The 72,089-nt window shown below is 37.6% G+C and overlaps 2 protein-coding genes across 4 annotated transcripts; one reads left to right on the top strand and one right to left on the bottom strand.

The window, feature by feature from the left end:
* The first annotated feature begins 29,920 nt into the window (after positions 1–29,920).
* LOC103968819 (UTP:RNA uridylyltransferase 1) lies at positions 29,921–44,515 on the top strand. The gene is made up of 6 exons (XM_009382147.3): positions 29,921–31,307; positions 39,219–39,590; positions 40,954–41,177; positions 41,276–41,339; positions 42,478–42,674; positions 44,104–44,515. The coding sequence occupies exons 1-6, from the start codon at positions 30,018–30,020 to the stop codon at positions 44,324–44,326; spliced, it is 2,370 nt and encodes a 789-aa protein (XP_009380422.1). The 5' UTR covers positions 29,921–30,017; the 3' UTR covers positions 44,327–44,515.
* A 1,769-nt stretch (positions 44,516–46,284) lies between these two features.
* On the bottom strand, positions 46,285–52,497 carry LOC135631788 (receptor-like serine/threonine-protein kinase At2g45590). Of its 3 annotated transcripts, none has more exons than XR_010494502.1 (3): positions 50,054–52,497; positions 46,889–49,047; positions 46,285–46,605 (listed from the first exon to the last, which is right to left on the bottom strand). XR_010494502.1 is itself a non-coding variant. In XM_065139679.1 (1 exon), exon 1 carries the CDS (start codon positions 52,315–52,317, stop codon positions 50,050–50,052), a length of 2,268 nt encoding a protein of 755 aa, XP_064995751.1. In that variant the 5' UTR covers positions 52,318–52,497; the 3' UTR covers positions 46,426–50,049. The 3 variants fall into 3 exon arrangements, 1 of the variants encoding a protein (XP_064995751.1); XR_010494503.1 differs by having other exon boundaries at positions 46,285–47,713; positions 48,855–49,047; XM_065139679.1 differs by having other exon boundaries at positions 46,426–52,497.
* Positions 52,498–72,089: the final 19,592 nt, after the last annotated feature.

Genomic DNA, 72,089 nt, shown 5'->3' with positions numbered 1-72,089 from the left:
ATTTGAGCATCTTGAGATTTGTAAGATAGCACTTCTTGGTGATGTTCAAGATAGCAATTCCTTTTCTTTTGAGAAGTGTAATTATTTTCTTTCTCCTTTTTTTTGAATTATATGAGCTAGCAAATTAGCTTTCAAGCATGTTTTGCTACCCCTTTGTCATTGTCAAAAAGAAGGGAAGACCCTTTACGTTAATTTCTAAATTATGACAAAGGTAAGTAATCATTCTTATTTGTGCATCATTATAGTTTTAATGCACAAATTCATTAACATTTCATTTTTTATGCACGATACCGAAAAATCATCATTATGAGCATATCAAACATGATATTTAAGCATTCATGATATATCATTTTGGCAACAACTCATAGCATTTTAAATCATGATTTACATCATATGCAATACATCACATCATAATTAAAAAGCTTAAGTATTGCATGCATCATTGCAAATCATAAATGCTTCATATCATGATGGTATCAATTTTGTCAAATTATATCCTACCATGCATGATCATAACTTTTCATTTGTATACATCAAAATAAATTAATGAATATTTCATGTATTCATATCATCACATAAGGAATATCAAGAAGAATTGGTAATGAGATTTACGAATCATGTAGACAAATTATGAATATTAAGAGACATATTATGATTATTTTTAGATAACTCAAATAGCAAAAAGAAAGAATCATAGTAAGTTATTTTGATTTATAAAAAGAATTCTCAAGTTATAATTCCAAGAAATCACGATTCATTTCAATAAATTTCAATAAGAACATAAAGTATGTGATCTTGATTCATAAATTATTTCAAGTTATAAATCATGGGAAATTAAGATCATGATTTCGATAAAACCCATTAAATTCAAATCATCAAAATCTCAACATTACTTTCAAGAGATTCAAAATGGCATAGATAATTTTATTAATCTCTTAGTGAAAAAGTCAATAAGGTAGAGAAAAATAAATTTTCAAGAAAAATACTTTTCTCTTTTTAGTTGTTTTAATTCATATGATTTTATTTCATCTATGCCAAACATGTAGCATGTTTTAAAATCGAAAGTGCAAGTTTTATTATGACAAAGATCAATAAGCCACTTTCATTACCGTGAAAATCGAAAATCGCAAGATTCATCATTATAAAACCAATAAACATGATTTTTAAAATCTCATGCATAGAATAAAATCATCGTATCAAAACATCATTATATCATCAAGCATGATTTCATATTTTCAATCAAAATCATTTTGTTTGTTTATCATAAAATATGTATTTTTCATGATTATTTTCAGAACTACTAGCATGATCATAAATTTTTCATTTTCATCAATTTTTTTTTAAGCATATAATTTTCAAGAAAATTAATTCTATAATAAAAATGAAAATGCATTATGAAGAGCATCATGTAATTTTGAAATAAATTAAGGGGGTTTTGATTACCTCATCGTTGAATGTCGTTAAGGCGTAGTTTGCCACCTCGCCTTTCTTGATTTTCTCCTCGTCTTCGGAGGAGCTCAATTCATCCCACTTTATGTTCTTCTTCTTTGGCCTCTTCCTTCGTTCAAGTTCATTGTCTGTTTTAGATTTTTGTTTAATAAACTTATTAAGATTTAGTGTTCGAAGTTCAAGTTCATCATTGTCCTCATCACTTGAGTCATCGCTCAAGTGGCATTCATTTGTCCGGAGTTCCAAATCCTTCCTGTTCTTTGGAAGGTGATTGTGTTCAACAAGTTCATCATGTGCATTGTGCACCATTTCATATGTCATCAACGAACCAATTAGTTCTTCAAGTGGTAAGTTGTTTAGGTTTTTAGTTTCTTGTATTGCAGTTACTTTTGAATCCCACTTCTTAGAAAGAGAACGCAAAATCTTGTTTACGATTCAAAATCCGAAAAACATTTTCCAAGAGCTCTTAAACTATTGACGACATCCGTGAAACGGGTGTACATGTTGCCTATAGTCTCGCTTGGTTGCATTCGAAAAAGCTCAAAATCATGCAATAAAATGTTAACTTTCGAGTCTTTGACTCTACTAGTTCCCTCGTGCGTGATTTCAAGTGTTCGCCAAATGTCAAAAGCCGTTTCGTACGTAGAAATCTGATTGAACTCATTTTTGTCCAAAGCGTAAAATAAGGCATTCATAGCCTTTGCGTTTAAAGAAAAATACTTCTTCTCCAAATCCGACCATTCGTTCATCGGTTTAGAGGGAAGTTGAAAATCGTTTTCAACGATATTCCATAAATCCAAATTCATAGAAATCAAGAAAACTCTCATTCGAGTTTTCTAATAAGTGTAGTCCAATCCGTTAAACAATGGTGGACGAACAACCGATAAGCCCTCTTGAAAGCCATGAAGAGCCATTTCTCTCGGGTGTAAATCCGAAATGAGAAATACCGGGCTCTGATACCAATTGTTAGGATCAACAGCACTAAGAGGGGGGGGGGTGAATTAGTGCAGCGGAAATCTTACAACGATAAAGCACGTTTGAATGATAAAAATAATTTCGGTGTGAAAGCCGATTCTAAGATTACTTTAACTTAAGATCAAGCGAGATGACGTTAAAATCAATCTATGAAGGCAGTTTACAGTTATGATGAAAACCAGAGTGTAAGTGCAAACTGAAATACGATGTTCATACGAAGAAGCTGATTTACGTCTAAATGCTGATTCATAAATCACTTGATTAGGCGAGATGCAGTTTAAGCAAGTATGTAAAGGCAGTTTGCAGTTATGATTGAAATCAAAACATACATGCAAATTGAAATATGATGATCATACGAAAAAAAATAGATTTACGTCTAAACGCTGATTCGAAAGTGCAAAGCTTGAAACCCGATCGTATATGCATAGAAAGCAGTAAGCTTTAGAGGAGGTTTGCAGTAAAGATAATATGCTCAAAGTAAATGCAAACCGAGATTTAGAGTGGTTCGGTCAATCTTGACCTACTCCACTTTTGGCTTCCTCCACCAACGAGGTCACCAACGTCAACTAGAGGCCTTCCTTCAATAGGCGAAGGCCAACCACCCTTTTACAGTTTCACTCCTTTTGACGGGCTTAGGAGACAACCCTTATAGAATTTTCTCTCCTCTCTTTACAACTCAGAACTTGGAAGAAAAGAGGGAGAAGAACTTTTGGCCTTTACAACAATTTTGATCTCTAAGAATCACAGAAAAAGATCAAGATTTCAGTGTAAGTTCATACCCTTTCAGTGCTGAATGGGTGGGGTATTTATAGGCCCCAACCCAGTTCAAATTTGGAGCTCAAAACTGTCAATTCCAGGAATTTCGGGATCAGGCGGTTGCACCTCCTGACTGGAGCGGTTGCACCGCCTGGCAGAGCTCGAAGACTGAGCCTCTGGGCGGTGCCACCTCCTATCAAGGGCGGTTGCACCTCCTGCCAGAGCTCGAAGACCGAGCTTAGGCGGTTGCACCTCCTGAATGAGGCGGTTGCACCGCCTGGCAAAGCTCGAAGACCGAGCTCAAGCGGTGCCACCTCCTGTCAGGGGAGGTTGCACCGCCCAATCTCGCTCGGAGACTGAGCTCAGGCGGTGCTACCTCCTGGCTGGGGCGGTTGCACTACCCAGTCTCGCTCGAAGACTTAGCCCAGGCGGTGCTACCTCCTGGCTTGGGCGGTTGCACCTCCCACCAGAAATCAGGGTCCGAATGGGTTGATCCATTCGGCCCAATTTGGATTTTTCAGGGGCCCAATTGCCCCAAGATTAAGTTAATGGGATCACCTCCCATTTCCAACTTAATTATTGTGCTAACTATGATTTTTCCTAAGACATTTACCGCAACTTGCTCCGGTGCATCAATCGCTTCTTCCGGCGAGCTTCCGGCGAACTTCCGTCAATCATCCGATGAACCCTCGGTGATGCTCCTGCGGACTTCCGGCAAACTCCTGGACTTGCGACGATCCACTTGGCGAGTTCCGACGGGCTTCTTTGGTAAGCTCATGGACTTCTCGGATTTGTTCTCGCAGAACCTCCGACGACTATCCGAACTTCCGTCGAACTCTCGAACTCCCAACGTAATCATTGTCTTGACTCCGGCGCAACTCTTGCTGCATGTCTTACTTCATCGTAGTTAATCCTGCACACTTAAAACAAAACTTTGATCGAGACAATTAATCCTAAGTAATTAACCAAGTTGTCCGGCATGTCATTGGTCCCTCGACGCTTCGTCTGATTCTTCGGCGCATCATCCTCTCCTGCAGCCTATTGCCCAATCGGCCAGTTGACTCCGCAACTCCGATATCCTTGACACAATACCTGCTCTTCTTGGCCCGATGCCCGAGTCCACAGCCCGAAGCCTTTTGTCGATACGTCGACCGATCCACCGGCCCGACGTCCAATCTTCTGACATGTTCCTTCGGCACAACATGATTTTCCTGCTTTAATTGTCTCATCCTGATTGAAGCATCCTGCGTCACTCAAAACGCAGATTAAATCATAAACATATATCATGTGGTTTCATCATCAAAATACGAGATTCAACAGTACTGTCCAGCACTGCCACCCAAGCGGTGGTACCGCCAGACCTGGGTGGTGGTACCGCCCAACGCAGGCGATAGTACTGCCCGTGCCCGGGGAACCTGGTATGGGAAAGTTTTAGGCTCCAAGTTTGAATTAACTTGAAGCCTATAAATACCCCTCTCATCCTTAGTTAAAGCACACAAGCATAGAGAGTCTAAAAGCAAAGAAATGCTACTGCAATATCTTTATAAATTCCCTCCTCCAAGTCTAAGTGTTAGAATTCTATTTAAGAAAGGAGAGTGAGTACTTGTAAGGGTTATCTCCTAAACCCGATAAAAGGAGAAGAGGGGTGAAAAGGTGATTGGCCTTCGCCTATTGAAGGAAGGCCTCTAGTGGATGTCGGTGACCTCGTCGGAGGAGGAAGCCGAATGTGGATGTAGGTCACATTGATCGAATCACTCTAAAATCTGATTTGCATATCCTTTGTGCAATTTATCTTTACTGCAAACCTATTTAATCGCTTACTGCTTTCAATACATTTACAAATGGGTTTCAAGTTAAGATCTTTACGAAAAGGTTTTCGTCGGAAACGATTTTTATCGAACGAAGTTTTAATCGAGACATTATCTTTCCGCTGCACTAATTCACCCCCCCTCTTAGTGCCGACCCCAATCCTAACAACTGGTATCAGAGCCTCATTATTTCTTAGTTGGTTTAACACCCAAGAGAAATGGCTCTTTACGGCTTTCAAGAGGGTCACTCTCTCATTCATCCTCCCTTTTTCAATGAGACGGACTACACTTATTGGAAAACTCAAATGAGAGTTTTCTTGCTTTAATTGAATCTCGATTTATGGCACATAGTCGAAAACGAATATGAAATGTCTTCTCTTCCAATGAACAATTGGAATGATTTGGAGAATAGGACGTTTTCTCTAAACGTAAAGGCTATGAATGCCTTATTTTACGCCTTAGATAAAACAGAGTTTAATCGGGTTTCTTTGTGCAAAACGGTCTTTGATATTTGGCATATTCTCGAAATCACACACGAAGGCACAAGTAGTGTAAAAGATTCTAAAGTAAATTTTTTGATGCATGATTTTGAGATGTTTTGTATGGAACCAAGAGAGACTATTAGAGACATGTACACCCATTTTACGGATGTCATCAATAATCTAAATGCTCTTGGTAAAAGCTTTTCAAATTTTGAACTCATTAACAAGATTTTGCGCTCACTTTCTAAAACTTGGAATTCAAAAGTAATCGCTATTCAAGAATCAAAAAATTTAAATACTTTTTTGATCGAAGAACTAATAGGGTCTTTGATAACCTATGAAATAACGTGTAATATACGTGAAGAACTCAAGAACCACCTTCCAAAGAATAGGAAAGATTTCGAACTTAGAATATTTGAAGACCACTCGAGCAAAAGCTCAAGTGATGGTGAACTTGAACTTACTAAGAAATTTAAAAAGTTCATAAAATAAAAATTAAAAAATAAAAAGAACGTAACTATTTGCTTTGAATGCAAGAATAAGAATAAAAATTGAGATGAATCGAGCTCCTTCGAAGATGAGGAGAAAATCAAGAAAGGCGAGGTGGTAAACTATGCCTTAACGACTTTCGACGATGAGGTAATCGAAACCCCATTAATTTACTTCAAAATTACATGATGCTTTTCATGATGCATTTTTTAAATTTAGTTTAGAATTAATTTTTCTTAAAAATTTTATGTTTAAAAATGAAAATGTAAAAATTATGATCATGCTAGTAATTTTGAAAATGATAATGAAAATTACATGTTTTATGTTAATGGAATAAAATGTTAGATTTAAATCTAATGATGATCTTATGAATGGTTTTTTAAGAAGTAATAATATGTATCATGTTGATTTCCATTGTTATTTCTCGATTTTGATTAAATGAAATCATGTTTGATTTGAAGTAATGCATAATGTTGTAACGAAAATATTAAATATTTTGATACCATGATTGATGACTTTATGCAGGAGATTTTAAAGTTATACATGATTATTTTTATGATTTATTGGTCTTGATGGTTTTTATGACAAAATTCACTTTTCGAACCTAAAAGTTGATGCATGTTTTTATTTGCAATAAAAAGATAAACGCATACATGTATGAAACTAATAACTTAAGATGAAACATTTCTATGTTATTGATTTTTCGATAAAAGATTAATGAATCCATGTATATTATGCTTTTGTGAATCTCTTGGACCATGAAAATGATTTGATGAATTTGAATGAGTTTTATCGAAATCATAATCTCTCATGAAATCTTTTATATGAATCAAGATTTTTCATGATCTCCTAAGAATTCTTTATATTATTTATTTAATAGGAGATTTGTTAAAATGAATCACGGTTTCTCTTGATTTTTCGGAATTATAATTTTTATGATTCATAATGAATTAAGAGATATTATACATGAATCAAGATCGTTTATGTGTTTCCTCCTGATATCTCTTAAGGTTTATGATTTGAATTTTATTATGAAAAATTCTTTAAATTTATGAAGTATATCTCATCACCAAGTTCTTTTTTATATTCTTCATGTAATGATAATTATACATGAAACACTCATGATATTATTTTGATGCATGCAATGATAAAATATTCATGATGAAAAATTATTTTGATATTCACATCTTGATTTTTTCATCTTTGTTACCTTACTTTTGTCATAATTTAAAAATTCATATAAAGGGTCTTCCCTTCTTTTTGACAATAATAAAGGGGGAGCAAAACATGTTAACTTGCACTTTGCAACAAAAGCAAAATTGCTAGCTCAAACTTTGCAAAGGAAGTAAAAAAAAAAACACTTCTCAAAAGAGAAAAAAGAAATTGCTATCTTGAACATCACCAAGAATTGCTAGCTTGAAATTTCAAGAAGAGGCAAAAATAGCTATCTTGAACATCACCAAAAATTTGCTACTTTGCATGATGTAAAATTTGCTAGAATTGCTAGCTTGTGATATAAAGAGAAGCAAAGAATTGCTATCTCAAAAGAAGCAAAGTGCTATCTTACCTATCTCAAGAAGCAAAACATGCTAAATTTGCATATCTCTAATTTGCTAGCTTGCATGATGATAAAAATAGATATTATGTTTTTCATGCAATGTATTGAACTTAGATATCTCAAACCCTTGATAGTTGGAACTTCTCCTTTTTGTTGATGACAAAGGGGGAGAAGTGTGTTGATGTCATGCATGATTTGATCATGACATGTTACTTGGATTTTTGAATCCAAGAGTTTCTATCAATATGACATATTGATAGGGGGAGTTTATTTAAACTCCAGGAGTTAAGGTTAACTCCATCATCAATTGGTTGTGATCATCAAAAAGGCGGAGATTGTTGAATCTCGTATTTTGATGATAAAACCAATTGATATGTGTTTATGTTTTAATCTGTATTTTGAGCGATGCAGGATGCTTTGATTAGGATGAGACAATTAAAGCAGAAAAAATCATGTTGTGCCTCAAGAAAACATGTCAGAAGATTGGACGTCGGACCGGAGGAACGATCAACGTATCGATAGAATGCTTCGGGCCATAAATTCGGGCATTGGGCCAAGAAGAGCAGATATTGCACTAAGGATATTGGAGTTGCGGAGTCAACTGGCCAATTGGCAATAGGCCGCAAGAGAGGACGATGCGCCGAAGAATCAGATTTAGCATCGATGGACCAATGACATGCTAGACAACATGATTAAATGCTTAGTATTAATTGTCTAGATCGAAGTATGTTTTACATGTGTAGGATTAACTACGATAGCAAGGCATGACGCAAAATAAAGTCCCAAAGTAAAAGACGTGATTACGTTGGGAGTTCGAGAGTTCGTCGGAAGTCCGGACGTTCGTCGGATGTTCTGGAAGAACCAGCCGAGAAGTCTCGGAGCTTGCCAAAGAAGCTCATCAGAACTCGCCAAGAAGATCATTGTGAAGTCCAGGAGCTTGCCAGGAGTCCGCCGGAATATTGCCGAGAGATCGTCGGAAGTTCGTCGGAAGATCACCGGAAGCTCGCCGGAAGAATAGACATAGGGACTTGTTTAGCTTAGCAAATGTCTTAGGATTTCATAGTTAGCACGTAATTGGGCTTGGATTTGGGCCAACCCAATTAGGGGCCAGCTAGGCCCATATAAGAACTATGTTGGGCCCAATAAGAGGCCTAAACAGTACCCCAAAATGTCTCACCATCATAGCACAATCTTCGAGACTATATTAGACGGTGGTACCGTTAGTCTGGGCGGTGGTACCACCCAGCATTGCCCCCCAAGCAGTGGTACCGCTAGACCTGGGCGGTGGTACCACCTAGGACAGTGTCAGTGCCGACTAACACTGAGCGGTGGTACCGCCCAGTGCAGGTGGTAGTACCATCCGTGCCCGAGGAACCCGGGATGGGAAAGTTTTAGGCTCCAAGTTTGAATCAACTTGAAACCTATAAATACCCCTCTCATCTCTGGTTAACACAAGCACAGAGAGTCTAAAAGTAAAAAAACACTGTTGCAATCTCTTTAGAAATTCCCTCCTCCAAGTCTAAGTGTTAGAATTCTATTTAAGAGAGGAGAGTGAGTGCTTGTATGAGTTATCTCCTAAACCCGGTAAAAAGAGAAGAGGGTGTAAAAGGTGATTGGCCTTTGCCTATTGAAGGAAGGCCTCTAGTGGATGCCGGTGACCTCGTTGGAGGAGGAAGCCGAAAGTGGATGTAGGTCATGTTGACCGAACCACTCTAAAATCTGATTTGCATTTCCTTTGTGCAATTTATCTTTATTGCAAACCTCTTTAATCACTTACTACTTTCAATACATTTACAAATGAGTTTCAAGTTAAGATCTTTACAAAAAGGTTTTTATCGGAAACGATTTTTATCGAATGAAGTTTTAATTGAGATGTAATCTTTCCGTTGCACTAATTCACCCCCCCACCCCCCCCTTAGTGCTGACCCTGATCATAACATTATGCAAGCTAGCAAATCTTTCTCCCCCTTTTTTATTATCAAAATAGTGAAAGAATATAATACTATAATTTTTTTTCTTTTTACATCAATGCTCTAAGCATCACATAAGATATATAACCATAAATACAAAGGAATTATACATAATTAAAATCATATAATGAAAGAGATAAGGTCAAAGATAATGTGAATAACAAAAGACATAATTCATTTCAACAAATCTCATCTTAAATAACAAAAAGAAATCTTAAGAGATCAAATATTAAAAGAGCTTCAAAAGAAATTTGAAGTCATGAAATCCAAGAAGTCAAGAGAAAAATCCGAACTTATTTGGAAAAATATTCTCTTTAATAAAAAGAAAGAATTATACGAGAATAAAGAGTAAGAGATCTTGATTCATATAAAGAAAATCTCAAGTCATAATTTTAAGAATTTAATACCATGATTTAGATAAAACTTCTCTTTTGTAAATAGCAAAAAGAAACATAGGAGATCAAATGGTAAAATATCTTGATTCATGAATAAGAAATCTTCAATCATCAAGATAATGATTTGGATAAAACTCAGTCAAATTCAAATTACCCAATGATCAAAATCATTTTCATAGTTCAAGAGATTAAAAAAAATGATACAAATGGATTTATCAATCTCTTTTTAAAAACTCGATAAGATAGAGATTGAGAAATTTTCAAGAAAAATACATTTCCCCTTTTCTGTTTCAATTTATATGGTTGATTTCATACAAGCATGCCCAAGTCAAAACCATGCATCATCGAAAAATAAATTTTATCACAAAAATCATCATTACTTCAAATCATCATGACATCATTACATTATTAAACATAAAGTTCTTCAATCAAAATCATTTTGTTTCAACTATTGAGCTTTGTGAAGTGTGTTGGATTTTTAGTCATATGCCTTAAGCATCTACTATCAAGATTTTAATTTTTGATCCTATCTTTCAATTATAGAGATGTTTATAAGAAAGGTGGGTTTGCCATAGGTACCTATTTGACTTTAGGTCTCTCATGTTTAGATTTACCTATCTTGTTTTTTGACATAAAGTCATTTATGGTTCCTTTTGGAACCTAAACTAATTTATGCAAGTTATATCTTTTAAATAAATATTTATATGCAAAATGGCCATGTGTACCGCAAAAACTACACTTAACATTAGGGATAACATGCAATGTGGGTCCTTTAACAAAAGTAGTTGGCTTTTGTTGAGTGTAGTTACTCACAAAATCGATTCCTTTCTTTCTATGAATATAACCCTTATTGTCACAAATCATATTTAATGATTTGTTACCAATTTCAAAATTTTCTAACATTTATTATAATAACAATTTTTTCTTTTTACATGAATCTAGTTCTTCACATTGAGTGCAAAAGGTTAACATGCAATTATCATGCTCATTTTTAAACTTTTCAAATTCACTACAAAGAGAAGCATGATTTTTTTTTAACATTTTATAATTTGTATCAACTAATTTAAATTCATCAAATAAATCATAGAAAGTATCAAGCAATTTATTGTAAGGTAAAGGAGTTTCAGTTGAGTCATTTATCTCATCGTCGGGAGCCATCAAGGCATATTTTACCACTTCATCTTCATTAGTTTGCTCCTCGTCTTCCGATGCACTTGATTTATCCCATGTCATCTTGAATACTTTCTTATTCTTTGGCAGCCACTTCTTTTTAAGTTTATTTTTATTTTTATATTCTTATTTTATAAACTTTTTAAATTTTCTTGTGAGGAGTTCAAAGTCATCATCACTTAAGCTTTCGCTCGAGTGGTCTTCTTTTTCTTTGCACGCGTCTCTACCCACGAGTGCAGCGCCCGTAGGCACCGCTTGCTCTTGCGGACACCACTGCAAGTGACCTGCCTATAGCATGAACAACCTGGCTCCGATACCACTATTGGGAAATCTAAGGGTAACATCACATACGGAGTAGAAGAACATTAAAAATAAAATCCCCAATTTCCCAAAGATATGTTCGTCGTCATGCGAAGATTGGTGCAAAAAAACCGTCAAACTTAAAACTACGTATATGAAAGATTGTGTTACCTAGGGAGATCGTATATCCCTTAATCCCTGTAGATCTCTAGGAGAGGGTGAAGGAGGTCAAGTATTCACCTCAAAACTCCAAGCCTGCTATTTGAGGAGGAGAATGGGAGGAGAATAGGAGAGGCAACCCAAAAAGGCTCTAGCCTATTAACCATTAGTTTCCTCCTATTTACAAAGGTCTCCTGTCAGCGTAACTCTAATGGATCATACTATATTGGGTATTGGATCTCCATCTAACTACCCAAGCCTCTTAGATTAGTAGATCTCTATCAAATAATCTCTCATTAGCTCTTATTGGATTTTATCCATAGGATCCAATAATTCATGGGCTTATTTGATATCCAATAAGATAGAGGCTCTGGCGGATATCTCATATCCGAACCTCTACTCATCGCAACGCCTACCATATGTGTGTGACCCTCTAAGCCCAATATCGAGCTGATCGTGAGTCATACCTGTCAGAACTCCTTATGGCTTAGTAAATTATTATCTCCATAATAATTCACTCTCGACTCATCGACTACGGATGTACTAGGCCATTACGTCGTAGTCCCCAGACGATATGCGGGAATCTAATCCATTGGGCATGTTTGTCCTCAGTTATTATGTACCTACAGTCCCTCATCCATCTAATATCCCGAAGACCATATACCGGGCATGGTGGTGTCAGACCCATATGGTTTCTGCTCGAGTCACGCTCTAATCAGATTCTCCCGGAGAACTCTTTCTCTCTCAATCCGAACGACCTTGGCTAGGAATTTGTTTGAGTAAGAACACATAGGACATTCCTTTTATGACACCGAGAGTGGATGATCCTCTATCGACACTCAATAGTCCTCGTAAGATTAGCTACCACTCCCGATGACCGTCACTAGGACTACGGAATCATTGTCTGACAACAAGGCATCATCAACCATCCAACATTCTGAAAGCGGATCAATCAGTGAACTCATTCCCTAGTGAGCACTTGTACTGTATCACTAGTGTTCCCACATGAGCAGCTATGAGACCAACTGCATCCATCATTGGATGAGTATACAACATGTTAAGATCGAGTCGATATTAAGAGGGGGGGTGTGTGAATTAGTGCAGCGATAAAATCACGTTAATTCAGAAATTTCATTCGCTAAAACCTTGTATCGAAAAATTCGGTATTGGAAATATGTTTAACTTGAAAGCGTACGGAAGTGTAGAGAAAGTAAAGCAGTATGCAATATAACTAAATAGCAAAGAAGAGAAGGAAGTTTATGCACACCAAATTTATAATGGTTCGGTCGTCGTGACCTACGTCCACTCCTGATTCCTCCTCCGTCGAGGCCACCGACATTCACTAATAGTCTTTCTTCAATGAGTGAACACCAACTACCCTCTTATAACATTTTCTCCTTTTCACAGGTTTAGGAGATAACCCTTACAAGTTACTCTTTTACAAGTATTCCCTCACACACCTCCCTTAGGACTAGCTCTACGCACTAAGAGGAGGGAACTCAAAGTTTTAGCTGAGTTTATTCAGTTTTTTCCTCAAGAATTCTTGCTCCTTTTTTGCTGCGCAAGTGGGGTATTTATAGGCTTTAAATGGTTAAAAAAATGGAGCCAAAAATTTAAATTTCTGGGTCTTCCGAGTATGGGCAGTATCACCGCTTGCACTGGGCGGTACCACCACCTGTAGCTTGACACTAGGCGATACCATCACCTAACACATTGTCACTGGGTGGTACCACCATCTAGTTTGGCGATACCACCGCCTGACAGCCTCGGGGACTAGGTTTTTCGAGTTTTCCAACTCACAAGCGGTTCCACCATATATTCTAGCGGTGCCACCGCCTGTCCCAACTTTTGGGTCACTGAATGGGCCTCCCAATGAGCCTAAATCAATCACAACTAAGGTCAAATTGGTCCTTAATTGAGTTGGCTTAATTACATTCTAAACCAACCCAATTATAACCTAAATTAACTCGATCTAGACAAATTATTACAAAGCATGGATCATCAATTGTTCGACATGTTATTGGTTCTTCTGGCGCTTCATCCAATCCTTCGATGCATCGTCCTCTCCTTCGGCATATTGCCTAATCAGCATATTGACACCCACAACTTTCGATCTCCTGTCTGATCTATCGACTTGATGCCCGAATTCACGGCACGAAGCCTTTTGCTGACACGTCGATCGATCCTTCGGCCCGACATCCAATCTTCTGACATGTTCACTCCGGCCCAATGTTTGATTCCTCTTGCTCCAATCAATTTGTCTCTCCTTGATCGAAACTAGTCTTACATTACTCAAAACGTAGATTAGATCATAACATTATCAATTGGTTTTATCATCAAAATCTAAAATTCAATAGTCTCCCCCTTTTTTATGATGACAACAAATTGATGACGGAATTAACTTTAATTCCCTCTATGAATATGCCATATTGATAGAACCTTGAATTCAAATTGAATTCAAGTCAAAGCAAATTTATTCTTGAATATTTCATCATTGCATGCATCATTATCATAAGTTGAAGTATTGTAAATCATCAGGAATATTTCATCATTACATGCATCAATACCAAATCATCATGTATATTGTCAAAATATAAAATCATCATTACATTCATGATTCCAAATTATAATTTTATGCATGATTGTTATCATAGTTTCTCTCCCTTTGTCATCAACAAAAAGGAGAAGTGCAACTAGTAAGTTCTTGAGATATTCAAGTTTTACAACATACAACTAGCAACAATTTTAAGTTGTGCAAGTTTGTAAATTTAGCTTCTTTTTTTTTAGATATGAAAGTTTACAAGTTTTGCTTCCTGAGGCAAGATAGTAGTACTTTTGCTTCTCTAAAGATTGCAAGCTAACAATTCTTGGTGATGTTTAAGATAGCAAGTTCTTTCTTCTCTTTTGAGAAGTGCAAGCTAGCAATTTGCTTCCTAGCAAGTTTTTCTTCCTTTTGTAATGTGTAAGCTAGTAAATTTAGCAAGTTTTATATCATTTTTGAATATACAAGCTAGCAAATTTTATAATATTTTAGAACATCAAGCTAGCAATTTTATCTCTCCTTTTGTCATTATCAAAATGAAGGGAAGAATACATTGTTACAATTCTTTTCCCTTTACATCAATTTCCAAATCATGACAAGGATAAAGTATCAATCTTATTTCAATATGGCATATTGAAATAAGGTATCATTTCAAAAAATGATAGTTATTGACTTTCACATCATTTCATCAAAAAATTATAAGTATTACATGCATCATTCCAAATCATAAATTTTTCAAATCATGATGGTGTCAAAAATATCGAATTCTATTATGAGTATTTCATGATCAAAAATGCATAATCAAAAATGTCAAAAATGCATGATCATTACTTCTCATTTATATGCATTAACATAATATCATGAGTATTTCATGCATAATTTCATATCATCATATGAAGAATATCAAGAAAAATTAATTAGGTGATGAGATATACACTTCATGAATACAAGGGAGTCATGAACCAAATTTCAAATTGTGAGTATCGAAAAATCAAGAGAAAAACTTGAAGGAGAAGGGAAAGAGAAAGAATTGAAGAAGAAGAAGTTTTATCTTGGCTTAAGGTTTTGCATCAAATCCCACACATTTGGAAATCAAAACTTTTTAAGGCAAGTGTTCTAACCCATCCTAGAGATAAATTTTGATCCTTGTTTTCACCTTATTTTTGAGAAAATTGGAGGATTGTGACTGCATGTAAGATATCTATGCCGCTTATACTTCAAACATTGAAACTAGAAATTTTTTCAGATTTTGACCTTTCAGTACTCGTATAGCCATAACTTTTTGCATCAAATTCAGATTAAGGAAAAAACCTCTTTTATACGAAAGAAACTTATAGAGCTTTCATAGATATAAAAATTGAAAGATTTGGAGTAAATTTACCTATCCAAACATATGAATGCAAAGACCTCATGTATTCGGTAAAACAGATACTATAGCTTCTGACCTTCTGTTACTAAATTACTCATAACTCTCTAGAGAAAATTCCAAATTATGCAAAACTTAGTTCTTTGGAAACTAGATTTGCATATCTTTCTTTTGACACCTAACTTGGAAATTTTGAAGAAGTTTTTTCTTCTGAAACATCTGTTTAAGTTAATTCTATTAATTCTACAAAACAGAGATGATCAATTCTAACCTTTTATTACTAAATTGCTCATAACTCTCTAGTGAAAATTCTAAATTTGCAAAACTTAGTTCTTTGGAAACTAAATTCGCATATCTTTCTTTTGACACCAAATTTGGAAATTTTGAAGTATGTTAGCCTTCTGAAACATTTGTTTAAATTGATTCTATTAATTCTGCAAAACAGAGATAATCAATTCTGACCTTCTGTTACTAAATTGCTCATAACTCTCTAGTAAAAATTCTGAATTATGAAAACCTTATTCTTTAAAAACTAGATTCGCCTATCTTTCTTTTAACACCTAATTTGAAAATTTTAAAGTATGTTTTCCTTCTGAAACATATATTTAAATTGATTCTATCAATTCTGCAAAACAAAGATATAGCTTTCCAATAGATTGATACAGCTTTCCAATAGATTGATACAGCTTTCCAATGACACATCTTTTTAGTGAATTGGAGCATGCATGGTCACTCAAACAAATCAGGAATTGCACCATTCAAATTCTGCCATAATTGAAAACTTTGTTGAGTTTTGCCTATTCAAGTTTCATCCTCTTGAAAATTTGATTTCTGCTAAATTCTTCTTCAATTGAGCTTTATATTAGTCCTTTGAAATTCTTGTATTGTTAATCCTAAAATTATTGTATGTCTAAAATTTATTATGTAATGCTTTGTTTGCATTTCCTTGTTTGATAAAGGCACACGCATATTTTCGTTGTTCCGCATGTGCTTCCGATATATGCCAATGTTATTGTTCATACTACCCTTTTGTACTCTGGTGTCTTATGGGATAATGTAAGCCTTTGCCAGAAATGGTAAAGGGAGTTATGCTTAGAGCTCGCAATTGCTCTACCAGCCCCATTGACTTCACTCAAACGTGGGAGACTTATGCTTGGTGGTCATCCAGAAATAGATGAATAACATTATGTACGTGGTCCCACAGCATCCTCTATATTTTTTATATGATATCCAAAGCTTTGCTTAAGATTTATATTTATGCTTTAGATAAAACTAGAATGCATGATACATCAAAAATGACATACAAGCTTGTGTTTATTATTCGGTTCACTTGTTATACTTTGAAGTGTTTCATATATCATTGTTATGCTCCCAAACACTCTTACGCCTTTGATATGCACCTAAATGCTTCATGTGCCATTTGATACATGCCAAAATGCTTCTTTTGCCAATGAAATGCTCCAATTTCCTTTCTCCTATTGTTGTGTCTAACGCCTATTTTTGAATGAGGTAACCCTTTGTGATATTTTTTATATCAAATCAGATGATTCCAAATGAACACTTGTATTTCTGCTTTTGTTAACTTGATACTAAGCCTGCTTGAACTTCTCCTATCGCCATGGATACATTAGTCACTTGTTGAGCTCTTTATGCTTACCCCGTTGCAATATAAATTTTTCAGGGTAGCTTGTCACGCACTGAAAAGCTAGAATTGGGTTGAAGAAGTGAAAGGCTAGAAGATTTTTGGGCTAATCTTTATTGGTTGATAGGTTTTTGTTGTATAGTATACTTTACCTCTGATGTAATGTTAAGGATATATTGATACTTATGTGTTATAAAAGTTTAAAGGATCGCTCATGTATATATTTCCAACGATTATGGATTTGTGTTGTGGTTGATGTTTAGTTGAGTTGCCTTAGGAATTTTTTGAATCTCTGAGTGAAGTGGAGTAAGATTTATGAAACGTATAGGTTTATGAATTGTGAATATTGATTTTGAATGATTCATAGTATCCTCAAATTGTTAGATTAGATCATGGATTGAATTGACAATGAATTATAATATTATTGATTTTAGACAAGGTCACACCTCCTAAATGCAATAATTCGGGAGGCGTGACAGAGTTGGTATCAAAGCATGGTTTGAGGATCACTGAAATATTTGATATGTTGACATGCAAAATATATTGAGGTCTAGTGAAATATAGTGATTGGTAGAAATTTTCTTTGATTTCTTTTAGGAATCTAAGAGGACGAGGACATTTGGTTCTCCTACTTCATCTGGTTTTGATTAATTAAGTGAGATGAAAGGGGTGATCGGGGATATGGAAATTAGAGTGGCGCAGTAGAAGCATGGTCCACCTAATCCATTGGTAGTAGAAAAATGGATGATGCGAATGGAAAAGATATTTAATGTATGAAATTGTTCTGATAATCAAAAGATTTCTTTTACCGCCTTATATTGAAAGTAGAGGCTGATTATTAATGGAAACAATGAAAAGAATTTTTAGAGATCAGTGGCAAGAATGATAAGGATAAGTTTACCAATAAAAATATAATTGGAAATGAATCAGAATGTGATTACAAGAGGGTCAAGACATTTGGATTTGAAAAGGAAAATCACCATAAAAGACTCAATAATGTTGATGGCCTCTATCCAAGTGTAAACTGATCTCATTCAACAAATTAAAGAAAAGAACTACAAGATCCACATTTAATATACTTGAGGAATGAAGTTGAAAAGGGATTGAAGTTGAATTTTTAAATTTCAGGTGATGGCCTATTGAGATTTGGGGATAGAATATGTGTTCCAAATGACCCAGATATCAAGAACCAGATCTTGAACGAAGGTCATAATTCAAAGTACATCATACATCCTGGTAGCACGAAAATGTATAGAGATCTCCAAAGTCTTTTTTGGTGGAAAGGCATGAAGAAGGAGATTGCAATATATGTTTCAAGGTGTTTGACATGTCAACAAATCAAAGCAGAACACCAAAGACATGGAGGTTTGTTACAGCCCTTAGATATTCCTGAATGGAAATGGGAATGCATTACTATGGACTTTGTTGCAGGACTACCTAGAACCTCTAGAAAGCATGATGCTATTTGGGTCATTGTTGATAGGTTAACCAAGTCTGCACATTTCTTACCAATCAATATGACTTATTCTCTTGATAGGCTTGCAGATTTGTATGTTGATGAAATAATAAGACTTCATGGTGTCCTGAAGGAGATCATCTCGGATAGAGACTTCAGATTTCTTTCTAGATTGTGGAGGAGATTACAAGATTCTATGGGCACCAAAGTAAAGTTTAGCACTGCCTATCACCCTCAAACTGATGGTCAATCTGAAAGAACAATTCAAGTACTTGAGGATTTGCTAAGAGCCTATGTTATGGATTGGAGAGGTTAATGGGATAAAGATATTTCTCTTATTGAGTTCACTTACAATAATAGTTACCATTCGAGTATTCAGATGGCTCATTATGAAGCATTATATGGGCGAAAGTGCAGAACGCCTATATGTTGGGAGGAAGTTGGTGATAGAAAGTTGTTAGCACCAGATAAAGTATAAGAGACTACTGAAAAGATTCAGGTTATCATAAAAAGGCTAAAGGCTGCTCAGAGTCGGCAAAAGAGCTATGCTGATAACAGAAGACGAGATATCAAGTTCCAAGTAGGGGATTTTGTATTCCTAAAGGTCTCCCCTTCCAAAGGCATTGTAAGATTTGGAAAGAAAGGAAAGTTAAACCCAAGGTTCATTGGACCTTTTGAGATCCTTAAAAGAATTGGCTCTGTCGCATACAAGATTGCCTTGCCACCATCGATGTGTCATATTCATGATATATTTCATATGTCAATGCTCAAAAAATATATACCTGATCCCTCTCATGTTATTGAGTATGAGCCGATTGTAATTGAGAAAGACTTGTCTTACAAGGAAGAGCCCATTCAGATTATTGATAAAAAATAGATCTTAAGAAATAGAATCATTACTCTTGTTAAAGTAATTTGGAAGCATAATCCTACAAATGAAATGACTTAGGAGAAAGAAAGTTTACCCTCATCTTTTTGCCGAAAGAGGTATGACAAATTTAGAGGACTAAATTTTCTTTTAAGGAGGGGAGGGTGTAACATCCCTCATTTTTTTGAAAAATTTATAAGGATTTATTTGTAAATATGATGATTTTTTTAAATAATTATTTAGCACTAAATATTTTTTTAAATATTAAAAATATTATGAGAAACCAACATGTGAATCTCATTAATTGAAGGTGATTTGTGAAAGATTCACACTAAAAAAAAAAAAAAATGAAGAACATGTGTCATTAGCAAGGATGAGCCACTTACATTTATTCTAAAGATGACACCTAAACCTCCATGCATACTTGCCACCTCACTATTTTAACATGAGTCAAACCTAAGTAATTTAAGGCACAATTGAGGGAAACTTTACAGCTAACATAACTTGAGAAGAGATGAAGGAATTGAAGGAGAAGGGAAAGAGAAAGAATTGAAGAAGAAGAAGTTTTATCTTGGCTTAAGGCTTTGCATCAAATCCCCCACATTTGGAAATCAAAACTTTTTAAGGCAAGTGTTCTAACCCATCTTAGAGATAAATTTTGATCCTTGTTTTCACCTTATTTTTGAGAAAATTGGAAGATTGTGACTACATGTAAGATATCTATGCCCCTTATACATCAAATGTTGAATCTGGAATTTTTTTTCAGATTTTAACCTTTTAGTACTCGTGTAGCCATAACTTCTTGCATCAAATTCAGATTAAGGAAAAAACCTCTTTTATACGAAAGGAGACTTATAGAGCTTTCATTGATATAAAAATTGAAAGATTTGGAGTAAATTTATCTATCCAAACATATGAATGAAAAGACCTCATGTATTCGGTAAAACAGATACTATAGCTTCTGACCTTCTGTTACTAAATTACTAATAACTCTCTAGAGAAAAATCTAAATTATACAAAACTTAGTTCTTTGGAAACTAGATTTGCATATCTTTCTTTTGACACCTAACTTAGAAATTTTGAAATATTTTTTCCTTCTGAAACATCTGTTTAAATTGATTCTATTAATTCTACAAAACAGAGATGATCAATTCTAACCTTTTATTACTAAATTACTCATAACTCTCTAGTGAAAATTCTGAATTTGCAAAACTTAGTTTTTTGGAAAATAAATTCGCATATCTTTCTTTTAACACCAAATTTGGAAATTTTGAAGTATGTTTGCCTTCTGAAACATCTGTTTAAATTGATTCTATTAATTCTGCAAAACAGAGATGATCAATTCTGACCTTCTGTTATAAAATTGCTCATAACTTTCTAATAAAAATTCTGAATTATGAAAACCATGTTCTTTGAAAACTAGATTCACATATCTTTCTTTTGACACCTAATTTGGAAATTTTGAAGTATGTTTGCCTTCTGAAACATAGGTTTAAATTGATTCTATCAATTCTGCAAAACAAAGATATAGCTTTCCAGTAGATTGATACAGCTTTCCAATGACACATCTTTTTAGTGAATTGGAGCATGCTTGGTCACTCAAACAAATCAGGAAATGCATCATTCAAATTCTGCCATAATTGAAAACTTTGTTGAGTTTTGCCTATTCAAGTTTTATCCTCTTGGAAATTTGATTTCTGCTAAATTCTTCTTCAATTGAGCTTTATATTAGTCCTTTGAAATTCTTGTATTGTTAATCCTAAAATTATTGTATATCTAAAATTTATTATATAATGCTTTGTTTGCATTTCCTTGTTTGATAAAGGCACACGCATATTTCCGTTGTTCCGCATATGCTTCCGATATATGCCAATGTTATTATTCATACTACCCTTTTGTACTCTAGTGTCTTATGGGATAATGTGAACCTTTGCCAGAAATGGTAAAAAGAGTTATGCTTAGAGCCCGCGATTGCTCTACCAGCCCCATTGACTTCACTCAAACGTGGGAGACTTATGCTTGGTGGTCATCCAGAAATAGATGAATCACATTATGTATTTTGTCCCACAGCATCCTCTATATTTTTTATATGATATCCAAAGCTTTGCTTAAGAGTTTATATTTATGCTTTAGATAAAAATAGAATGCATGCTATATCAAATATAACATACAAGCTTGTGTTTATTATTCGGTTCACTTGTTATACTTTGAAGTGTTTCATATATCATTGTTATGCTCCCAAACACTCTTACGCCTTTGATATGCACCTAAATGTTTCATGTGTCATTTGATACATGCCTAAATGCTTCTTTTGCCAATGAAATGCTCCAATTTCCTTTCTCCTATTATTGTGTCTAACGCCTATTTTTGAATGAGGTAACCATTTGTGATATTTTTTATGTCAAATGAGATGATTCCAAATGAACACTTGTATTTCTGCTTTTGTTATCTTGATACTAAGCCTGCTTGAACTTCTCCTATCGCCATGGATACATTAGTCACTTGTTGAGCTCTTTATGCTTACCCCGTTGCTATATAAATTTTTCAGGGTAGCTTGTCACGCACTGAAAAGCTAGAATTGGGTTGAAGCAGTGAAAGGCTAGAAGATTTTTGGGCTAATCTTTATTGGTTGATAGGTTTTTATTGTATAGTATATCTTACCTCTGATGTAATGTTAAGGATATGTTGATACTTATGTGTTGTAAAAGTTTAAAGGATCGCTCATGTATATATTTCCTACGATTATGGATTTGTGTTGTGGTTGATGTTTAGTTGAGTTGACTTTGGAATTTTATGAATCTCTGAATAAAGTGGAGTAAGATTTATGAAACGTACAGGTTTATGAATTGTGAATATTGATTTTGAATGATTCTTAGTATCCTCAAATTGTTAGATTAGATCCTGGATTGAATTGACAATGAATTATAATATTATTGATTTTAGACAGGGTCTCACCTCCTAAATGCAATAATTTGAGAGGCGTGACAGAGTTGGTATCAGAGCATGGTTTGAGGATCACTGAAATATTTGATATGTTGACATGCAAAATATATTGAGGTCTAGTGAAATATAGTGATTTGTAGAAATTTTCTTTGATGTCTTTTAGGAATCTAGGAGGACGAGGACATTTGATTCTCCTACTTCATCTGGTTTTGATTAATTAAATTAGATGAAAGGGGTGATCGGGGATATTGAATCAGAGTGGCGTAGTAGAAGTATGGTCCACCTAATCCATTGGTAGTAGAAAAATGGATGATGCGAATGAAAAAGATATTTGATGTACGAAATTGTTCTGATAATCAAAAGATTTTTTTTGCCGCCTTATATTGGAAGTAGAGACTAATTATTAATGGAAACAATGAAAAGAATTTTTAGAGATCAGTGACAAGAATGATAAGGATAAGTTTACCAATAAAAATATAATTGGAAATGAATCAGAATGTGATTACAAGAGGGTCAAGACATTTGGATTTGAAATGGAAAGTCACCATAAAAGAGTCAATAATGTTGATGGCCTCTATCCAGGTGCAAACTGATCTCATTCAACAAATTAAAGAGGGACAACTACAAGATCCACATTTAATATACTTGAGGAATGAAGTTGAAAAGGGATTGAAGTTGAATTTTTAAATTTCAGGTGATGGCCTATTGAGATTTGGGGATAGATTATGTGTTCCAAATGACCCAGATATCAAGAACCAGATCATGAACGAAGGTCATAATTCAAAGTACACCATACATCCTGGTAGCACGAAAATGTATAGAGATCTCCAAAGTCATTATTGGTGGAAAGGCACGAAGAAGGAGATTGCAATATATGTTTCAAGGTGTTTGACATGTCAGCAAACCAAAACAGAACACTAAAGACCTGGAGGTTTGTTACAGCCCTTAGATATTCCTGAATGGAAATGGGAATGCATTACTATGGACTTTTTTTTAGGACTACCTAGAACCTCTAGAAAGCATGATGCTATTTGGGTCATTGTTGATACGTTAACCAAGTCAGCACTTTTCTTGCCAATCAATATAACTTATTCTTTTGATAGGCTTGTAGATTTGTATGTTGATGAAATAGTAAGACTTCATGGTGTCCTGAAGGAGATCATCTCGGATAGAGACTTCAGATTTCTTTCTAGATTGTGGAGGAGATTACATGATTCTATGGGCACCAAAGTAAAGTTTAGCACTGCCTATCACCCTCAAACTGATGGTCAATTTGAAAGAACAATTCAAGTACTTGAGGATTTGCTAAGAGCCTATGTTATGGATTAGAGAGGTTAATGGGATAAAGATATTTCTCTTATTGAGTTCACTTACAATAATAGTTACCATTCGAGCATTCAGATGGCTCCTTATGAAGCATTGTATAGGCGAAAGTACAGAACGCCTATATGTTGGGAGGAAGTTGGTGATAGAAAGTTGTTAGCACCATATAAAGTACAAGAGACTACTGAAAAGATTCAGGTTATCATAAAAAGGCTAAAGGCTGCTCAGAGTCGGCAAAAGAGCTATGCTGATAACAGAAGATGAGATATCAAGTTCCAAGTAGGGGATTTAGTATTCCTAAAGGTCTCCCCTTCCAAAAGCGTTGTCAGATTTGGAAAGAGAGGAAAGTTAAACCCAAGGTTCATTGGACCTTTTGAGATCCTTAAAAGAATTGGCTCTGTCGCATACAAGATTGCCTTGCCACCATCGATGTGTCATATCCATGATATATTTCATATGTCAATGCTCAGAAAGTATATACCTGATCCCTCTCATGTTATTAAGTATGAGCCGATTATGATTGAGAAAGACTTGTCTTACGAGGAAGAGCCCATTCAGATTATTGATAAAAAAGATATCTTAAGAAATAGAATCATTACTCTGGTTAAAGTAATTTGGAAGCATAATCCTACAAATGAAACGACCTAGGAGCTAGAGGAAGAAATGAAGAAAGCTTACCCTCATCTTTTTGCCGAAAGAGGTATGACAAATTTAGAAGACTAAATTTTCTTTTAAGGAGGGGAGAGTGTAACATCCCTCATTTTTTTAAAAATTTATAAGGATTTATTTGTAAATATGAGGATTTTTTTAAATAATTCTTTAGCACTAAATATTTTTTTTAATATTGAAAATATTATGAGGAACCAAAATGTGAATCTCATTAATTGAAGGTGGTTTGTGAAAGATTCACACTAAAAAAAATAAAATAAAATAAAATGGAGGACATGTGTCATTAGCAAGGATGAGCCACTTACATTTATTCTAAAGATGACACCTAAACCTCCATGCATGCTTGCCACCTCACTATTTTAACATGAGTCAAACCTAAGTAATTTAAGGCACAATTGAGGGAAACTTTACAGCCAACGTAACTTGAGAAGAGGAGAAGGAATTGAAGGAGAAGAGAAAGAGAAAGAATTGAAGAAGAAGAAGTTTTATCTTGGCTTAAGGCTTTGCATCAAATCCCCCACATTTGGAAATCAAAACTTTTTAAGGCAAGTGTTCTAACCAATCTTCTAACGTGTTCACTCCGGACCAACGTATGATTCCTCCTACTTCATTCAATTTGCCTCTCCTTGATCGAAATTAGTCCTACGTCACTCAAAACGTAGATTAAAACATAATATTATTAATTGGTTTCATTTTCAAAATCCAAGATCCAACATAGCACACCAGTCTGTTTAGTTATCTCGATGTCCCTCTCGAGTAACCTATGATAGGAATTATTTAGGATCTATGTTTAAAGGTGAATCAGTCTTATTATCGTGATCTCATCACGATCTGATTTTTATTGCATAGATCTATGGACATTATAATATATTCAAGTAATAAGTAATATAAAGTGATAAAATGCCAAATAATAATAACAAGTAAAAAGACTACGTGTCAAGTCACATATGTCATCACTCAAGTGATTGGCTTCTAGGACACCTATGATTAGTAGTACCACCACCTGATATAGTCTGGGAGATTGTGTTTAGGTGATACCACTGCTAGACCCTGCTATAGGTCACTAAATTGGCCAAACAATAGGCCCAATTTAGCCCTGATTCAAGCCCAATTGGCTCATAATCAAGCTAGTATGATTATACCCAAAACCAACTCAATTAGACCTAACTAACTCGATCTAGATATACACGATTACAAGCATGAATCTTATGTTGTCCAATATGCCATTACTTCGTCCGACTCTTCATCCAATCCTTCGGCGCATCATCTGTTAGGATCAAGAGCACTAAGAGGGGGGGTGAATTAGTGCAGCGGAAAACTTTCAACGATTAAAAAGGTGTTCGTACGATAAAAGCGATTTTGGTAGAAAAGCTGATTCGTAAATCTCTTTAACTTGTAATCAAGTGAGATGTAGTTAAAGGAAATCTATAAAGGCAGTTTGCAGTTATGATGAAAGTTAAAATGTAAGCGCAAACTGAAATATGATGTTCGTACGATAAAACTGATTTACGTCTAAACGCCGATTCGGAAAATACTGAACTTTAAAACACGATCGTAAATGTGCAGAAGGTAGTAAGCTATTGAGGAGGTTTGCAGTAAGGATAAGATGCTCAAAGTAAATGCAAACCGAGATTTAGAGTGGTTCGGTCAATCTTGACCTACATCCACTTTTGGCTTTCTCCACTGACGAGGTCACCGACGTTTACTAGAGGCCTTCCTTCAATAGGCGAAGGCCAACTACCCTTTTACAGTTTCACTCCTTTTGACGGGCTTAGGAGACAACCCTTACAGAATTTTCTCTCCTCTCTTTAAAGATCAGAACTTGGAAGAAAAAAGGGAGAAGAACTTTTGGCCTTTACAACAATTTTGAGCTCTAAAAATCATAGAATAAGATCAGGATTTCAGTGTGTTTTTGGTGCTCTTTCAGTGCTGAAAGGGTGGGGTATTTATAGGCCCCAACCCAGTTTGAATTTCGAGCTCAAAACTGTCAATTCCCGAAATTTCGGGATCTGGCGGTTACACCTCCTGACTGAGGCGGTTGCACCGCTTGGCAGAGCTCGAAGACTGAGCCTCTAAGCGGTGCCACCTCCTGTCAGGGGCGGTTGCACCTCCTGCCAGAGCTCGAAGACCGAGCTCAGGTGGTGCCACCGCCTATCTGAGACGGTTGCACCTCCTGCCAGAGCTCAAAGACCGAGCTCAGGCGGTGCCACCTCCTGGCTAGGGCGGTTCAACCGCCTAGCAGAAATCAGGGTCCGAATGGGTTGATCCATTCGGCCCAATTTGGATTTTTCAGGGGCCCAATTGCCCCAAGATTAAGTTAATGGGATCACCTCCCATTTCCAACTTAATCATTGTGCTAACTACGATATTTCCTAAGACATTTACTGCAACTTGCTCCGGTGCGTCAATCGCTTCTTCCGGCGAGCTTCCGGCGAACTTCCGTCGATCATCCGATGAACCCTCGGTGATGCTCCTACGGACTTCCGGCAAACTCCTGGACTTGCGACGATCCACTTGGCGAGTTCCAACGAGCTTCTTTGGCAAGCTCATGGACTTCTCGGATTTGTTCCCGCAGAACCTCCGACGACTGTCTGAACTTCCGTCGAACTCTCCAACTCCCAACGTGATCATTATCTTGATTCCAGCGTAACTCCTGCTACATATCTTACTTTCATCGTAGTTAATCTTGCACACTTATCTCAACATATAGATTAGATAACAAATGATAATTGACTTCATCCTCAAAATTCGAGATTCAACATCGTCCTCTCTTTCGGCGTATTGCTCAATCGGCATGTTAACTCCCACAAATTCCGATCTCTTTAGGGCAATGTCTTATCCTTTGACTCGATGCCTGAACTCATTGTTAGGATCAAGAGCACTAAGAGGGGGGGTGAATTAGTACAGCGGAAAACTTTCATCGGTTAAAACAACTTTCGTACGATGAAATATGATTTCGATGAAAACCGTTTCGGAAAGATCTTTTAAGTTGAGAGCAAGCGGAAGTTTAGTTGATGTAAAGCAATGAAGGTAGTTTGCAGTTAAGATAAAGAGAAAAAAATAAATGCAAACCGAGATTTAGAGTGGTTCAGTCAATCTTGACCTGCATCCAATTTTAGCTTCCTCCTCCGACGAGATCACTGACGTCCACTAGAGGCCTTCCTTCAATAGGCGAAGGCCAACCACCCTTTTACAGCTTTTCTCCTTTTAATGGGCTTAGGAGACAACTCTTACAAGTTTTCACTCCTCTCTTGAATGATCAACACTTAGAAAGAAAGAGGGAGAAGAACTCTAGCTTTTACAACACTTTTAAGCTCTCAAATACTCAAAATTAAAGCAAGCTTTTGGTTCCCTTTTGTGTAGGAAAGGGTGGGGTTTATATAGGTCCAGCGAACTCCCGGCAAGCTCCTGGACTTCTCGGATTGTTCCCGCAGAATTTTCGATGAATGTTGGGACTTCCGACGAACTCTCGAACTCCCAACGTGATCTTGGTCTTGACTCCGACTCAATACCTGCTGCATGTCTTACTGTCATTGTAGTTAATCCTGCACACTTATCTCAATATATAGATTAGATAAACAAATGACAATTGACTTCATCATCAAAATTCGAGATTTAACACTCAGCACGAAGTCCTTCCGACCCGACGTCCAATCTTCTAACATGTTCTACTCTGGCCCAACGTTTGATTCTTCTTACTTTAATCAAATTATCTTTCGTTGATCGAGGTTAGTCTTGCATCACTCAAACACATATTAGATCATAATTTCATTAATTAATTTTATCATCAAAATTCAAGATTTAACAAGTAGTATAGCCTATTGCCCAAGTTGTCAGGTAATAGTACTACCCAACACAGGCGGTAGTACCGCCAGTACCTCAAAAACCCAATGATTTAAATTTTTAGTTTTATTTTTGAAGTCATTTGAGGTCTATACATGCCTTACTCATGCTTGCTTGATGAAGCAATGAAAAGCTTATGATTTTAAAATGTTGTAAACTCTTAAAAAATGTTGAGTCTCTTCCTCCTTAAGTTTAGAAGTTATTCTAAATGAGGTGTAAGGTTTTTTGTAAAAGAGTATAATAGTTTTCTATTAGTGAAAAGGAAAAAGAGTTATAATAAGGGTAGTTGATCTTCATCCATTAAAAGAAGATCAGTAGTGAAAACTGATGGCATCGAAGGAAGAAAAATCAGAAGTGGACGTAGGTCTAGATGACCGAACCATTATAAATTTGGGTTGTATTTCTCTTTATGATTTTCATTGCTATTACTAACTGATTTTGTTGCTCGCTACTTTTACTTACATTCTAAGTTAAACGCATTTTCAATACGGGTTTTATCGATCAAAATTTTTAAATTAAAATATTATTTCAAAAGTACTAATTCATCCCCCCTTATTATCTTTACAATCCTAAAACATGCTAAAAGGATCGAAAATCGTATCAAAAGATTGGATGTCATGATGAAATCAATATGATAAAAGATTGAACAATATACTAAAAAATATGATGATGGGCTAGATATTTGGAGAAGGAATGACGAAAGAATTATCAATGTTGAAAGTTTTGAAGATATGTCAAACGATTAATGAGTTAAGATCTTGATTAACATAACCTTAGGCTAATTTGAGTTTATATTAGGTTGAAACAAAACTCATTCATTATAAAGATTATTCATTGTCAAAATTAGATATTGTCGCTTTTTTGTCTCTCATCTCACCCTCTAGTTTCTGCGTTCAAAAAGGGACTAGAACCAATTCATTGATAGAAAATGGACTGATTCGATTTTATAAAAAATCATTAGATTTGTTTAAAGTAACTTAATTTATTAAAAAAATATATGTAATTTTGATAAAAAATGATTAGAAGGATTTTTTTATAAATTATCCTAATCTTAAAATCTATATAATATAGGATACAAAAATTGATGAAGATTTTAGCATATATAAATTGATCACGATGTAATTTTATTAAATAATAAACATTTTGATTTAATAATAAAAATAATATAAATCTATTTAAAAATATTATAATTAGTTTTGGTAATCATTCGACCGATTAAAGTTGGGCTCTCCATAAATAATATAAAAAAAGTATATTTGATCCGGTAAAATACAAAAAAGATTTGAGGTGTTTTCTAAAAATCGTCAGTAAATAAGTAACTCGAAAACTTAATTTTTCAGGTATTATAACACTCAATATCTTTAGATGGACATATATATGTGTATATATATATATATATGTATATATGTATATATATATATATGTATATATGTATATATATATATATATGTATATATATATATATGTATATATATATATATATATATATGTATATGTATGTATATATATATATATACATATATATATATGTATGTATATATATATACATACATATACATATATATATATATATATATATATATATATATATATATATATATATATATATATACATACATATATATATATATATATATATATATATATATATTATCATATTGAAAAAAAATGCATATAATTATAGGGGTAAATATGTCTAAAGGTTCCAATGATCAGAAGGCATAGAAAAGAAAGCGCACATATAAAGTAAAGCAAAACACAAACTCTCTTCCTCTTCCCAACAAAACGACTTCGCATCGAATTCATCACCAACTCTGATCTCTCCATCCCGTCCGACGTAGGCGGCGAAAGCGGATGGCTGACGGCCGCGGCAGCGGTGCTGCCTCCTCCTCCTCCTCCTCCTCTGATGCTGCCACCGGCCGTCAAGGTAACCCCACCCCTCCGACCCCCTTGGACGGCGCCTTCCTCCTCCAACTCCTCCAAAAGCCTCCTCAACCCGCCCCACCTTCCGCCTCCCCCTTCTCCCTTCCCCGCCACCACATCGACCCCGCCGTCGCCGCCGTCGGTCCCAGCCACCCCTTCTTTCCCCATGACATCCGCTCTCCTCCTCCGCCGCCGGGGCACTTCCCGGAGCCCCTCGTCTTCCCCTCCCCTCCCTTCTCCTTGCCTCAAGGCCTTCCACCGGGTCTATTTCCCCCGTCGGGCTTCGTTCCTCTCGTCGGCCGCGATGTCGTGCCCTCCGGTGGTTCAGAGAAGCACCCCTTCTTTCCTCTCGACCACCAAAGACTAGGGTTTTCAGCTGGCGGCGTCCATCTTTTTGCTGCGTCTCCTCCAAGGAGCGATTTTGTTCAAAATCTTGGTCGCCCGTTGAATGATAGGGTTCTTGTGGATCAGATGGTGCCAGGCAGGAAGGTTTTGGGCCCTCGGGGTGGGGAAGATCGGAGTTCTTCGAGACCTCCACCGGGGTTCCAGAAGTTGCAGGATGGCGGTGCAGTTGAGGTTGATAGGAGATCAGGGAGTTGGAGTAGTGATGGCAGATTGATTCAGCAGAAAACGCAATCAAGTTGGTCTACTCAGAGGAACCACCAGTTCCATCGCGAGCGAGATAGGAACTCAGTGTTTCAGAGGTCAACGATGAAGGCAGGGCAGCGGAGGCCACTGGATCACACACGCCAAGAGCAGGGATGTGAACGTGAGAGGAGGGATGGGAATCATAATCTGGGGATGGTAGCCAGAAGTCAGAAGGAAGAGGACCATGCGTCTCATTCTTCCATGACAGATGCTCTGCCGAGAAGAGCGTCTGGGGATTCTCTAGGTAAACATGACAATTCTCCTGATGAAAATAAGCGTAGGAGTTGGATGTTTGATTCTGCTTTACATGGCAAGACTTCTTGTTTTGTCGGAGATAAGGATACTGAGGAATCTGATCAAGATTCAGAGTATGAGGTCCTTGAAGAAGAAAACAAAGTAAGCATGCAAAAGCTGGAGATCAAAGGCCAGGGTGCAATTGTTGATTTTTCCTCCAAAAGCAAATCTTCAGGTGAAGAAGATGAGTTATGCAAGTCAGAGAAGAATTCAGTAATGTTGAGGCTTGATTCTGAAGTCCAAAATATAGTGACACATACAAGCAGCTCTCGGGCTAAGGTAAATCATACTGCTAAACTGGAAGCAGTTTACTCTGGCTATTATTTATTATATGTGAGATTTGACATACAAGCAGTTGGTCTAAGAATTAATTGTAATTTAAAATTGGAATCAATTAATTGTGGCTGTTAAGTTATTAAATGTGGAATTTATGGAAGTCCCTTTCCTCAAGTATTGCTTGGATTTTCTCTAAGTAGCCATCAATGCAAAGGATAATTATCATTTCTTTTAACTTTAATATAATGTGATCATGAATTATGATAGAGATTTCACGAAAAATATTATCAGAAGTTTGAAATTTTTATGATTCTCATATTAGTTTTGTGTCATGTAATTTGAGACTCTTTCTTTTCTTGCATCCTACTTCAGTCTTTCATCTTCCTATGTATATACAACCGATCCATAAGACATTGTTCTACTGATTATTGGAATACATTTGTTTTATCTTTTTCTCCCTTCAAACGCAAAATTTAGGATGAGTCTATAGCTAAAGCCTGAGCTTTATAAGTTTTGACTTGGTGTGATTCCTTGTGCAAGGAATTTTTTTAATTTGTCTCGGAGTTGTTAAATGCTGAAAGAATTTAGAGTAAAAATAGGAAAAATAAATGTTTATTTTGTTAATCTTTTATGTTAATAAAAATTTTATTATTTGAATAAAATTTAGGCTCTGGTGTTAGAATAGATGTCAACCTAGCAATCGATATGTGTATCTGCATTGAATGTTTATTAACTCATATGATGTATGTGATTCTTGTTGAATTTAATTCCAAATATGCTGGTTTATTAACGTCTCTTTTTGTCATGCAATGGTCATTACTAAATATTGTTCAACTCAAGCTTTATAGGTATTTAATGTAGCCATGGTAGCTGTTTCATGATAAATGTTGTGTTGTACACTTTCACTTCACAATGTGGTGGGAGATTTAATTTAATTTTATATATTCTATTTTCTGATTCCAGCCTTTCTAATTTCTAATGCTTATAATTTTCTTCTTGCATTTTAGATTATTGAAGTTCTGTTAGAATTTGTTGCTTGGGATGTTTGCAAATTATGTTGTTTGATTCATACATTAAATTTATCAAATTAACTTTTCCAGCTTCCATATCAAGATAATAAAAAGCTTGAATAATCATCATATCATAGTACATATCCATTGATAGTAAGCATAGTAAATGAGGTCATCTAGGTAATCAACATATCTTCACGTTATTGATTCCAGATCCCATATTACAGATGCAATGCGTGAGTGAAGTCTTATACTCGTTTTGTCCTCCACAAATTGAGATTTGATTTGGCATAGAGGTAAAACTGATATGTGGAAGCTCATCCATTGGGTGTCACCTTTTGGACATTCTCTCATGTAGTCTGTGTTGCACGTGATTACGGTGGACAGAGACTAGAACAATAAGTTTAAGCTCTAGTATGGGAACATATATTTGCTGCTATGATTGGTAACAACCTTGTTTACAAGGTCAATATGGATAAGATGATAAATCTCCATGTGCTTTCCAATATTAGATTTTGTTCTGGAGATTTGACATGTGGAAGCATAATGTGGTATGATGATATAAGTGCATGGACTTGGCTATGATCATATCAATATAGGGATCATGGCCAGATTTTATATCATCTTTAGGTTCAATATCATTCTTGATGGGAAGCTAAAGATGTGAAAACATTTCTACTAGTACTTTCTTTGAGTTGTCATACATATTTTCCTTAAGACACTTTCTTATTCCATGCCCTTGTGATGGATCTTGTTTTTTTAATTCTCTGTTATTTGGTCTCTGATAGTTGCATGAAGGTTACTCCTCGACCAAGATTTATGCAGTTTATTTTACAAATAGAGATTTGTTCCTAGATCCAATACCCATAGCTAGTTTGATCTTTTCAATTTTCCAACATCACCATCATCAGATGCCATGAAATTATTGTTGTATGTTCCACCATTATTCACTATAATTCTTGTCATCAGAATCATTGTGCTTGAAGCATGGCATATGAGTGTGATCTAGTGATTTAAAAAACGCTAGGCGCTTAAAAGGTCAAGGTCCCAAAACGCCCGAGGCGCTAGGCGCTCGCCCGAACAAAGCAAGGCGCTCTAAAATATTAAAATATAATAAATATATTTTATTATTATAAAAATATTAAAATATTAAAAATATATATTTTAATAGTTTAAAATATTCTTTATTTGTTAATAGCAGTAGAGAATAGTAGTGTGTGAGAAGGAGATCGAGGTGAGAAGCTGAGTCATGGTGAGACCTGAGTCGCGGACAAGAGGCTACTGTTTTAGAGTAGCGGTGGTAGAGAGCAACAGCAGTGGGCGGTAGTGGAGAGTAGCGACAGTGGCAGTGGGCGACAGCGGAGAGCAACGACAACAACAACGAAGAGAGGTAGCGGCAGCGGAGAGTAGCGGCAATAACAGCGACAACGGCAGCGGCAGTAGCAGCAGTGGCAGAGAGAGGCAGTGGTAGCAGAGAGAGGCAACGATAGTAGAGAGAGGCAGCGGAATCGGGTGTAGGGTTAGGGGAAGTTGCGAGGGGGGGAAGGCTAATATGCATGCATTAGTTGGTTCAATCAAACCAACTAATTGGGCGCTCGTTGCCTCTCTTCGTTGTCGCTGCTGCGGTTGGTCACCTAGTTTAAACCAAGCACTTGCCTGAAGTGCTCGGCACTTGGGCTCGGGCGAGCGCCTCTTTGAAGCGCATCGCCTGACCATTAAACGAGGTGCTCAGGCCTCGCCTTACCTCGCTCGAGCGCCTTTTTAAATCACTGGTGTGATCAATTATGGATTAAAATCTTGGTCCAATTGGTAGTGTGTAATGTAATGTAGAGAGAGAAAGAGAGCAAGTAGAGGAGGTGGAGCAATCAATGGCAATAGGGAGGAGGTAGCAATGTAGCAACTTGGACGAGTAGCAGATGGAGAAGAATTGATGATGGAAGAGGAGAAGTGAAAGAAGAAAATAAAGGTGCAATAAGTATCTGTATTGTGTGGTAAGCTTACCACCCAGTATAATTCGATAATAGGCCCAATGCAATAAATTTGCAGGTGGTAAGCTTGGTTCTGAATTAGATTGGATTATATGTTGGACAGACAGCGCTACCTTTTTGGGTAGGGTGATCAACATCAGGTAACATTGGCTTGACTCTCTCGAATCACTCTTTTAGTTCACCAATTCTTGAGCTTGTTGGGAATCAGGGTTATATGGTAGGTTGGCACAACGACTCATATATAGTTGAGTGTGAGGTAGTTGATAATGGCATTGTAAGTTGAGGAGATGTCAACCACTAGAAATTTGGTTTTCACTATCTTTGAGCAACTGTTGGACCTAAAAGTTACATAAAGGTCCGAAGTTCCTAGTGGTAATTATAAAAAAATTAGAGAAATCATATAGAAGTAAACAAGATCACAAGTTTAAGGAACTAATCAAGGTGGTGAAAATTTTATTTGTACATTTTTTGAATAATAATAATAATACGTAAAACACTTTTCATAGCATTGGTAAACCAATATCAACACGAATTGACCGATTTGAGCTAATCCCACTAGCAATGCTTGAAAATCAAGTGTACTTGTCGTAGTTTTGCATATTCTATTCTGGACAATTGTTTTGTATTGAGATTGTTCATTTTTTGAAATCAAGAACTAAAAGATCAAGATGGACTACATTTTCTATAACAGAAACAATTCCTTTAAGACAAATTCATTGTTAGTTTTGTTGCTACTGGTGCAATATATTTGATGCTTACTCTAGATGAAAAAAAAACGTTAAGAACTCAAAACAATTAAATTTCATATAGTTACATTGCAAAATAAGTGTCCCATCTATGGGAAGTTTTAATTGAGTTATCTAATAAGCTGAATAAAATTTAAGGACATTTATAGATTACATTGAACTTGAGCAGTTCTCTAACATACCACTTTAGTCTTCTTTAGTATTCTACATTTCATACTCTAGCAAGTGGACCTTCCTAGATCCACTTGTAATGGATACATACTTACATTGCCATTTACTAGGTTTTTGCTAAATTCTACATTGAACCTTTTCTTATGTTGCTTGTTAGTATGTCTTACTTAAAATTTTAGCTTCTAAGGGAGTAAAGATGCTAATGCAACATGGGTTCCTTGATGTTCTTTTTAAAAAATAAACTCATATTAAGTGATTTTATCTGGAACTTCTACCAAATGAACTTGGTGATGTTATACTAGTGATTTAAAAATCGCTAGGTGCCAAGGTCCCAAAATGCATGAAGCAAGCCACTTTGAAATATTAAAATATAAAAAATATATAATATAATTGATAAATATGATTATATAAATTAAAATATGATATTAAATTAAAAAGATCTAAAGTACGAAGTCACATTACCCATCTTTTAATAACAAAAATGTTAAAAGACTCAAAACAATAAAGTTTTGCATCAAATTCAATCATTGTCATAATCAACATCGTCACTCTCAAATATATCATCATCTTTCTGTTCATCTCATCTATTTTCATAAAAATATATTTTCTCCTGTTTGATAATGGCAGGAGATAAGCTTAAAGCTTTTACATTCATTTTTCCCTTCGTCATCTATCTTATACAAGTTTGTAATTCTCCAACACCTGAGGCTTTTGCCGCATCTTTCTATGTCAAGCTATCATCTTCAAATACAAGCTCATCTTTAGTATCTTGCAAGTTTGCACTCATTTCTTCCACTAATCATTCATTTAAATCATCAATGTCTTATAATGAGATTGGATCAATGTTATTTCGTAAAGCATGACGAGTCTTTATTGCTTGATTATATTTTATATAAACAAAATCATATAATCATTTATGCTCTAACTAATTTAGTCTCTTTGTGTGAGTGAATCTGTCATGTCATACAATTCGAAAATATATTAATATATCTATCTAAAAAAGAATAGATTAATTGAAACAAAAATATTTTGTGACTCTTACATGCTCAAAGACATTCCAATTTCGCTCATAACCCGTAGTACTACATGTCAAACTAAGAATTTTGATAACTAATTGTTGCAAGTTCAAGGTGGAATTTCCAAATAGACTCCATCATTCAGCTGTAAAATTTAGTTTATTATTAGCAATAACATATTATACATGATATTAATTATATTAATTTATTAATACCTAGGGATGTAGTTGTCCTAGATCGAACTGTCATTGGAATTCCAAAAAAACCGTCGGCATTTGTATATAAAGATAATTTACGTATAATTTTATCTTGCACCTCAAGGCTTGGAATCAATCTTGCATTGCACTGATATAACTCATTTACAACTTCTGCATCAAACCCAACGGTAGTCTTCTTATAAAAGAATTCTGGGTTCCAATTATATTCTGCTGCATGTAATGGACGACGAAGTTGACAATTACATCTTTCGTCAATGATTGCAAATATTTTTTTATACTTTTCATTTCAATCAAATAATTTTTGAATCGTCTCCTTTGTTTTATTCATAGCCCCATTACCTTTAATATATAAACTATAATTTCCAAAATGACGACATTAAGATGATATCATTGACCCTCTTGCCTTTCACTTCTTTACCCATTTGTTTGTCACCCATTTCTCTGAGGTAAACATGTTTCTCAGGTTATGTTTTTTATGATGCACACTTTATAATATCAAGAAGTAGCAAATTGGGTGACACAATATCTTACTAATTCCCTATTGCTTGTGAATTCTCTCATCATATTAAAAGCCTCAGTATGATTATAAAGAAATTCAACGATAAAAATTGTCCTTTCTAAAGTTTTCTTGATTTCAGGAATCTTTCCAATATCCTCCAATATTTAATCAATGTAATGTGTCGCACATGGAGTCAAATATAAGTGTTGCTTTTTTACTTCAAGTAATTTACCTAAGACAAAGAATAAGAAAATTGATAAGACTTAGGAGTCACATAGTTCTTCCATTTAAATGGAGATATAGTAATTAAAAGATTAGAAAATTCAAAAGATAAATCTTACCAGCTAACACATAGTTGTTTCTATTATCGGTTATAACTTAAACGACATTTTGTTCACCAATTTCTTCCATAAACTTGTTAAGTAAATCACATATCTTTTCTCTAGATTTCACAAAAGATTATGCATCTATTGACTTCACAAATATAGTTCTTAAAGAACAGATTACCATAAAATTAATTATACTCCTATGTCTCCTGTTGATTCAAGCATTTGATATAATAGAGCAATCATGCTTTACCCATGATTCTTTGTAGCCCTTTAATAAGTCGTTTGTATAATCCAACTCTTTTTTAAATAATAGAACTCGTTTGTATAATCTTCCATCATATCTTCTAATAGCTTTAATCATCTCTTTAAAACTATCGAAGCGACAAGTACTAAGGGGAAGGTCCTCCAGATAGAAGAAGCGAGCAATATGCTGAATTATTCTTCTCCTTACTTCCTTATCATAAGCATCATTTATATTTGTTTGTATTAATTTTGCTCATGCTTGCCCTTGTTGCTTCTGTGATCCTTGATACATATATGTCCATTAGTCCCTTTTCACCCTTCTTAACAATCATGATTTCTTTTTTTTTCTGTCATATACTCTTTTTCCACTTGGATTGACACTTGCAGAATAATCTTCTTCTTCGTCATCTCAAATATATTCAACATTATCCTTTAGTAAAATCTCATAAGATTCATTTTTTTATCTCTTTTTTTCAGTCATATAAGCTAGCAGCTCTTCTTTTACATCAGGTGGACACTTCTTACAAGCTGATGCATTCTTGAAATTTCCTATTAGATGCTACTTTGCACGAAAAATACCACCTCTATTAGCTTTATCACAAAAGATGCAAGTATTTCTATGCAGGATTCTTTCTTGAATTTTTTGAAGAATCTTCTGAATTGCTTTGTTTACTTTTCATTAATCCTAAAACCCTAATAATAATTTTAATTAAGTAGAGATTAGCAGTGTTAAAATCTAAATAGTATGTTATCAATCTAAATAGAGATTGTTTTGTACAATAGTTAACAATCTACTGTTAATAGTAGTTAGAGGGGGAGAAAAGTGTCACCGACGATGGAAAGTGGGGAAGGAGAGGGCAGTGGTGATGGAGAAAGTTTTGGATGATAGCGATAGATGAAGCTGCAGACAGCAGCGGTAGAGGAAGTTGCAGATGACAACCGCGGCTATGGAGGAAGCTGCAGACGACAACAATGGCAACGGCGGATGGCGACGTCGTGGTCGAAGGAAGCTTTGAGGTGTACGTCGGTGGCGGAAGAAGCTGCAGCCCTCTCTCTTAATGGTGGAAGGAATTGCACACAGAAGCAACGGCGGCGGGAGGAAGTTGCGGATGAAAGCTAGGCCGCCGATGACATAGGAAGCCTCGATCCGCTATGTCTATAGTGAAGGCAGCAGCAGAAAGCATTGGTGGCGGAGGTAGAAGCTGCGCTACGGTTGATGGCTCGGGGTTGCACAGGGGTGGCTTTTGCGGGTAAGAAAGTGGCTAGTTGGTTCGATTGAACCAACTAGCCATTGTTGAATCAAACTAGACTTAAAATGTCTGGTGCGGTTGCTTCATTCGAATCGGGTGCTCGCTCGAGGCACTCAGCGCTTGTGTTCAGGCGAGCGCCCAGGAGGCACCTCATTGAAGCGTGCCGCCTGGTTCACCCTTGAGGCGCTCGGGCCTCGGCTCGCCTTCCCCGAGCACCCATGCACCTATTTAAACTGCTGTGTTATACTTACAAAATTCTTATTGAAAAGCTATAGTTATTATATGGACAACTCATTGAAGTTTTTAAGCTGACAGAAACCCCTACATGGTTGTGTGAAATTTTGTTTCCCAGTTGGGCCTAACTGTGACAAAGGGTATACCATTCTTTTTTATTTCTTACTTTATTTTGAGTGTTTTTGTGGTATTTCTATTTTTTTTGTTCAGGACTTCAGGTCAGACTCTTTCAGAGGGCATCATGTATCAACTCAACGCATGAGGATTCAAAGAAGGGCAATCCAATGCCGCCATGACATAGAGGCATTGAATTCCAGCTTTATTACAATTTTTAAGTCCCTAGTACCTGCAGAGGAAGAAAAAGCTAAGCAGAAGGAACTAATACTGTCACTACAGAATTTGGTGACTAAAGAATGGCCAAATGCCAAGCTGCACCTTTACGGATCATGTGCCAACTCTTTTGGGGTCTCAAAAAGTGACATTGATGTCTGTCTTGCTATTGATGATCATGACTTGAGCAAATCCGATATCTTGTTGAAGTTGGCAGATATTTTACAGTCTGGTAACCTGCAAAATGTCCAGGTAACCTGCATAAAATCTCATATAATTTTTAAATGCACTGAGTGGTATTATTCAGTAATATAGGCCTATTTTTGGATTATGATAAATAGTTTTAAATTCTTGATCGGATATTAATTTCTTCTATAATTTTTTCATCTGATGAATCTTTTAGAAAATTGCATTTTACAACTAATGTTGTGTTTTTTGTTCAACAACATAGTTATCAAAAAGTACATGTTGAGCCTATCAGTTTGTATATGTATCAAAGATAAGGCTTTACCCAGATTATGTTTGGTTGTATATGTATCTTTTCATAAACATAACCATCACACTACCACCAGTTCTCTTCTCACACCTCCTATGCCTATTGAAAAATAAAGAAGAAAACAGAAGATTGTCTTGTTCATTTAAATATAGAATATTATCTTATTATTGATCAAATCTTTAACACAAACATATTATTAGAGGGCTTTCTCCTTTGCACTCTCTTTTATGAAGTTCTTATTTTATGCAAAATGGAAGCCTGCAAAGGAGGAAGCAACGATGTAGACTATAAAAGCAGAAGATACATTTATTATTCTGTGGTTGAAGGATTAAATTGCCTCTTGCATCCCAATTTTGACAAATAGATGGCATGTGTTGTTGGCATCCACCCTTAGAAAAAGCGCAAACATAAATGAAGCATTTCTTGTCTTCATCTTTCCTTGCCAAGTCTAAACGCAACTGCAAAATTATTAGTAAGAGAACCCTAAAGCAAAGAAGAGGCAGGTTTTAGAATCTATATCATCTGTTGGATTGGATTTGACAATCCCTGGTCAAAAGAGCTGGTTCGTCCTATTAGATAACTCAGCTCACCTTGTGCAGAGACTCAAGTTCAAGTCTTGGTGGTAGGCTGGCTTGTGATTTTTTGGCCAATACACCAAAAATATCATTGGTCCTTTAATCTTTGCAGATATATTTATTTTCCATACAGGATATGACATGATGCCACTGAAAAGTTGCATAAAGGGATTGATATCTTAACCATTTTCTTAAAATGGGATCATGATGGGTAGGCAATAATCTCTTCTTCTTCACAATTTTTTTTAGTACCATTAGCACGACTTAAATACTCTCATTCATAGGTTGAACAGATATGGTATTTTCTTCTATAGTTGATTTTTCCATTCTGTATGCTGGGTTTTTACTTTGGGGGTTTTCTCCTCTGGTAAGTATTGGCCCCCACTTGATAATTTTTCAAAGAGTTGACATGAGAAGTTAAGAACATAAAAAAAGACAGGAAACATGTGACCATGGTCTAGAGATAGCTGAGATGAGATCATTTTTGTTCTATTTTGTTTGGAACATTCCATACTAACTCTTTTGAAGTTTCTCATTGATGCAGGCACTAACTCGTGCTAGAGTCCCCATAGTGAAGCTGATGGATCCAGATACTGGACTTTCTTGTGACATATGTGTGAACAATCTTTTAGCAGTTGTTAACACAAAGCTTCTTAAGGATTATGCACAAATTGATGAAAGACTACGTCAGTTGGCTTTCATTGTGAAACATTGGGCCAGGTCACGACGAGTCAATGAAACATATCAAGGGACTCTTTCTAGTTATGCGTGAGTTGCGCCATCACTCATACATGGTCAAATGTCCTTTTTCTTTGCTTGCACTGCCCTTGTACTGATGTTGATTATGAACTTTGTTTTCTTTCCAGCTATGTGCTGATGTGCATTCACTTTCTACAATTACGAAGACCTGCAATTCTTCCTTGTTTACAGGTATGCAGGCTTTTGGTTTTCTCCGTGGGTTAGGATGATATATGCAGGAGATTTGTTTTTTAAGATTCAGATTTGTCATATGTTAATGCAAGAGTTATATATCATACATAACCTCAAAGGGTATTTATGATAGTTCTTCAGTTCTAGAAGGTTTCACTTTTTCGGTAACTTCAGATCAAATATCTAATATTTATAAGGAGACAAAAATTAAAATTCTTTTTTTCCTAAAATGGATGCAGATTTAACTTTCCATTTTCTAATATGACATTAGTTGGTTGAATTATGTCAATTAGCTTGTATAACTTTTGCCAATCCATGTTATCATCTGGACTGTTAACCACCTCTATTTTCGTTCATAAACTTTCAGATTCTTTAAAAAGGTCGTTTCCAAGTAGCTAACATAACAAAGTCCAGTAGCCAGCAGTCATAATAGCTAATAATGAAGTTTGTTATGTACTGAGATTATAGACAAGTTAAAGATGCTAATTCTAGCTAGAAAATGTTTCATGGATGAGGCTGAAACCATTGCGAAAATGTTCCATGGTCAACCATAATACACCCCTACTGATAGTTGTAGCTTAGCTTTCTTAATCCTAGCACAATTCAGTCCATGAATTGGCTAATATTAATCGACCCATGTTCAAGTCTCTCTCTCTCTCCCTCCCTCCTTCCCTCTCTCCCTTCATGTATACACACACACACACACATGAAGGGGGTGTGACTCTTATAAGAATGAACAGAAAGGTGATTTCTTGACAAGTCAAAGACGAAAACATTTTGAGAATCAATAATTCAATCATTGATATGATCATGTCTTAAAATCTTGGTTTGCGACACCTTGTTGGATTGATGTGGTATTGTTACACTGGCCACACCATTGGTTATAATTATAGAAAACCACTGGTACCAAATCATCCTTAATTGGATCAGTAAGTAATGATTAGGTCAATATGTGATGGTCTGATCAATATTTAAAACCTTTTATATGATTATGCACATTCCAAAGTATTGTCATATCAAATATCATGACATTGTTAGTTTGCTTATCCATGAAATGGTTTTCTATTAAAATCTTGGTATAATATCTGTTTTAAGAATATAGAAAGTTTGATTCTTTTGCAATGGATGCTACATACAGGCAATGGATGCTACATACACTGTTACAGTAGAAAATACAAAGTGCACTTACTTTGATCGAGTGGAAAAACTGCATGCTTTTGGTGCTAGGAATAAGGAAAGTATTGCACGATTGCTCTGGGGATTCTTCCATTACTGGGCATATCACCATGATTACACAGACGATGTTATATCTATTCGCACAGGGACCATAATTAGGTAATATCTTATCTCTTCAAAAATAAATCAGTAGTTTAAGATAAAGAGGATGCAATATCTAATATGAATGCATTATACTTTTTCTGCTATATATACTAATATATTTTGTCATCAAATTATGAACTCAATATTTTCATAGTTTCATTTCAAAGCAAGATTCCATCTTCCAGCTTGCATCTTCATACTTTTCATGTTTGATCTTGAAACACAGGTTTTCTGTATTTATTTTATTTTATTTGCTTTAATGAATTTAACTGGATATGCCTTTCCATTTTCAGGACAAGAAATTAATTAACATCATGTAAAATATGTTTGGCTTGTTCACTTTTAAGCCCATGCAATGATCTTTTTCTTGGATGACGAGATCTTACTCATATGTCGTGACTAATTACTGAAGACTAGCTTTTCCAAGGGTTGGTTGCTATATATTTGGACATCCTAAAAGGATCCATGTTATGTGAATGCAATAAAGCCAAAAAAAGAAATATTAATGTTGCATGTCACATCTTTGTAAGAGAATAGAAACAGCTATATACAGATTCCCATCCAGTGTTCCAAAGATCTGGCAGATTTCAGCACTTTTTTTTGTTAACAATTAGCAGAGGATAGCAGTCAGAAAATTTATTGGGTTGTAGTTTCTGTCTGCTTTAATTATTTGGGTGTGTATTTAGATTTTACTTATTTATTCTCTGAATTATTTTGCTCCTCCGTTCTAAACTCAGTCTTTCTATCATTTGCCCATGTCATCCATGATCCACAACCATTCTTAAGCTCATTAGATACTAGTCCATAACCCGAGTGCATCTGCGTTCGGATTGCAATGCACCTCTTATTGTTGAATAGAATTGACAGAAGATTCTGAAAGCTTGTGATTGTAAAGGTGCCCACTGATGTCATCTAGAGCTGACCGGAGATGCTTCCCCCACAATTAAGGATTTGACAAATAGTTAAGCAAGAGAACATTTGAAGAATGTTTTGGGTAACAGCGACATGTACCTCACTAAATATTTGCATGAACCTTGTTTTTTCTTGGGATGTGATTAATCGGTATAGTTTGACACCTGAATTAAGTTAAAATACAACTTTAACATGGATCATCAGTACTAATGATGATTTCTTTGCATTTCATTTGCTAAATCCGTAAACAAATACCATTTCATTTAATCCATTCCGGCTTTATGATGCAGCAATATTTCAGTCTCCCTTTTGTCATCTTTTAACAAGTTACTATAGCAGCATGCTCAGAATTATGTTTATATTGTCGATTGAATGTTCATTTATATGTTTTTTTTTTTCCATTCATCAAATTCTCAGTTCCTGCTTTTCTTTAAAGCTATTAACTGTTGCTTTCTCAAGGAATCTTCCAATGCAGTAGCTGGTTTAATATTTCTTTTATGAAAAAAGAATAATCGTAAGATTTAACTTTCAGCAAGCGAGCAAAGGACTGGACACGGCGAATCGGAAACGATCGTCATCTGATATGCATCGAGGACCCATTTGATATCTCGCATGACCTTGGTCGTGTGGTTGATAAGTACAGCATCAAAATCCTGAGGGAGGAATTTGAACGAGCTGCAGATATATTGCAGTATGACTTAAACCCCAGTGTCACCCTCTTTCAGCCATACGTGCCGGGCTCGCCCCAGAGATGATTTCATCAAAGGATGATAGATGTTTTCTTTGAGCTCCCAAAGCTAGATTGTGTAACCTTTGACTTGCCTATATTTTTTGACCTTGTGTTAGCAGGAGCAGTTTTCTTCTAGCTCCTTTGTGCATAGAATGTAGTAGTAGTATCATGTTGGACATGCACATTACTAGTGTAAATTATTTTCTGGCCTCGACGTCTCTCTCTCTCTCTCTCTCTCTCTCCCTCTGTTTTTTATGTTTTTTTTTTTTGGTGTTTTTCTACATCAGCAATGTTCTTAGCCTATGGTTCAACCTCATTGAGATCACGTGGAAATAAATCTAAGATTCATTTGATTCGGGAATTAATGAGGTGAATTATTCCCTCCGCTCCCCCCTCCTCCCCTCCCCCCCAACTTTTTATTTATTTATGCCCCCACGCCCTTAAATCGAACGAGGTCATATTTTGCCTTAAATCGAGAAAGTTCCATCTCAAAAATAGAGCAAAGTCGGTGTACTTTTGTGGCCTCGAAAAAGAAGAGATGTTGAAGTGAGTTTGATGGGATCCTCAAATTTATCAAATTGAGATAGCATCTTAAGGAGAAAAATTAGGAAATGTCGTTTGATGTATATGGCCTAACTGTGTTAAATGATGTGAAGGATGAGAAAATTGAAGATGGTTCTGCAACTGATCAATCTATTGTAAGATGAAGTATCGACTCGAAGTAGCGAGCTTTGGATTGCTCACCCTCCATTATTTAATGACATTAACTCCTCCCATCTCCTTTTCTTGACCAACCACCAACCAACCTTTTCACCTATCGAGACTCCTTTTGCATTATTGTGAAACCAAAGACGGTGAGTAGGTACTCATGCATTATTAGAATGGGTCTAAATGAATCCTAATTCACGTAAGTGATGTTGAGCTTTTAGGATTCACATCATTGATGTCTATCTGGGATGGATTATTATTATTATTATTATTATTATTATTATTATTATTATTATTATCAGTATATTTTGATGTATATCTAGAAATAATATTTTTTTATTTTTGCAAAATAATGACTTATATTAACTTAATGCTTGCAAAAGGGAGAGAGAGAGAGAGAGAGAGAGAGAGAGAGAGAGAATCTATTAGAGGTGGCATAAAAGGCTAAATAAATAGTGAGCTGAAACATGTAGGGATGTGAGACCAACTTATAATATTCATTGATAAAATATTTTGGATGGACATTCCATCAATTTATTGTCTATTTTTGACTTCGATATTAAAGAATCCATTCCTTCGAACTAACCGTCTTTAAATCTTCTCCAACAACCCACAGTTCTGCCTCTGCATTTTGTGACTGCAGTGATTGCAAAATTGGAAAGGACAATGTGCCATATCGTAATCTAATCTTTCCCCTTCCGCCATATCCTAGTAATTAATGGCCACTACATCTCGTCACATTGTTCCTCAAACTTCACCACACTCCGTACTCTCAGTAAACATATATACTTTTGTTCAAATCATGATTCTAAATCCATATTACTAATAATCTATATTAGTCTTTAAGTCCCGACTAGTGCAGGTCTAATATGTATGATATCGCGTGTGATCGACACTATAAAGAGAGAAGAAGAGAGACGATACCAACGACGAGCAATTGGAGGCAAAGAAGCATGAGAGGAATAAAATAAAAAGATAATAATAATAATAATCATCATCATCATTATTGAGTTAATTAATAAATTTTAGATAGTAGGTAGCGATCCACCTGATATTCATAACCATATACATTGGTTTTTCATCCAAAACAAAACAAACAAGTCTTAAAATTCGAACAAGACCGACCGATTGATATGCATATCGATTTTGGATCAAGACCAGTAAATATCAGATAATAGGGTAGGCAGCGATCGGCCTGATGATATTCAAAACCATGTGCTCTGGTTTTTCATCCAAAACAAGCAATAAGTCTTAAATTCAAACTAGATCGACCGAGCGATGAGAATGATATGCATATCGATTTTGGATCAAGACCCGTAAATATCAGACAATAGGGTACCAATACACCCAATATTCGAAACCATAGTTCCAAAATAAAAGTTTCTTTTGATCCTATCCAATCAGAACACCAAGAAATGAAAACTTCAATATTAAATTCTTAAACTTGGTAACTACAAGACTTGATCTTCACCTAACACAATTGATGAAGAAATAGACTTGAGAAATCGGATCATCACCATTTGATGTTCTTCATGAATTCGGCTGCATCTTCCTCAGACTTCACCTTCCAATGGTTTCACCCAATGGTTGTCCACCCTGCTCCAGAACAACTCTGTAAGATATGTGCCGGCTAAATAATGCAAAATATTCACCAATAGGCAAAGTATAAATCACTACATTAGAAATGCAATTTGTACCATGATTCCTGGAAAAGGTAAAACAGATCATGTAAATGTACAAACACGTAGCTCAAAAGAAAAGTCTTCAGCCATTCAGTAAGGTTTTACATGCAGGTTTAGCCAAGAAAGAGACGAAGAGAATCCTTCATCTGTGTTAGATCTTTGGAAATTAACATGAATGATACTGAACAAGTTCTTACCTCTGATATGTCTTGGTGAAGTTCGCCAGTAATAATCACTTTGCACGTGTGCCCCAGGAAGATGACTCAAAACCTAGATAGCAGTCATTAACATGGACTGGTGTACCACCAGAAACATTACATGCCGATTTAGGCGTAGGCCAATATGCAGACCACCCCTATTTCGAGTGATCCGGTTAAAATAATAAAAAATCAAAAAAGCCCCTATCCAACTCAGTATTAAAAAAAACGAAAAACAATTAAAGACTTGCGAACACGAGCCCTCTTCTCACGTACGATGCTGCTGCCCTCACCGCTACCGCTGCCGCTGCCGCTGCCGCTTCCACTTTCACCTTGCCACTACCACTTTGCCACTGTTTCCCAGGTACACTGCAACTGCTTCTTCTCCTCACCCCTCTTCTTTCTTCTTCTTCCTTCTTCCTCCTCTATTCCTCCACCGCCCCTTCCTCTTCACCCTCTTTTTCTTCTTCGTCAAAACACCAGTATGTACTGGCATATCATGTGTCAGTATACCAATACCGACTAGTACATACTGGTCCGATAGATTGCCAAAACGGGTCTGGTGCCCGAAAAGGCAATCCTTGGTCAATGTTAAGTATAGTACATACTGGAACTTCCAAATAACTGTACAGAATTGATGCCCATCATATTCTTTGACAAGTATAGCACAAACTGGAACTTCGTTGCATGCAGAGCTGCAGCAGAAATTTACCAAGAATAGGTTTACATAGATTGTCTGTACTGACATTTAAGGATAGAAAGGTGGCTTGGAATGGCCACAAAGTGACTACATCTGATATCTCTTACTCTTCCAGCAAGGTCACCCTGCAAATAACATACCAGTTTGACAACACTTAACCAGCCTAATGCACAAATAGTTTAAAAAGGATGAGTATGCAATCATTAGATCTTCCTGTTTATCCCCATGCCTATTCCTTATCTAAAAGAGTTTTGATTCTATTGGCCTTTTATCAAGCGCTAGGTGTCCAGGTTATATCTTTTCTAACAACTGATGATGATAAAAAACCAGACAACTATTTCAACTCATAATACTTCCAAACCATCAATTAAAGCCCTCCTTGTTTGCCAGCAAGAGGTTGATGTCAAAAATATCACTTTAAGTGACACTTACAGGAAGATTTATAGCTAAAGTGGAGCACATCAATGCAGAATAAGAAAAAAGTGACAAAATATGTAAAAGACAAAAGAAATGAAGCTACCTTAGAAAATATAGGATGCATAATAATATTATAACATAATTTTCTTATGTCTAGTACCATTGTGATAGTTGAAATAACGCAATAAAAGTGCCTCTGTTCTATTTTCAGCTTCATTGCTTGCAGTGTAGTAGCAAGTCACAGCATGCATGTTCTAGACTAGACTAGATAAGACTCAACATAAAGGACAATCTTAATCAAGCCTGGAGCTTGCTATGTCATATTATCCTGTAACAGCTAGTCATTAATGGCCTATTAAATTTTAAGAAAATAATAGATATGCTGTATCACTGGCTAGATCAGAGACTTGAAACATTAGGCCATAACAGCACAATCAATAACATATTTCTTTTGCAGAATGGCAAGCAAAGATATACATAAAAGCATGCATCGGGTCCAGAAAATGGATGAAAAAATATCTTCTAAATGGCTACCCAAGCTTAAATTCTACCTGAAGTACAAGACAAATTTCACCATGGGACAGAATGCACTAACAGCTAATTACTACACATAAGAAATGTAAGAGAAAAAAAGAGAAATATCGGAAAGGGCCTTCAGCTTTTTGGTAGTCATATAATCAGTAGCAAATTCTTGTAGAGTGAATTCTATTGACTAACATATTCCTCAATGTCTTCAAAATTTCCATCATATCTCAGTATCAGAAATTAAATAAAGGATTCTAGCTTGCAGAAACAACAAGTACTGTCCAGCAATAGAGTTATATTCAATTAAAAAAAGGATTAACATACCTGCATCTGCTATGAATTTTCAAGGAATAAAATACTCATACCAACAATCCCATAAGATGCCTTGCCTTCGAGACAACAATACCAAGTTGACATGCAATTTCTTTATTATAGCCCAAGACTATAAATAAAGATTTAAGAGATGTAATTGCAGTAATCCCATTTCCTGAATTGAATACTATTTTTTGCCTGATTCCTGTTCAAGATGCCAATATATGAAAAAGAGTACATCAACTAGCTGACAGAATCTAGTCAATGTCATTCACAGACCTCCAATAAAAAAAATGTCCATTCAATGGACCATCATTATATTGGTTAGATGGAGGTTGGGGGAACTTAGAAAAGTCTTGCCATAAATTATAATATTACAGTTCCATAAAACTGTATTGGCCATGGATCTTCGATTAGACTACTGTCTATGTAAAATATATGGCATGACTTCTAAACTCTCTTTTAACCAGTTTCAAAAGTATCTGGCCCTGTACACATGTTCTCTGCTCTTCTCATACAGATTGTCTCTTGGATATGGATCCTGGGACTGTCAGTAACATCTCTTTGGAAGACCAGGTACCAAGGCCATCTCATGCTAGCAGAAGAGTTTGATGAAACCAAACAACCAGGGCACATAAAAGAAAAAGGTGAATCCATTTTAAAATGCATGGATAGTTGGAAGTTAGGTTACTTGTTGACACGAGTAATAAAGAACTTGACAAGGCATTTAAATTTGCAAAAGAAAGAAGTAAGATGATCTTCGAGATCTTATTTCCCTTTATTACAAAAGGTTGATGCAAAAAGGCATGGTACAAATGGGCCAGAGCTTGGGTTACTTTACCAAAAGTTGCATGAACTGAAAAAAAATGAAGAGACAGAAAAGTTCACATGGCCCAGAAAGCACTACCATCATGCATGTCTAAAAGAAAGACAAGCAAAAGATCTGGCAGAATCATAGGAACCTTTATTGGCAGGAGTTTCTAGTAAGTTATGCATGAGGTTCTGATACCAGCCAGATACGGTGACAATTGTTTCAGAGCACTCCCTTCCATCAGGTTCATATTTCAATTATGTGGATCAATCTTTCATAATCGAAATAGAACTTTCTCTTCAGACTTTTCTACATCCAACTCCAAATAAATGGAATTCTAAAATGTACAATCGACACTATATGTAGCTAAATGGTCATGCTGAAATAAGTCTAAACTCACCGAGCCTTCTTCCGCGATTTGAATGAAAACCCACCTGGTGGTGATGGTGAGAATTCAAGCGGGAGGTGTGGAGGCTCTGATTCACCAGTAAGCATACCCAATATTTCCTTGCTGGAGGGGCGACGAGCTGGAGATCTCTGCAGACAGAGCAGTGCAACCGTGACGCAGAGAAGAGCTTGCTCTTTGTCCACACACCGGAGGCAGGGATCAGCAAGCTCCAGAAGCCTTCCCAAATGGGCAAGATGTCGAGCCCACGAGATGAGGTTTGCTCGCTCAAACTCTGACATGGGCGAGGCTGTCACTTGCAGCGGTCGCCTGCCTGAGATTATAACCAACAGAAGAACACCAAAACTATAAACATCGCACTTCTCTGAAAGCGGCCCCCCACCACCGTACTCAGGAGCAACATAGCAGACAGTGCCCCTCATGCTTGGGGTGCTGCTCACTGTTCCACTCTTTGGGATATCCCCGCTAGCCCAGTCCCGGCTACTTCTCCTTCCGGTTGGCCTGATCTCCCCACTAATTCGATCCATCCACCAATCTATACTGCTGCGACTACCACGGCTATAGCTCCTATTCTTCTTCCTCCTATTACTCTTCTCGGAAGGTGAAGCAAAGTCATCATCGTTCTGCCACCATTCATGGCTGCTCTTGGACTTGGCCATTGGCTGCCGCTTCTGTTTCTTCATCAGCTCCTCACAGAACTCCTCCCGCCACCACTCCCTAGCGGGCCGGCTCTTCTCTTTCTTCTTCGGCTTCTCCTCGTCCAATGAGGCCCACCACTCCATCCTTCGATGACTCTTCTTCCGCTCTGATCTCCCACCGTTGGACGGCTTAGGCAAGCACTCCTCAACGGCAGTGGCCGTCGAGGCCGTAACCCAGTCGCTCTTCGGCCTCTCCTTCTTGATCTCTGATCGAATCCATTCCATCACATAGTCCTTCACGCTGCCTCCGGACTCGGAGTTTGGTCCTCCGCCATTGATGTCCTGCCTCCACCACCAGTCCTTGCCCGAGGAAGCACCGGCCTTCTTTTTGCCGCATCCCTTCCGCGACGCGGAAGCGTCCTTCCCACTATCGACGCTTACTCTATCGAAGCCTGCTCCTGCCTCGGAAACCGAGGCCACGTCCACGGCGGTAGCTGGCGATGCCACCATGAAATCCTCATCTTCCTCCGCCGATCTGTCGGTGGTGGCGATGCCATTCGCCCCAGCGTTCGGAGTTTGCTCCTCGAACCCAGTCGTAGTCGTTGTTATGCTCTCCGCCGTCTCTCCCATGGTCACGGCCGAGGCGTCATCCTGCCCTCCTACGGTCACCGAGTCTTTCTTTCTCTCCTTTCCTGACGTTTTCGAATCGTTCACCGCGTGCTTGTCTAGATCGATGTCGACTTTGATTTCCTCCTCGGTAGGGAGGTGATCCTCCGTCGCGGTGGATCTAAGCCGGGCGAGGCCGAAGTCGCCGATCTTGGCCGAGAGGTGAGCGTCAAGGAGGATGTTGCTAGGCTTGATATCGCCGTGTATCACCGCTGGATCGCAGACAGCGTGGAGGAAGTGGAGGCCGCGGGCGACGTCGAGCACCACCGCGAACCGCCGCTGCCAGTCCATCAGCTCCGGGCACCGGCGGTCCAACAGCGCGTCCTGGAGGCTTCCGTTGTGCATCAGCTCGTAGACCAGGAGAAGCTTCCGACCGGGCGGCGCGGCGGCAGCGGCGGCTTCCGAGAGCTCCAGTGGCTCTTCTGCCTCCCGCCGCCTCCACCAAGGCCACCAACGCCGGTGTCGGCCATCGTCGTCGGAGCAGAAGCCGATGGTCGGGACGACGGCGGCGGCGTAGGATGGGACAGCGAGGATATTGGCGGCGAGAGCGAGCTCGTTGTGGAACTCGCGCTCACCCTGGAGGGAACCGCAAGAGTCCATGAGCTTGACGGCGACCTCCTCGCCGGACGGGAGGGCGCCGCGGAAGACGGGGCCGAAGCCGCCCTGTCCGAGGCGGAGAGAAGGGGCGAAGGAGGCGGTGGCGCGCCGGAGCTGGGCGTAGGTAAACCGACGGAGCGGGCCAGCGGGGGGCGGCGGGGGCGAAGGGGCGGTGGGGGTGGGGCTGCCACGGGCGAAACGGCGATAGAGGAGCACCACCAGGGTGACGGTCAGGACGACGGCGGCACCTCCGATGGCCGCTATGGGAATGACGTGGCGGTGGTGGTGATGGTGGTGGTTGTGGTTGGTCCGGTGGGGACCCGGCGGTTCCGCCGCCGGCGGCGGACGGGAAGGCATCAATGCGTCCAAGTCTCCCACCTCGTCTCAGAAAGCAGAGAGGATATATGAGAGTCGGAAAAGGGAATGGGCGAAAAAGTCTGCTCCCTTTTCCTTCTACTGCACTGCTATGTCTCCCTTGGTGTGCTTTTTCTTCAGTGATGGATGCGTGTGTGAAAGAGGGGTCCGTGTCACAAGCAAATTTGGCTCCTCCTTTTTCACTTTCTTTTAACATATATATATATATATATATATATCCTTCTAATTTTAATTTAATATATATTTTTAATAAATTTTAAAAAAAAATTATTTTAACAATTTATGAAAAAAATTTTAATCTTAAAAATTTCTCGTATAACGTCTCTTGTCGTATAAAAAAATTATTTTATCCTTGTCTCGATCAAATCCTTCTCCTCTTTTATATTATTGTCTTGCATCCTTGTTAGATCATAATAGCAATTTCTCTTTGTCCTTTGCTTTGTCGGATTTGTTGCTCATAGCTCTTATGCAAGGAATAAGGGGGGTTGTTAACTCAGTGGATCTCATCTCTACATACATCGCCCATAACCCTTACGCAAGAAGGAGGTGACGGTGGCCTTCGCACCCCTCCTTCCTTGTGAGAGAGTTATGATCGATAGGTCCAATGAGACAGAGGGGAGGAGAGGCACTGATTGTGGTCTAGTGATAGCAAAGCCTATGTTGTTAGTCACCTTTGTACGCGATCACCCTTGTGCTCTGAGCGATGAACAATAGTTAAAGCGAAGAAGATGACTAGCGGGATTAGACGTATAACCAAATGATTATGGCTAGGGGGTGACTAATAGGAGTAGAATGATAATTTGGAAAAGGATGTGCTGTATAAAAATTTTTGAAGGTTGAGGTACTATCTAAAAAATTCTCAAAGTTAGATTGTTTTAAAAAAATTCATCCTATATTTTTTTCTCTGAATAATCAAATTACACCAAAAAAAGAAAAGAAAAGAAAAGGGTACAGTACTCTTCCACTTCAGGTTTGAGCTAAAAAATGTACTGCATTTTAGAAAGTAGGATGTACCCCAAAAAGCTATAAGAATTGAGCAGATTTAGATGCTATTTAGTCAAGTTCTGATAAATTATAAGATCTTCTTGGAAACAGTATAAGGACTGCATTACTTCACCATAGCTTAAGATTAGGGTTGGTACACAATTTAAGATTGAAGTAGTTACACTATTGCCATAAAAAAAAATATTATGATCCATTGAAACTTTAGTAAATGATAGATATCTAATTTTCTTTTATTTTCCACGACGAATTCTTTTTAGTATATTTTATGTGAAAAATTATCCAAGAATACAGCAGTCATACTATTTCTCAAATATAAATAAATAAATATATATATATAATAAAGAGATTCTTTGAATACATTTTCCATCAAATTTAATTACCATGTTTTATTAGTAAAAGTACCTTAGTTACTTCATTATTTATTTTTAATCAAAATTAATCACCGATAACGATAGTGAATAGTAATAATGTTAAGAAAAGAGTATATTACATGCTAAATTATAAACATATCATATCTAACTTTCCCAAAAAAAGGGAAAAAAAAAGTGAAACTACAGGTGCTGGCTAACATGACTAGTAAAAATCTTGACAAATCATCCTAAGGTTTTGCGAATCTCATTTTCACCCTATCTATAAAAATAAAAGAAAAATCTAATTATATAATTATATATATACATACACTATTTGCAACAGGAAAGTTGCAGAAATGCTGGAGCCACGACTTTAGACACGAATAATTGACACCGACTCCCCCTTCTTTCCGTGACTGAATTCATGACATTAAACAGAGGTGATTAGCTGAAAGGGCAAAGGACAGTAGTAGATTCCCTCCGATGCAGGTAAGGGTGATGTTGTGGTGGAAAAATGTACCAGCAATTTGCTCAGTGCGGCAATCTACCCTTCCACCATTTGTGTTCGGTAGATGAGTTTGAATTATGCAACGCATTGTAGGGACAGACTGTGTTGTCTGCATCTGAATTTTTAAACACGGTATAATCTCTCATTGCAGAAAACAAACAAAGACGGTGTCGGCGTTGTGGGTAAAGAAGAGGAAAAGGTGACCTGCTTGACTGAAGGTTTCTTCGACACATCTCTCTTGACCAGATTCAAAAACATTCTTATCCAAAAACATTCTTATATATTACACACTCCTACCGACACTGTAAAAACAAACAAACGAAAACATTGGTTTTAGATTTTATTTGTTTACATAATGAAACATAAATCCAAAACCACTATTTGTGATTCAAAACCTTTGCTTTCTTTCCAACCTTTTGGTCCCCAATACCATACTCCTGTTTCCGAACCTCATGTCCTTGTTTTTGGCTTCTATCGGAGGCCATCACCACGTGACGCGCGCCCCCCACCCCCACACACACGCGCACACGCACACGCTTGCGGCCCGGTCGCCACTAGCGGACGAGAGCCGTGTGAGCTCGTGACACCCCCTCCAATCTCCCGAATAAATCTTGCTGCCTTTTCGGTTTTCCTTGGATTTGTTTTGTTGTTCTCGGAAGCGACCCTGCTGGTTTTGGTCTTTTTCTTGTTCCTTTGGAGCTTGCTTCCACTTGCCTACAGAAAACAAGGTTGGGCCAAAATGTACGCAGTGTGCCGGAGGAGCGTCTCTTCTCACTGCCCTCTCCCTGACGCGGACGAAATGGCTCGAACTTTCGAGTCACTCTCTTGCAGCTATGCCAAATTCAAGTTTGATGTCTTTCGATGGTTGGTAATGCTGCGAGAGAGTTAACATGCATCTAAAATACATTGGATAACACTTCCAAAACCTCGAATTTTGATACAAGGTCCAATATACTCTCATCGATCAATACTTCGTATAAAATATATGTCAAATGAGATCTTCACCCTTAATGATAAGTGTATCTCATATATATTTGATATCATATAAGATTTTCTTAATTGTACGAGAAAATCTCGCTGTTTTATTAAAGACACTCCTCCCCCTGTCATGGTCTAAATAGGAAAAACATATCAATAAATTTCAATGAAAAACATATCTTTTATCATAGTATCATAGCCTCTTGCCTAGAGCAAGCTTTTTTCTCATTGTCTGACAATAGCAATCGCTCCTCACCGAGCTCTAAAGAACCTTAGTTGCTTTATGATGCCTATACTCCAACTGCTTATCCGCCCCTAGCAACCCCACCGTCGTTCATGCAAAAGCGTGACATCTCCTCACTACGATCGATTTCTCGCTTGAAGACGCCACGGTTCATACCTATTCCAGATGGCTGAGTACGATAGCAGAAGCACTTGGTGAGTCGCACGTGCATCTCCCTAGGCTTCCTCCTCTGCCTCGGCTCACCTCCAACGACGTTGATCCAAGACGATGACGGCTGACCAACAATGACTGCGACACTTCTTCACGTCCCCAAAGTCGGACACTAGATGTATCCTACGACTGTCGTGGCCCGGCCAACCACAACTCAGCAGTCCATCCATCCCCTATGCCACCCTCAGTGGATCCAACGTATCAAGGCAACTTGTTGCTCACTGCTCTCGACTTCGCAGGCGTCATCCATGCTGCTCTCTATTCTTCCTCAACCACATCTCGCCAAGCGGCTCCCATCCCTCTCTAGTCACACCGGCCTCGCCTCCCTACAGGGTCGTCACCCGCGCCAACCTGGTCACATCCGTCGTTGCTCGACGGTCTTCTTTCTTCGCTGATGACCCAAGTGTTGGGAAGAAACCAGTTAAAGCGGAATATTCTTTTCCCTCTTTGTGTATCAAAGTGGGTTCCTCATTAAAATACCAACTTGATATCCAAATATAAATATCAACCAGCACAGCATAAACAATAGAGCAAATAATCAATCACAAAGTGAGACCAAATCTTTTAACGTGGAAAACCCAATGTGGAAAAAACCACGGGACCGTAGTCCACCTCAAACTTCTACTATCAATAATAATGATAACAGGTTTATAGTAGGTCTTCTCTAGAATAACTAGAGGATCAGAATAACATCAAGATTATATATCTTGGCTCAAGAATAACATATCTTCATAATGTAAGATGGATCTCCTCGTAAGAAAATTCTAGGTCTCACAAAGTGGATATTACAGGAAAGTACCTTAGAGAGGGTAAACTGCAGATCAACATTGTTAGGATTGTAGAGTTTGCTGTAAGGATTCTCCACATAAAATTTGGGCCGAAACTGACAACGTTTAGCCACCGATCGTCAAGCAGAAAACTCAGAAATTTAATCTTTCTCTCTTTATTTCTCTCTCCTCTTTCCTCTGCACGTCGCACGCTGCACGCGTTCACTGTGCATACACCCACGCTGCCATCACACCAATTTTGCCCTTTCTCTCTTGAATTCTTTGATTTGGGCTCATGGCCCAAATTTGTCCAAGCCCACATATGGGCTGGACCAAACAATTCTCCCCCTCCAGCTCATATGGTGGGTTGTACCAAGCCCGCTCTTCGCCTTCATGCTTCAAGCTTCTTCTTAGGCAAAGACTTTGTCAATATATCTGATCCATTCTCATTAGTATACACTTTTTCCAACTGTAATTCTTTCATCTCAAGCACATCACGAATCCAGTGATATCTCACATCAATATGCTTGGATCTAGAATGGTATGTTGAATTCTTGGAGAGGTGAATGGCACTCTGACTGTCACAGTAAACAATATATCCTTCCTGTTTCAAGCCCAATTCCTGTACAAACTTTTTCATCCATAAAGTTTCCTTACAGGCTTCAGTAACTGCTATATATTCTGCTTCTGTGGTTGATAGAGCAACACACTTCTGTAACTTAGACTGGCAAGAGACTGCTCCTCCTGCAAATGTCATCAAGAATTCCAAAGTGGACTTCCTGGAATCAGTATCACTTGCCATGTCTGCATCTGTGTAACCTTCTAACACAGGTTCATCATTACCAAAACATAAACACAACTTGGAAGTACCTCTTAGATATCTTAATATTCATTTCACTACTGTCCAATGTTCCTTTCCAGGATTAGAGAGAAATCGGCTGACAACTCCAACTGCATGAGCTATATCTGGCCTAGTACAAACCATAGCATACATCAAACTGCCTACTGCAGATGAGTAAGGCACTCTGGATATTTCTTCTTTTTCTTTCTCACTTGTAGGACATTGTTTCGAACTAAGCTTGAAATGACCTGCAAGTGGGGAACAAACTGCTTTAGCTTTAGTTGAATCTTTCAAGAACCTTTTCAATGTAAGTCTCCTGAGATAGCCAAATCTTCCTTTTCTTCCTATCACGAAGAATCTTCATGCCAAGTATTTGTTTCACCGATCCCAAGTCTTTCATGGCAAAAGACTTACTTAGCTCTCTTTTAAGCTTTTCAATTTTTCCAACATCATAGCCAACAATCAACATATCATCAACATATAGCAGTAAAATAATAAAATCATCATCTGAAAATTTCTTCATAAACACACAATGATCAGATGTGGTTCTATCATACCTTTGGCTCATCATAAAGGAATCAAACTTCTTATGCCATTGTCTAGGTGCCTGTTTGAGTCCATATAAGCTTTTCTTAAGCTTACATACCAGATTTTCTTTTCCCTTGACTTTGAAACCTTCTGGTTGCTCCATGTAAATTTCTTCTTCTAAGTCACCATGAAGAAATGTTGTTTTTACATCAAGTTGTTCAACTTCTAAATTCAAGCGGGCAACCAAACCAAGAACAACTCGGATAGAGGACATTTTTACAACCAGAGAAAATATTTCTTCAAAGTCAATATCTTTCTTCTGACTGAATCCTTTCACAACTAGTCGTGCCTTGTATCTCTGTTGTGAGCTATTATTTTCAGTCTTCAATTTATAAACTCACTTATTCTTGAGAGCTTTCTTCTCTTTAGGCAATCTTACCAAGCCATAAGTGTGGTTCTCAAGCAGGGATCTCATCTCTTCTTGTATGGCTTTAACCCACTCATTCTTATTCTCATATAGAATAGCTTCTTGGTAAGTTTCTGGCTCTCCCCCGTCAGTAAGCATAACATACTTATGTGGAGGATATCTGGTAGAGGGTTGTCTCTCTCTAGTGGATCTTCTCAATGGAATCTCAACTGGTGGTGGAGGTAGCTGTTCAGTTGGTTCAACATCATCAACTGTAGGTGTATCATCACTGGTATTCTCATCACAATCTTCTTGTTCATCTCCCCCATGATCATCATGAACTACAGGTGAAGGAATTGGACCCAAACTCCAAGGAATATAAATAGAGGTTTCTGGCTTCTCAATATTATCACCATCATCAAACAATTGGTCTTCAAGAAACACAACATCTCTGCTTCTAATAATCTTCTTGTTCATTGGATCCCATAATCTACAACCAAACTCTTTATGACCATATCCCAAGAAAATACATGCTTTTGCTTTACTATCAAGCTTGGACCTCTCATCTTTGGGAATATGAACAAATGCTTTACACCCAAAGACTCTCAAATGATTATAAGATATATCTTTTCCTCTCCATACTCTCTCTAGAACATCACCTTGCAGAGGAACTGGTAGAGAAAGATTTATCAGGTCAACTGTAGTTCTCATAGCCTCCCCCCAAAATAACTTTGGTAACTTGGCATGGGAAAGCATACACCTAATCCTTTCTTCAATGGTTCTGTTCATCCTTTCTGCCACATCGTTCTGCTGAGGAGTTTTAGGAACTGTTTTCTCAAGCCTGATACCACGGAACCTGCAATAATTCTCAAAAGGACCCTTGTACTCGCCACCATTATCTGATCGAATACACTTTAGTTTTCTGCCAGTTTCTCTTTCAACACTGACATGAAACTCCTTGAAAGCATCGAGTACCTGGTCTTTAGATTTCAAAGCAAAAGCCCACACTTTTCTAGAATGGTCATCAATAAAAGTAACAAAATAAAGAGCACCTCCAAGAGTTCTAGTTTGCATAGTACAAACATCAGTATGAACTAAATCAATAACATCTGATCTTCTAGATGATGAATATGTCTGAAATGCAACTCTATGTGTTTTTCCAACTAAGCAATGATTGTTGAATCTCAGATTTTGATGATGAAGTCAATTGTCATTTGTTATCTAATCTATATGTTGAGATAAGTGTGCAGGATTAACTACGATGAAAGTAAGATATGCAGCAGGAGTTGCGCCGGAGTCAAGACAATGATCACGTTGGGAGTTTGAGAGTTCGACGGAAGTTCGGACAGTCGTCGGAGGTTCTACGGGAACAAATTCGAGAAGTCCATGAGCTTGCCAAAGAAGCTCATCGGAACTCGCCAAGTAGATCGTCGCAAGTCCAGGAGTTTGCCGGAAGTCCGCAGGAGCATCACCGAGGGTTCATCGGATGATCGACGGAAGTTCGCCGGAAGCTCGCCGGAAGAAGCGATTGACGCACCAGAGCAAGTTGCAATAAATGTCTTAGGAAATATCGTAGTTAGCATATTGATTAAGTTGGAAATGGGAGGTGATCCCATTAACTTAATCTTGGGGCAATTGGGCCCCTGAAAAACCCAAATTGGGCCGAATGGATCAACCCATTCGGACCCTGATTTCTGCCAGGCGGTGGCACCGCCTGGGCTCAGTCTCCGAGTGAGACTGGGCGGTGCAACCACCCCTGATAGGAGGTGGCACCGCTTGAGCTCGGTCTCCGAGCTCTGGCTGAGCGGTGCAACCGCCTCAGTCAGGCGGTGGCATCGCCTGAGCTCGGTCTTCGAGCTCTAGCAGGAGGTGCAACCGCCCCTGATAGGAGGTGGCACCGCTCAGAGGCTCAGTCTTCGAGCTCTGCCAGGCGGTGCAACCGCCAGATCCTGGAATTCTGGGAATTGACAGTTTTGAGCTCCAAATTCAAACTGGGTTGGGGCCTATAAATACCCCACCCTTTCAGCACTGAAAGGGCACCAAAAAACCACCGAAATTCTGATTTTACTTTATGATTTTTAGAGCTCAAAAGTGTTGTATGAGTTGAAAGTTCTTCTTCCTCTTTTCTTCCAAGTCCTAATTTGTTAAGAGAGGAAAGGAAATTCTGTAAGGGTTGTCTCCTAAGTCCGTCAAAAGGAGTGAAACTGTAAAAGGGTGGTTGACCTTCGCCTATTGAAGGAAGGCCTTTAGTTGACGTCGGTGACCTCGTCGGTGGAGGAAGCCAAAAGTGGAGTAGGTCAAGATTGACCGAACCACTCTAAATCTTGGTTTGCATTTACTTTGAGCATCTTATCTTTACTGCAAACCTCCTCAAAAGCTTACTGCTTTCTACGCATATACGATTGGGTTTCAAGCTTTGCACTTTCCGAATCGGCGTTTAGACATAAATTAGTTTTCTCGTACGATCGTCATATTTCAGTTTGCGTTTACGTTTTAATTTCTATCATAACTTCAAACTGCCTTTATATCCTTGCTTTAACTGCATCTCGCTTAATCAAGTGATTTACGAATCAACATTTAGACGTAAATTAGTTTTTCCATACGAATATCATATTTCAGTTTGCGCCTACTATCTGATTTGAACCATTACTGCAAACTGCATTTATATCTTTGCTGCATCTCGCTTAATCAAAAGTTAAAGTGATTTACAAATTGGCTTTCTTACTAAAATCACTTTTATCAAACGAACGCAATTTATTTTAATCGTAGAAGGTTTTCCGCTGCACTAATTCACCCCCCCCTCTTAGTGCTCTTGATCCTAACAATTGGTATCAGAGCGGGGTTAACTCTCAAATGGATTAAAACCCAAGAGAGATGACATACGCCGAAAACCAAGAGGGCCATTCTATTACACGTCCACCCATATTCAATGGGACAGACTACACCTATTGGAAGACCCGAATGAGGATCTTTCTTATTTCTATGGATTTTGAACTTTGGAATCTTGTCGAAAATGGATTTTCGAAGTCTTCTCTTCAAATGATCGATTGGAATGAATTGGAGAAGAAGGCTTTTGCTTTAATGCAAAGGCTATGAATGCCTTATTTTGTGTACTTGATAAAAATGAGTTCAATTGTGTTTCGGTTTGTGAAACCGCATTTGATATTTGGCACACACTTGAAGTGACTCACGAAAGCACAAGTAGAGTGAAAGAGTCAAAAATCAATCTTTTGATACATTCTTTCAAACTTTTCCGGATGAAACCGAGTGAGACTATTGGCGACATGTTTACCCGTTTCACGGATGTCGTCAACGGTCTAAAAGGACTCGGAAAAAGTTTTTCGAATTTTGAGCTCGTAAATAAGATTCTAAGATCCCTTCCTAAGAGTTGGGATCTTAAAGTCACTGCTATTCAAGAGGCGAAAGATCTAAACAACTTCTCTCTTGAAGAACTAATCGAGTAATTAATGACCTACGAAATGACTTGCAAAGCTCATGAAGAGCAAGAAGACATCCTTCCAAAGAACAGGAAGGATATGACACTTAAAACTTCAGAAGACCACTTGAGAGAAAACTCAAGTGATGAGGACTGTGACGATGACTTGGCACTTCTAACAAGAAAATTTAAAAAAATTATTAAAAGAAACAAGTTTAAGAATGACACAAAAAATAAACTTGAACCCAAGAAGGACCAAGTTATTTGCTACGAGTGCAAAAAGCCGGGACATTACAAAAGTGATTATCCCCAAGTCAAAAAGAGAACATCAAAGAAGAAGGCGCTCAAAGCAACGTGGGATGACTCGAGCGCGTCGGAAGAAGAGGAGTCTAACACCGAGCAAGTTGCTTATTACGCCTTAATGGCCATCGGAGAGGAGGTAACGAATTTAATCGATGTAGATTTATCATTTGATGAATTATTAAATGCCTTCCATGACTTATTTGATGAATGCAAGATTATTAGTAGAAAATACAAATTGCTAAAAAAGGAGCATGATAGTCTTACTTGTAATTTCGATAAGTTAAAAACTAAATATTATGATAGTTTAGGTTCATGCATAAAATGTCATGATCTAGAAACTCTCCAAAAGGAAAACTTGCTACTTAAAGACACCTTGAAGAAATTCGAGGTTGGTAACAAGTCTTTGAACATGATCCTTGCAAACAAGGGTCACGTTCCCAAAAGAAGTGGAATCGGATTTGTGAGAAGTCCTCACCAAAATCCAACCACCTTCATAAAAGGCCCCATCTTACATGTTCGACACCAAAGCAAATGCAACTTTTGTTGCAAACTTGGATACAAAACACATTATTGTCCATTCAAGAAAATTAGTCCGAACAAATTAATTTGGGTTCCTAAAGGAACCATGATAAATTCTATGCAACATGATAAAAAATGTAGATCTATTTTTGAGGCACTCAAAAGCAAATGGGTACCTAAAGGTCATCCTTTCTTGTAAAGACATAAAACATCATAAGCTGGGAGCAAGAAATAATATCCTGCTATTTGGATTCTCGATATTCATGACCCGAGATCCAAAAAGAACTCGCGATGCTCTCTAGCCTAAATAACAGAAGAGGATTAGAAAATTAAAATTACAAATGCGATATAGATACAATCCTATTTGATCCCTCAGAATTGGAAACCCATGATTCTCACTTCACATATCCTTTGGATTTTCGAACCCATTGATGTCATCCGTTCGTTACTTTCGAATCCAACTATATCATGAACTTACTAAGTTTGTCATGAACTTGCAAGGCTTACCAACTTGAACAATCTGTCACAAACATGTGCACGACATTTAGAGTATGCACGTCATAAGATCTATCTTAATCATGCAAAATTTCTTATCTTACAATAAAAATTCTTATGTAATTACGTAAGTAAAGTTGATTGCTCTAAATGAAAATTCTTCTTAAGTCAAAAACATTCAAATCAGATCACACTACAGTCAGAACAAGTGCTCACCGCCTGCAGGTGGTGGCACCGCCCCAGCTAGAGGTAGCACCTCCGGCTGTCACATGTTGCAAGCGGTTGCACCGCCCCAGCCAGCGATGCAACCGCTCGTAATTCTGCCTCTTTTTAACCCGAGCTAGGGCCGGTGGTGGAACCGACCCCAACTCACTCCCTTCCCCTCTTTACTCTTTCAAAGCTTCGCCACCTCCATTTCACCCCTCATAGCATCCCAAATACTCCTTATTTTGAAGCAAAAGATCAACAATCTCTTCTTCTATTGAAGATCTCACTAAGGTATTATCTAAGAACCCCTCAAATTCTGTTTTTGATTCATTTACTCTTGCTCATTATTATCCTCTTAAATAGCAGTAGTTATGGGGTCTAGAAGATCCTCAAGGAACAAAGGGAAGAGGATATTAGTGAAAGATTTTGATCTTACCCTTTTCGATTCAAAATATCATGCTGAAAAGTTTTCCTCTTTCGAACTTAGGAGTGTCAATAAGGGAAAACATGTAGATTTAAATGAACTAAGAGACTTAGAGACAATCCAATGGTTTGCAAACTTAGATCTACTCTCTATTTTACAAATTAGTGAACCCATCTATCCAAGACTTGTTAGACTGTTTTACAACAATATACAAGTAGATGAAAAAGAATGAATGTCTACCTATTTCTTAGGACAACACATCTCCATTACGGATAAATTCATTTGTGACATGATAGGCATTCCCCTAAAAAATAGGGACTTTATTTTAGAGGATCATGGGATGATGAAACTATTGGGACAACATATGTTGAAGCCTTAGGAACATTTTTCGCCAATCCCAACTTAGCATTTGTTCCTAAAAGTTGTGAACATCTACTATCACTAAACACTAAGGTACTTCATCATATCCTAACTAGCATCATTCTCCCTAAACAATACCATCATGATGAAGTAAGCCAAATAGAATTAGGAACTATGTATTGGATCATGAAAGGACATGACATCTGTCTTGGTTATCTTATCCAGCAAAACATGTTACAACTATCTAAGAAAGACATGATGCTTTCATATGGTGGTATAATCACTAGAATACTGAAATCCTATGATATTCTAATACTACCGGAAGAAGAAGTAATAAAAGTAGATAGGTTTAGCATAATAAATAAAAATCTACTTCACCGATTAAGATGTGTTTATAGAAACAGTAACTGGGTTAGAATACCTAGAAGAACCGATCCCCCCCAACCTGAATTGGAACCGGAAACACCAGTCTTTAGAGGTACTCAATCTCCTCCGATCTGTCCCTTTGAGGAAACACATTCATTTGAGCAAGCTACTGCATCATTTGTCGAAGATATTGGGATTCAGATGGACCGATTTGAACAAAGACAAGAACGGCTTGAACATCGACAAGATCAAATCCTATCTGAGCTGTAGCAAATTCATCGACAATTTGACTCTTTATTTATGCACTTTAATTTTCCACCTCCTGAATGAACTTGTATGTGAACACAATCACCTATTGTTATTGTAAACTCTTTATGTTACTCACCATGATGCCCTTTGCCTTGATCCTTGATATGGTTACCTGATGTATTTATTTGTGAGCATATGTAGAGTTACAAACATCTCTCATTGTTTAATCTCGTTATTTATTGTCGGATTTTACATTGAAACTAAATGTTTTTATAACTACTTTGAAAACCTTGTGCCTTGGTTTCCATGATAAATATGATTTGAGAAAATGATATACCAATGCAGTTGATGAGTCATGACATTGTCATGATATTATTATTGCCATAACAATAAACATCAACTAGTTGATATTTTTACAAAACCTCTAAGTGAAGAACAATTTGATTTCATAAGAAGAGAATTAGGAATGTTGATGTGTCCGAATACATAAACTTGTTGAAATTATTTTTTGGACTTTATTGAATGATTGATCAATTTCACTTAATTGCTATGATGATTTTACACAATTACATATTAGAAATTATGTGTATGAATATAAAAATTTCCATGATGATAAGCATATTTTGTCTTTATGATCATATTTGAAAATAAATAGCACAGTCTCGTCCGAATGTATGAAAGTCTTAATTTCGTTTTCGGATTCTCTTAAAAGTCAGAGTTTCTCGATACATTATCCTCTTCCGGACTTAATAAAGCATATGTCATAACGAGTTTAATTCTCATCATTGTTGACATATGAAATACATCTCTCATACACCTATGTGAAGAATATTCTTTAAAGAAATGGATTTAATAAAATGATTCCTGATTATATGAATGATAGTGTTTTTACTAACAAAGATTCGTTTCTAATACATATCTTGATCCTTATGAAAATGAAGCAAGATTTAATCTCTCATCAATTTTAACTTCATTTAAAGTAAACTTACAAATAGATGGTGGAGATGCGAGGTAAAAATAGAATTGATATCTCCATGTCATGGTTGCATAATTGATTCACTATTGAAAATGACATGAACCTAGTAAAGGCATCACACTTATGCTCAAAATTCGCTTATATTGTTCTCCTGGTATCACAATTACCATGCTTTTTGTTGATGACAAAGGGGAAGAAATATATGAGTATTAATGCCATGCTTGCATCACCAAGAGATATATGAATTGATGCTATGATTGCTATAATTTGCATTATGCCTTGTTTGTATCATGTAATGATATCAAAATCTTACTTCGCAGTTTTACATGTTGATATCTTACAATATAATGAATTGCTACTATTACCATCATTCAAACTTGTAATGTAAAATTTGAAAATGAATGTCAAGTCTTGACATCATCTTCAGAGAGATACATCATGATGGGAATCATGATGGGAGTATTGATAAGTTTAAATGATTTTAACTTATCAATATGTCTCTTGAATTCAAAGGTTTTGAATTCAAGAATGACTTATCTCAAGTATGACATATATACAGGGAGAGTTAAGGTTAACTCCATTATCAATTAATTGTCATCATAAAAAAGGGGGAGATTGTTGAATCTCGGATTTTGATGATGAAGTCAATTGTCATTTGTTATCTAATCTATATGTTGAGATAAGTGTGCAGGATTAACTACGATGAAAGTAAGATATGCAGCAGGAGTTACGCCAGAGTCAAGACAATGATCACGTTGGGAGTTCGAGAGTTCGACGGAAGTTCGGACAGTCATCGGAGGTTCTGCGGGAACAAATCCGAGAAGTCCATGAGCTTGCCAAAGAAGCTCGTCGGAACTCGCCAAATGGATCGTCGCAAGTCCAGGAGTTTGCCGGAAGTCCGCAGGAGAATCACCGAGGGTTCATCGGATGATCGACGGAAGTGTTGAATCTCGTATTTTGATGATGAAACCACTTGATATATGTTTATGATTTAATCTGCATTTTGAGTGATGCAGACTGCTTCGATCAGGATGAGACAATTAAAACAAGAAAAATCATGTTGTGCCGGAGGAACATGTTAGAAGATTGGACGTCGGGCCGGTGGATCGGTCGACGTATCGACAGAAGGCTTCGGGTCGTGGACTTGGGCATCGGGCCAAGAAGAGCGGGTATTGTGCCAAGGATATCAGAGTTGTGGAGTCAACTGGCCGATTGGGCAATAGGCCGCAGGAGAGGACGATGCGTCGAAAAATCGGACGAAGCGTCGAGGGACCAATGATATGCCGGACAACTTGGATAATTGCTTAGGATTAATTGTCTCGATTGAAGTTTTGTTTTATATGTGCAGGATTAACTACGATGAAAATAAGATATGCAACAAGAGTTACGCCGGAGTCAAGACAATGATCACGTTGGGAGTTCGAGAGTTCGACGGAAGTTCGGACAGTCGTCGGAGGTTCTACGGGAACAAATCCAAGAAGTCCATGAGCTTGCCAAAGAAGCTCGTTGGAACTCGCCAAGTGGATCGTCGCAAGTCCAGGAGTTTGCCGGTAGTCTGCAGGAGCATCACCGAGGGTTCATCGGATGATCGACGGAAGTTCGCCGGAAGCTCGCCGGAAGAAGCGATTGACGCACCGGAGCAAGTTGCAGTAAATATCTTAGGAAAAATCGTAGTTAGCACAATGATTAAGTTGGAAATGGGAGGTGATCCCATTAACTTAATCTTGGGGCAATTGGGCCCTTGAAAAAACCCAAATTGGGCCGAATGGATCAACCCATTCGAACCCTGATTTCTGCCAGGCAGTTCGACCGCCTCAGTCAGGCGATGGCACCGCCTGAGCTCAGTCTTCGAGCTCTGGCAGGAGGTTCAACTGCCCCTGACAGAGGTGGCACCGCCTGGGCTCGGTCTTCGAGCTCTGGCAGGAGGTGCAACCACCCCTGACAGAGGTGGCACCGCTTGAGCTCGGTCTTCGAGCTCTGGTAGGAGGTGCAACCACCCCTGACAAGAGGTGGCACCGCCTAGAGGCTCAGTCTTCGAGCTCTGCCAGGCGGTGCAATCGCTCTAGTCAGGCGGTGCAACCGCCAGATCCCGAAATTCCGGGAATTGACAATTTTGAGCTCCAAATTCAAACTGGGTTGGGGCCTATAAATACCCCACCCATTCAGCACTGAAAGGCAACATACAAACACCGAAATCCTGATCTTATTATGTGATTCTTAGAGCTCAAAATTGTTGTAAAGGCCAAAAGTTCTTCTCCCTCTTTTCTTTAAAGTTCTTATCTTTAAAGAGAGGAGAGAAAATTCTGTAAGGGTTGTCTCCTAAGCCCGTCAAAAGGAGTGAAACTGTAAAAGGGTGGTTGGCCTTCACCTATTGAAGAAAGGCCTCTAGTTAATGTCGGTAACCTCATCGGTGGAGGAAGCCAAAAGTGGAGTAGGTCAAGATTGACCGAACCACTCTAAATCTCGGTTTGCATTTACTTTGAGCATCTTATCCTTACTGCAAACCTCCTCAATAGCTTACTGCCTTCTGCGCATATACGATCGTGTTTCAAGCTCTGCATTTTTCGAATCGACATTTAGACGTAAATCATTTTTATCGTATGAACATCATATTTCAGTTTGCGTTTACGTTCTGATTTCTATCTTAACTGCAAACTGCCTTTATATCTTTGCTTTAACTGCATCTTGCTTGGTTACAAGTTAAAGTGATTTACGAATCGGATTTTCTACCGAAATCGCTCTTATCGTACGAACGCGATTTTAATCGTCGAAAGTTTTCTGCTGCACTAATTCAACCCCCTCCCCCCCCCCTCTTAGTGCTCTTGATCTAAACAGGAAGTTCGCCGGAAGCTCGCCGGAAGAAGCGATTGATGCACCGGAGCAAGTTGCAGTAAATGTCTTAGGAAATATCATAGTTAGCATAATGATTAAGTTGGAAATGGGAGGTGATCCCATTAACTTAATCTTGGGGCAATTGGGCCCCTGAAAAACCCAAATTAGGCTGAATGGATCAACCCATTCGGACCCTGATTTCTGCCAGGCGGTTGAACCACCTAAGCCAGGCGATGGCACCGCCTGGGCTCAGTCTCCGAGCGAGACTGGGTGGTGCAACCGCCCTTGACAGGAGGTGGCACCGCTTGGGCTCGGTCTCCGAGCTCTGGCTGAGCAGTGCAACCACCTCAGTCAGGCGGTGGCACCACTTGAGCTCGGTCTTCGAGCTCTGGCAGGAGGTGCAACCGCCCCTGACAGGAGGTGGCATCGCTCAGAGGCTCAGTCTTCGAGCTCTGCCAGGCGGTGCAACCGCCTCAATCAGGCAGTGCAACCGCCAAATCCCGGAATTCCGGGAATTGACAGTTTTGAGCTCCAAATTCAAACTGGGTTGGGGCCTATAAATACCCCACCCTTTCAGCACTGAAAGGGCACCCAAAAACCACCGAAATTCTGATTTTACTTTGTGATTTGTAGAGCTCAAAAGTGTTGTATGAGTTGAAAGTTCTTCTTCCTCTTTTCTTCCAAGTCCTAATCTGTTAAGAGAGGAAAGGAAATTCTGTAAGGGTTGTCTCCTAAGCCCGTCAAAAGGAGTGAAACTATAGAAGGGTGGTTGGCCTTCACCTATTGAAGGAAGGCCTCTAGTTGACGTCGGTGACCTCGTCGGTGGAGGAAGCCAAAAGTGGAGTAGGTCAAGATTGACCGAACCACTCTAAATCTAGGTTTGCATTTACTTTGAGCATCTTATCTTTACTGCAAACCTCCTCAAAAGCTTATTGCTTTCTGCGCATATACGATTGGGTTTCAAGCTTTGCACTTTCCGAATCGGCGTTTAGACGTAAATCAGTTTTATCGTATGATCATCATATTTCAGTTTGCGTTTACGTTTTGATTTCTATCATAACTGCAAACTGCCTTTATATCCTTGCTTTAACTGTATCTCACTTAATCAAGTGATTTATGAATCAGCATTTAGACGTAAATTAGTTTTTTCGTACGAATATCATATTTCAGTTTGCGCCTACTATCTGATTTGAACCATTACTGCAAACTGCATTTATATCTTTGCTGCATCTCGCTTAATCAAAAGTTAAATTGATTTACGAATTGACTTTCTTACTAAAATCACTTTTATCGAACGAACACAGTTTATTTTAATCGTAGAAGGTTTTTCGCTGCACTAATTCACCCCCCCCCCCTCTTAGTGCTCTTGATCCTAACAATGATCACAAGATTTAAGAGGTGTACCTTGCAACTCTGGTAAGAACTGCTTTCTAGCAAGAGTTTGAAGACCCTTCTCGCTGATATGTCCAAGCCTCTTATGCCAAAGATCTATACTTTCACATTTTTGAATTGCATTAATCTCTTCTTTATGTAGCTTAGCTTCCATGACATAAAAAGAGTTAATCTTCTTTCCTTTTGCCACAATTAGAGAACCTTTAATGAGTTTCCATTTACTTTCACCAAAATAGTGTGCAAAGCCCTCATCATCAAGTCTGCCTATAGATATCAAGTTAAGGCGAATATCTGGAACATGCCTTACATCTTTGAGTTTGCTCCCAATACTGGTCTCCAAGCAAATATCTCCAATACCCACAATCTTAGATGTACCATTGTTTTCTATTTTAACATTACCAAAATCACCAGTAGTGTAAGATCTAAAGAAATCACCATGAGAAGTAACATGAAATGAAGCACCAGAGTCAATTACCTAATTATTGTCCTGAGCTACAAGACTAACACAACCTTCATCACAGACAATAGTGATATTACCTTCAGCAGCAACTGTATTGGTCTCTTTCTCATTTTTCTTCATTTCATTCTGTTCTCGCTTCCAAAATCTACACTCTTTCTTCATGTGACCTGGCCTATTATAGTGAAAACATTTGATATCTCTTCTAAACTTAGATCTTCCTCTATATCCATGTGGATTTTTGCTATGACTTCTTCCACATCTTTCTTGTTTTTCAGTAACAAATGCACCAGAAGAAGATTCACACTGTTCTTTTCTTCTAGCATCTTCATTTAGCAAACTGTCTTTAACCATATCAATAGTTAGAGTTCCCTCTGGCGTGGAGTTACAAATAGTCACTACATACGTTTCCCAACTTTCTGGTAAAGAGCTGAGAAGTAATAATCCCTACATCTCATCATCTATATTCATTTTCATAGCAACCAACTTGTTTGCAAGACTCTGAAATAGACTTATGTGCTCAACAATGTTACCACCATCTTTATACTTCAAATTTACAAGCCTTCTGAAGAGAGAAATTATATTTCCCATTGTCTTTTTCGCAAAGAGGTTTTCTAACCTTTGCCAAACAACATCAGCTCTAGTTTCATCAGAAATATGCTCATGCAAGTTTATATCCATCCATCTTCTAATATAGGCAATAGCTTTTCTATGTTGAACTTCCCATTCTTTATCGTCCATAGTAGAAGGTTTATCTTTAACCTTGATAGGCTTATACAAATCTTTGCAATAAAGCAAATCTTCCATCATATGCCTCCAAGTGGAATAATTTGATGAGTTCAATTTAATCATACCATCTAACTGCTCCATTTCAATCACATAAGAAAACTAGCACCAAACAACCTGGCTCTGATACCACTTGTTGGGAAGAAACCTGTTAAAGCGGAATATTCTTTTCCCTTTTTGTGTATCAAAGTGGGTTCCTTATCAAAATACCAACTTGATATCCAAATGTAAATATAAACTAGCACAGCATAAACAATAGAGCAAATAATCAATTACACAATGAGACCAAATCTTTTAATGTGGAAAACCTAATGTGAGAAAAACCACGGGACCGTAGTCCACCTCAAACTTCCACTATTAATAATAATGATAACAGGTTTATAGTAGGTCTTCTCTAGAATAACTAGAGGATCAGAATAACATCAAGATTATAGATCTTGGCTCAAGAATAACATATCTTCATCATGTAGGATGTATCTCATCGTAAGAAAATTCTAGGTCTTACAAAGTGGATATCATAGGAAAGTACCTTAGAGAGAGTAAACTACATATCAACACCATTAGGATTGTAGAATTTGCTGCAAGGATTCTCCACATAAAATTTGGGCCGAAACTGACAACGTTTAGCCACCGATCGTCAAGCAGAAAACTCATAAACCTAATATTTCTCTCTCTATTTCTCTCTCATCTTACCTTTGCACGTCGCACGCTGTACGTGTTCATTGTATATACACCCACGTTGTCATCATACCAATTTTGCCCGTTCTCTCTTGAATTCTTTGATTTGGGCTCATGACTCAAATTTATCCTGGGCTGGACCCAACACCAAGAGAAGGTGTCGCTGGTCCCATGTCCTGCCTAAGTACTACACATTGTTCACCTTCAAGACAACGAGCAACCTGGTGAACACACAGGCCTCCGGGAGCAACAACGTCTACACCATCAACATCACCAGCAGCAACAACCAAGTGAACGTGTCGACGGGGGTCAACGAGATGCTCGTCAACAACAACCTCCATCTGGACTTCCCATTGGCAGTGTACTCGGTGGATATGGTCCTATGATCTACACCAATTGTAGTCGACCCTCCTCCTCACTAGCAACGAGCGAGTAGT

This window comes from Musa acuminata, chromosome BXJ3-2, assembly GCF_036884655.1.
Source record: "Musa acuminata AAA Group cultivar baxijiao chromosome BXJ3-2, Cavendish_Baxijiao_AAA, whole genome shotgun sequence".
NCBI lineage: Eukaryota > Viridiplantae > Streptophyta > Magnoliopsida > Zingiberales > Musaceae > Musa > Musa acuminata.
Note: the sequence above shows the minus strand (reverse complement) of the source record. Positions and strands in the feature narration are given on the sequence as shown.

What these genes read in the sequence shown, in the direction of transcription:
- LOC103968819 (XM_009382147.3), top strand. Translation starts at nt 30,018, where the DNA reads ATGGCTGACGGCCGCGGCAGCGGTGCTGCCTCCTCCTCCTCCTCCTCC. An exon ending in GTAACCTGCAAAATGTCCAG is followed by an intron (nt 39,591 to 40,953) that starts GTAACCTGCATA and finishes TCATTGATGCAG; the next exon opens with GCACTAACTCGTGCTAGAGT. An exon ending in CAATTCTTCCTTGTTTACAG is followed by an intron (nt 41,340 to 42,477) that starts GTATGCAGGCTT and finishes TGCTACATACAG; the next exon opens with GCAATGGATGCTACATACAC.
- LOC135631788 (XM_065139679.1), bottom strand. Translation starts at nt 52,317, where the DNA reads ATGCCTTCCCGTCCGCCGCCGGCGGCGGAACCGCCGGGTCCCCACCGG.